Source organism: Bombina bombina, chromosome 3 (assembly GCF_027579735.1).
Source record: "Bombina bombina isolate aBomBom1 chromosome 3, aBomBom1.pri, whole genome shotgun sequence".
NCBI classification, from domain to species: Eukaryota; Metazoa; Chordata; class Amphibia; order Anura; family Bombinatoridae; genus Bombina; species Bombina bombina.
The window spans coordinates 36,026,489-36,098,577 of NC_069501.1; the positions used below are offsets into that span (position 1 = coordinate 36,026,489).

At 42.2% G+C, this 72,089-nt stretch overlaps 1 protein-coding gene across 2 annotated transcripts; it reads right to left on the reverse strand.

Annotated features, from left to right (window-relative positions):
- Positions 1-17,981: 17,981 nt before the first annotated feature.
- Positions 17,982-42,675, reverse strand: LOC128652823 (cytochrome c oxidase copper chaperone). 2 transcript variants are annotated; one of them, XM_053705785.1, is made up of 4 exons: positions 42,597-42,675; positions 32,372-32,529; positions 29,432-29,546; positions 17,982-18,197 (listed from the first exon to the last, which is right to left on the reverse strand). In XM_053705785.1, exons 2-3 carry the CDS (start codon positions 32,488-32,490, stop codon positions 29,462-29,464), a joined length of 204 nt encoding a protein of 67 aa, XP_053561760.1. In that variant the 5' UTR covers positions 32,491-32,529; positions 42,597-42,675; the 3' UTR covers positions 17,982-18,197; positions 29,432-29,461. The 2 variants fall into 2 exon arrangements, with proteins under 2 accessions (XP_053561760.1, XP_053561761.1); XM_053705786.1 differs by lacking the exon at positions 42,597-42,675 and adding an exon at positions 42,577-42,594.
- Positions 42,676-72,089: the final 29,414 nt, after the last annotated feature.

Sequence of the window (72,089 nt, forward strand, 5' to 3'; positions counted from 1 at the left end):
GAACAAATACAGGTAGAATATGTTATACGAATCTGTACACCGAATATCACTGTCTTAAAGGAATACAGCACCTGTGAATAAAGACGCGTGTTTTTATTGCTCCTCCTATGCTATGTCTTTTAAGCACCAACCGACTCAGTAACTCTGGGGGTTCAAGTCTGAAGTAACTGGTTTTTATACACCGGGGACTGTATAACTGCATCCATTTCTTGCATTAACGCTGCACTTATTGGATTACAAATACCTGCAAAGTTTAAATGGACTGTTTTTGGTCTATTTCCCCTGGTGCACCAGATAATAATTTTTTGGCCAGTACTTCATTAATACTGCTTTGTGTGGGATCCCCTGTATGAATATGAATGTGTGTATTGTGCATTTGTTTAATAAATATTTACATTGTTTTTGACATACAAGCTTTTTGTAGCGCTTTTATTCAATTTTACAGTTGTGCTGGATTTACCTAGACTTTTGGGAATTTCTTATTGTGAAATCCCCACTTCCTTTTCTATGTTGTTCTCATATGTATCTTTCTAGGAAGCACCTGTTCTCTAGTTAATTACTTATTAGTGTGCAACTCTCACCTTTTGTGTTTCTTTAGTTTATTCTTAGATTAGGGTTTTTATTTTATTTTCATAGGGATTAGGTTTAATTTTGTAAACTTTGGTAATTTGTCTTTTTATGTTCTGTAATCTTAGCTTTTTTATTTTTTGTAACTTTAGTATTTTTTAGTTTTTGGTAATTTGTGTTAGGTTTTAGGTTAAGGGGCTTAGTAATTTAATTAGTTATTTGCGTTGTGGGTTTTGGCGGTTTAAGGGGTTAATAGGTTAATTAGGTTTATTGCGATGTGGGGGTTTAGGGTTTAATAGGTTTATTGCGATGTGGGGGTTTTGCAGTTTAGGGGTTAATTATGTTTATTGCGATGTGGGGATTTTGCGGTTAAGGGATTAAGGGGTTAATTACTTTATTATTTTGCAATGTGTGGGTTTGCGGTGTATGTGTTAATACTTTGTGTGGGAGGTTCAGGGTTTTTTTGCTATACTTCGTGCAGCCGTTTTTTTTGTTTGTTTTTTTTTCTGTAATGCTTTGCTGCATCCAGGTGAATTCTGTTGGCTGCCTCGCTTTGCCAACATTGCATTGAGAATGCGTGCGCAACTGGCGACGGACATTACAAATGCAATCAAGCGCAATTATAGTATAGATAATAGGGATTGCAGCTTCTGCAAAACTCTGCTGACATTGCCGCTCGTCTGCACTATCAACGGAGTTGTTGACTGATATATTTGAAGTGTTCCTACACAGTGCAGACAGTGCGTTCACTGAAACAAAAAGAGGTTTCTGTGACAAGTGCTACTACACTTTCCAATCCCAAACATCCCTAAGATCAACTGACAATGACAACTTGTACAATAATTAGAATCTGTATAGCCCAATTCTGAAAGACAACACCCCCCCCCCAACTTTAACTTTATTAAAGAAAAGATAGCATATCATTACAATATGACCAGGCATGTGGCAGAAGTACTAAATACTAAAGAAAGCTTTATGACCCAATGGGAGCCATACATCATGTGTTATGAAGCCAATTCAAGGCCATGGCGCAATTGAAATATACAACACTGATGTAGATAATGTTGCCTGGGAGAACCAGGTCCTACAGACCCACTCCCTTCTTAACACTAAATATATATACGCAAACAGGACCCTAGAGACTTGAGAAAACACATGGCACAAAACCCCAATTGACAGGAAAAGTACTCACTATATTCCATAATGACACTAGGGGGCGATTCATCAAACAATTATAAAATAAAAACAGAATTTATGCTTACCTGATAAATTACTTTCTCTTGCGGTGTATCCAGTCCACGGATTCATCCTTTACTTGTGGGATATTCTCATTCCCTACAGGAAGTGGCAAAGAGAGCACACAGCAGAGCTGTCCATATAGCTCCCCCTCTAGCTCCACCCCCCAGTCATTCGACCAAAGGTTAGGAAGAAAAAGGAGAAACCATAGGGTGCAGTGGTGACTGTAGTTTAAACAAAAAAAATTTTACCTGACTTAAATGCCAGGGCGGGCCGTGGACTGGATACACCCCAAGAGAAAGTAATTTATCAGGTAAGCATAAATTCTGTTTTCTCTTGCAAGGTGTATCCAGTCCACGGATTCATCCTTTACTTGTGGGATACCAATACCAAAGCTTTAGGACACGGATGAAGGGAGGGAACAAGACAGGTACCTTAAATGGAAGGCACCACTGCTTGCAAAACTTTTCTCCCAAAAATAGCCTCCGAAGAAGCAAAAGTATTGAATTTGTAAAATTTGGCAAAAGTATGCAGTGAAGACCAAGTCGCTGCCTTACAAATCTGTTCAACAGAAGCCTCATTCTTGAAAGCCCATGTGGAAGCCACTGCTCTGGTAGAATGAGCAGTAATTCTTTCAGGAGGCTGCTGGCCAGCAGTCTCATAGGCCAAACGGATGATGCTTTTCAGCCAAAAGGAAAGAGAGGTAGCAGTCGCTTTCTGACCTCTCCTCTTACCAGAATAGATAACAAACAAGGAAGATGTTTTTCTGAAATCCTTAGTTGCTTGCAAATAGAACTTTAGAGCACAAACTACATCAAGATTGTGCAACAGACGTTCCTTCTTCGAAGGTGGTTTGGGACACAGATAAGGAACAACAATTTCCTGGTTAATATTCTTGTTAGAAACCACTTTAGGAAGAAAACCAGGTTTAGTACGCAAAACTACCTTATCTGCATGGAACACCAGGTAAAGTGAATCACACTGTAAGGCAGATAATTCTGAGACTCTTCGAGCAGAAGAGATAGCTAGCAAAAACAAAACTTTCCAAGATAACAACTTAATATCTATGGAATGTAAAGGTTCAAACAGAACCCCTTGAAGAACTGAAAGAACTAGATTTAGACTCCATGGCGGAGCCACAGGTTTATAGACAGGCTTGATTCTGACTAAAGCCTGTGCAAACGCTTGAACATCTGGTACCTCTGCCAGACGCTTCTGTAAAAGGATAGACAGAGCAGATATCTGTCCCTTTAAAGAACTAGCCGACAATCCTTTCTCCAATCCGTCTTGGAGAAAAGACAATATCCTGGGAATCCTAATCTTACTCCAAGAGTAACCCTTGGATTCACACCAACAAAGATATTTCCGCCATATCTTATGGTAGATTTTCCTGGTGACAGGCTTTCTAGCCTGAATCAGAGTATCTATAACTGACTCTGAGAAACCACGCTTTGATAGAATTAAGCGTTCAATCTCCAAGCAGTCAGACGTAGAGAAACTAGATTTGGATGCTTGAACGGACCCTGTATTAGAAGGTCCTGCCTCACTGGCAGTGTCCATGGTGGGGCAAATGACATGTCCACTAGGTCTGCATACCAAGTCCTGCGTGGCCACGCAGGTGCTATTAAAATCACTGACGCCTTCTCCAGCTTGATTCTGGCGATCAGACGAGGGAGAAAAGGATACGGTGGGAAAACATAAGCCAGATTGAAGGACCAAGGCGCTGCTAGAGCATCTATCAATGCCGCCTTGGGGTCCCGGGACCTGGATCCATAGAGCAGAAGTTTGGTGTTCTGACGGGACGCCATCAGATCCAACTCTGGAATGCCCCATAGCTGAGTCAGCTGGGCAAATACCTCCGGGTGGAGTTCCCACTCCCCCGGATGAAAAGTCTGACGACTCAGAAAATCCGCCTCCCAGTTGTCTACTCCTGGGATGTGAATTGCTGAGAAATGGCAGGAGTGATCCTCCGCCCACCTGATTATTTTGGTTACTTCCTTCATCGCTAGGGAACTCTTTGTTCCCCCCCTGATGATTGATGTAAGCTACAGTCGTGATGTTGTCCGACTCAAATCTGATTAATTTGGCCGTAGCTAGTTGAGGCTATGCCTGAAGCGGAAACATATTCCCTGAGACAGGTGATCCTGAGACAACCACCAGAGAAGAGAAACTCTGGTTTCCTGGTCCAACTGTATTTGAGGAGACAAATCTGCATAATCCCCATTCCACTGATTGAGCATGCATAGTTGCAGTGGTCTGAGATGTATACGAGCGAAAGGGACTATGTCCATTGCCGCTACCATTAATCCGATTGCCTCCATGCACTGAGCTACAGATGGCCGAGGAATGGAATGAAGAACTCGGCAAGTAGTTAAAATTTTCAACTTTCTGACCTCTGTCAGAAATATTTTCATTTCTACCGAATCTATTAGTGTTCCTAGGAAGGGAACCCTTGTGAGTGGGGACAGAGAACTCTTTTTGATGTTCACCTTCCATCCGTGAGACCTTAGAAAGGCCAATACAATCTCCGTGTGAGCCTTGGCTCTGTGAAAGGACGGCGCCTGAATTAAAATGTCGTCCAAATAAGGGGCCACTGCTATGCCCCGCGGTCTTAGAACCGCCAGAAGGGACTCTAGCACCTTTGTGAAAATTCTGGGAGAAGTGGCTAAACCGAATGGAAGAGCCACGAACTGGTAATGCCTGTCTAGAAAAGCGAACCTGAGGAACTGATGATGATCTTTGTGGATAGGGATATGCAAGTACGCATCCTTTAGATCCACGGTAGTCATATATTGACCTTCCTGGATCATAGGTAAGATTGTCCGGATGGTCTCCATCTTGAATGATGGGACTCTGAGGAATCTGTTTAGAATTTTTAGATCCAGGATTGGTCTGAAAGTTCCTTCTTTTTTGGGAACCACAAACAGGTTTGAGTAAAAACCCAGTCCTTGTTCTGCAATTGGAACTGGGTATATCACTCCCATCGTATGTAGATCTTCTACACAGCGTAAGAACGCCTCTTTCTTTGTCTGGTCTGTAGACAGACGAGAAATGTGGAACCTTCTCCTTGGAGGGGAGTCCTTGAATTCTAGAAGATATCCCTGGGTAACAATCTCTAAAGCCCAGGGATCGTGAACATCTCTTTCCCAGGCCTGAGCGAAGAGAGAAAGTCTGCCCCCTACAAGATCCAGTCCCGGATCAGGGGCTACCCCTTCATGCTGTCTTGGTAGCAGCTGCAGGCTTTTTGGCCTGTTTACCCTTGTTCCAGCCCTGATAAGGCTTCCAGGTTGCCTTGGGCTTTGCAGCTGTAGAGGCTGAAGCGGGACCGCTCCTGAAATTACGAAAGGAACGAAAATTAGCTTTGTTTTTAGCCTTAAAGGGCTTGTCCTGAGGGAGAGCATGGTCCTTTCCCCCGGTGATTTCTGAAATAATCTCTTTCAATTCTGGCCCGAAAAGGGTCTTTCCTTTGAAAGGGATATTTAATAATTTGGATTTTGACGACACATCGGCCGACCATGACTTGAGCCAAAGCGCTCTGCGCGCCATAATGGCGAAACCTGATTTTTTTGCCGCTAACTTAGCTAATTGCAAAGCGGCATCTGTGATAAAAGAATTAGCCAGCTTTAGAGCCTTAATTCTAAACATAATTTCGTCATATGAGGTCTCCGTCTGGAGCGACTCCTCCAGCGCCTCAAACCAGAAAGCTGCTGCAGGAATTACAGGAATAATGCAGGCAATAGGTTGGAGAAGAAAACCTTGTTGAACAAAATTTTCGTAAGTAAACCTTCTAACTTTTTATCCATAGGATCTTTAAAAGCAGAACTGTCTTCAATTGGTATGGTTGTGCGTTTAGCAAGTGAAGAAACAGCCCCCTCTACCTTAGGGAGCGTCTGCCACAAGTCCCGCCTGGGGTCAGTTATGGGGAACATTTTCTTAAAAATAGGGGGGGGGGGTAACAAAAGGGACACCAGGTCTATCCCACTTCCTAGTAACAATATCCGCAACCCTCTTAGGGATCGGAAACGCATCAGTGTATACAGGGACCTCTAGGTACTTGTCCATTTTACACACTTCTCTGGGACCACCATAGGGTCACAATCATCCAGAGTAGCTAATACCTCCCTGAGCAATGCGCGGAGGTGTTCCAATTTAAACTTAAACGCTAATGAATCTGATTCTGCCTGATGAGAAACCTTTCCTGAATCTGAAATTTCTCCCTCAGACATCAAATCCCTCACCCCCACTTCAGAGCGTTGTGAGGGCACATCAGATAAGGCTACCAAAGCTTCAGACTGCTCATAATCTGTTCTTAAAACAGAGCTATCGCGCTTTGCAGGGAAAACTGGCAGTTTGGATAGAAAGGCCGCAAGGAAATTATCCATGACTGTCGCTAGTTGTTGCAATGTAATAGGGGATGACGCACTAGAGGTACTAGGCATCGCTTGCGCGGGCGTAACTGGTTGTGACACATGGGGAGAGGTAGACGGACTATCCTCATTACCTTCAGTCTGAGAATCATCTAGGGCCACACTTTTAAGTGCAACAATATGATCTTTAAAGTGTATGGACATATTAGTGCAATTGGGACACATTCTGAGAGGGGGTTCCACCATGGCTTCTAAACACATTGAACAAGGATTTTCCTTAGTGTCAGACATGTTTAACAGACTAGTAGCATACACAAGCAGGCTTGGAAAACACTTTAATCAAATAAAAAACACAATTTGAAAAAACGTTACTGTGCCTTTAAGAAATAAAAAGAGCACACAATTTTACAAAACAGTGAAAAATGCAGCAATCCTTTTGAAATTTTAACAGTATCTACCTAAGGCTTTAATATGATTGCACCACAAGTTGCAGAATGATTAACCCCTTAATGCCCAAACCGGAGCAGCCTAAAGCCAGCAACCGGTTAAACAACTACAGCACCTTGCCACAGCTTATTGCTGTGGCCCTACCTGCCCTTAGGGATCAGTTTTGGGGGAAAACGGCTTCTTTTAGGCCCTCAATATGAAGCAGCATGAACTGTCTTTCAATTTTAACTGCGCATCTGAGGCGCAAAATTAGGCCCCTCCCACTCCACTCCGGAGTTGTGAGGCCTACAAAAATCACTTCTGAGTGACTAAATTTAAGCCATGTGGATAATAACCCCAGAAAAAACTCCAAAGTGCTTAAAAAAGTGTCTCCAACGAGTATTTCTTAAACAAATAATCGATTGCCCTGAATTAGTGTCAACCAGCCTAATTAGCCCTGTTATGTAAGCATTCAATTCTTTACTAAGTCTCAGAACATAGCTTACCCTCCCCACATGGGGATCTTGTCAGTCTTCTAGCATTATCTCAGTCTTGTCTAGAAATAAATGACTGAACATACCTCATTGCAGTCAAGCCTGCAAACTGTTCCCCCAACTGGAGTTTTCTGGTACTCCTCAGTCCTGTGTGGGAACAGCAGTGGATTTTAGTTACAACATGCTAAAATCATTTTCCTCTCAGCAGAATTCTTCATCACTTTTCTGCTAGAGAGTAAATAGTACAAACCGGTACCATTTAAAAATAACAAACTTTTGATTGAAGATATAAAACTACAATTCTAACACCACATTCACTTTACCGTCCCGTAGAGAGACCCTAGTGCTTAGAGCCGGCAAAGAGAATGACTGGGGGGTGGAGCTAGAGGGGGAGCTATATGGACGGCTCTGCTGTGTGCTCTCTTTGCCACTTCCTGTAGGGAATGAGAATATCCCACAAGTAAAGGATGAATCCATGAACTGGATACACCTTGCAAGAGAAAAGAGGTTTCTGTGTAGGAACACAAAATAATACATCCCTAACCTAACTAAAGCTACACTACCTGCTCACACTGGAAAATCGCGCCACTGAAAAGGCAAATATGGCTGAAACCCTGTACCTAACCAGCAGGGCAGTGCTTTGAATATATCGCGATGTCAGCCTATTAAAATGCAGGTTACTCTGCTGGAACGCTTAGCTCACTCACTCAGAACGCCTATCTCTACGTCATGTCTGCTAATAAAGACAAAAACAAACCTCCTATTATAACTATAGGCGCTATGTCAATACATGTTTAAAGGGACATTCCAGACAAAATTGGAATCTACATGGATGAATTTCAGTTTTGAAAAGAAGCATGTTTGTAATATACATACATTAGCAAATATGCTTCTAATAAAAGCTATAGCTGTTTCAAAAGTGTATTTAAGTATGCCCCGTGCACCAGCATTTCAAACACAGAACTTGTTTAGAGAGTCTAAGTTGCTTGTACCATCTGGTAATGATTGAATTTGTTAATTGCGCACATGATACAAGCCCCACTGGCACTCTGAGCAGCTACATTATTTAAAATGCTCGTGCACTGAGAATATCTAGCTATGCTTCACATGCACGTGCAGAGAAAAATGTTAACACTAAAACAGTAATAGCTTTTACTAGAACTATTTTTTGCCAATAAATGTATATTGCAAATGTGTTTCTATTCAAAGATCTAATTAATCTATGTGCATTTAAATTTTGACTGGAATGTCCCTTTAAATGATATGCAATTTCTTGTATAATGCATATTATATTAAGTATTGTATAGATTGTAAACAGCTGCTTTTATTCCGTTTTTATTTTTTTATTTTAAACATTTAAGGGACAGTCTACACCCGATTAAACATAAACACATACCTTAGATTAACCAAAGATCCACCTGCACTGCATTGCCAGTACACGAGTAATCCTAAAAAGAACATTGCTTTAGTTCATGTACATATGACCACCAAACTCCCCCCACTGTTACACCTTTACATTTTGTTATATTAAATTGTCTAATCAGAATCTGCTCCCTAGTTAAACTTTGAAGAAGCGTTCACGCCGATTCACACAAGCGCAATTAAATAGGAACCAAATATCTGGAACCTTTGTGTAATTGAGTGTTAGTTTGATTATATGAATCTACACTACAATACATAGTGTTCCCCACCGCTAATTGTCAGCGGTCGGAACACTATGCACATAAGCAGAACAGCGACGTCACAGTTTCTTACATGCACGAGTATGGAAAAGAAATAGAGAAGGGGGCGAAGGAGTTTTGCGGCCATATCTAGAAGACAAATAAAGTTACTTATTGTAACATTACTTGTGCACCGGTCCATCTGCTATATATGTAAAGGGATGCAATGGCATGTTTTTAGGGTGATCGAAGTAACGGCTCATTATTTAATTGGTTATAGACTGTCCCTTTAATATTTATTTTTCTAAATATAATAATGTTATCAAAGACAGTAGCCTCAACATTACAGTATATAACTGTATAATCTTTACCTTTGCAAAGTTAAACATATGCCATTAAGTAAATATTTAAAGTTGTGGCTACTGACTTTGATAACATAATTATATTTAGCAAAATAAATATTAATGTTTTAAATAAAAAATTATTCTCCCAGCCAACCTCCTGCCTGAGCCCAAAGTTATCTATCCACAATACTCAGTAATAAAAATCATGCCCATAGAAAATCTCTGAAAACAAATTCAGAAACGAGGATTAAAGTATGTCCAAGCACGGCAGGATACGGACAAGTGGTACCTGGGAAATATCAGCCACTTAAACTGAGGAATAGGGTGTTTAATTATTGGTAATTTAGTCATGTAAAATATTATGCCATGCATGGAACCATGAAAGGGCCCAGTTGGGTTTACATATTTCCCTAGGTCAAATATCTGTCATTCACCCAGCAAACAGGCTCAGGGTAACGTGAGCCGCAGGTAATTACTCCCTGGGAGGAAGGTCATGTGACCTGGGATGTGTTTAAAAGTGTAACTGGAACAGATTCAGGCTTCATTTTACTTTACAAGGAATTTAACATCAGAAAGGATTATTGAGAAGTCTCCACAGATTTAACGTTAAATTTAACCCTTTTATTTGGTATAATAACGGTTTGCAAGGTCTCTTGTTGTTTCTGTCTATTGTTTAATTACCCTTTGTTATATAAATGAATCAGATTTGTCCTTGTGCTCTAGCAACTGATTTGACGGCTTCCGTGAGCTTGGGAATGTTACCAAAATATCATTTGTACACATCTGCTTCTTTAGGTGTTACTATAGCCATTATTTAGGGGCACTGCAAAGGCCCTGAATCAAAACTTTTGGAAGTGTAGGTAGATTTTGAGGATTAATAGGAATCGCTGGTAGGCCCAAAGGGAATTGGGTTCTTGTAGTACGTTACTGTACACCCTTATCTATCTCACAGACATCAGATCACGTACAGTACACCCTTATCTATCTCACAGACATCAGATCACGTACAGTACACCCTTATCTATCTCACAGACATCAAATCACGTACAGTACACCCTTATCTATCTCACAGACATCAAATCACGTACAGTACACCCTTATCTATCTCACAGACATCAAATCACGTACAGTACACCCTTATCTATCTCACAGACATCAAATCACGTACAGTTCACCCTTATCTATCTCACAGACATCAGATCAGGTACTGTACACCCTTATCTATCTCACAGACATCAGATCACATACCGTACACCCTTATCTATCTCACAGACATCAGATCACATACCGTACACCCTTATCTATCTCACAGACATCAGATCACATACCGTACACCCTTATCTATCTCACAGACATCAGATCACATACCGTACACCCTTATCTATCTCACAGACATCAGATCACATACCGTACACCCTTATCTATCTCACAGACATCAGATCACGTACCGTACACCCTTATCTCTCTCACAGACACCAGGGCACATACCATACACCCTTATCGATCTCACAGACATCAGATCACGTACCGTACACCCTTATCTATCTCACAGACTTTAGATCACGTACTGTACACCCTTATCTATCTCACAGACATCAGATCACGTACCGTACACCCTTATCTATCTCACAGACATCAGATCACATACCGTACACCCTTATCTATCTCACAGACATCAGATCACATACCGTACACCCTTATCTATCTCACAGACATCAGATCAGGTACTGTACACCCTTATCTCTCTCGCAGACATCCGATCACGTACTGTACACCCTTATCTATCTCACAGACATCCGATCATATACTGTACACCCTTATCTATCTCAGACATCAAATCATGTACTGTACACCCTTATCTATCTCACAGACATCAGATCACGTACAGTACACCCTTATCTATCTCAGACATCAGATCACGTACCGTACACCCTTATCTATCTCACAGACATCAGATCAGGTACTGTACACCCTTATCTATCTCGCAGACATCCGATCACGTACCGTACACCCTTATCTATCTCCGATCGCGTACCGTACACCCTTATCTATCTCCGATCACGTACTGTACACCCTTATCTATCTCACAGACACCAGGGCACATACCGTACACCCTTATCTATCTCACAGACATCAGATCATGTACTGTACACCCTTATCTATCTCACAGACATCCGATCACGTACCGTACACCCTTATCTATCTCACAGACATCCGATCACGTACCGTACACCCTTATCTATCTCACAGACATCAGATCACGTACCATACACCCTTATCTATCTCACAGACATCAGATCACGTACCATACACCCTTATCTATCTCACAGACATCAGATCACATACCGTACAACCTTATCTATCTCACAGACATCAGATCACATACCGTACACCCTTATCTATCTCACAGACATCCGATCACATACCGTACACCCTTATCTATCTCACAGACATCCGATCACATACCGTACACCCTTATCTATCTCACAGACATCCGATCACATACCGTACACCCTTATCTATCTCAGACATCCGATCACATACCGTACACCCTTATCTATCTCACAGACATCCGATCACATACCGTACACCCTTATCTATCTCACAGACATCCGATCACATACCGTACACCCTTATCTATCTCACAGACATCCGATCACATACCGTACACCCTTATCTATCTCACAGACATCCGATCACGTACCGTACACCCTTATCTATCTCAGACATCCGATCACGTACCGTACACCCTTATCTATCTCACAGACATCCGATCACGTACCGTACACCCTTATCTATCTCACAGACATCCGATCACGTACCGTACACCCTTATCTATCTCACAGACATCCGATCACGTACCGTACACCCTTATCTATCTCACAGACATCAGATCACGTACCGTACACCCTTATCTATCTCACAGACATCAGATCACGTACCGTACACCCTTATCTATCTCACAGACATCCGATCACATACCGTACACCCTTATCTATCTCACAGACATCAGATCACATACCGTACACCCTTATCTATCTCACAGACATCAGATCACATAATGTACACCCTTATCTATCTCACAGACATCAGATCACGTACCGTACACCCTTATCTATCTCACAGACATCAGATCACGTACCGTACACCCTTATCTATCTCCGATCACGTACCGTACACCCTTATCTATCTCCGATCACGTACCGTACACCCTTATCTATCTCACAGACACCAGGGCACATACCATACACCCTTATCGATCTCACAGACATCAGATCACCTACCGTACACCCTTATCTATCTCACAGACATCAGATCACATACCGTACACCCTTATCTATCTCACAGACATCAGATCACATACCGTACACCCTTATCTATCTCACAGACATCAGATCACGTACCGTACACCCTTATCTATCTCACAGACATCAGATCACATACCGTATACCCTTATCCAACTCACAGACATCAGATCACATACTGTACACCCTTATCTATCTCACAGACATCCGATCACGTACCGTACACCCTTATCTATCTCACAGACATCAGATCACATACCGTACACCCTTATCTATCTCACAGACATCAGATCACATACCGTACACCCTTATCTATCTCACAGACATCAGATCACGTACCGTACACCCTTATCTATCTCACAGACATCAGATCACGTACCGTACACCCTTATCCAACTCATAGACATCAGATCACGTACCGTACACCCTTATCCAACTCATAGACATCAGATCACATACCGTACACCCTTATCTATGTCACAGACATCAGATCACATACCGTACACCCTTATCTATGTCACAGACATCAGATCAGGTACTGTACACCCTTATCTCTCTCACAGACATCAGATCACATACCGTACACCCTTATCTATGTCACAGACATCAGATCACGTACAGTACACCCTTATCTATCTCACAGACATCAGATGAGGTACTGTACACCCTTATCTATCTCACAGACATCAGATCACATACTGTACACCCTTATCTATCTCACAGACATCAGATCACATACCGTACACCCTTATCTATCTCACAGACATCAGATCACATACCGTACACCCTTATCCAACTCACAGACATCAGATCACATACTGTACACCCTTATCTATCTCACAGACATCCGATCACGTACCGTACACCATTATCTATCTCAGACATCAAATCATGTACTGTACACCCTTATCCATCTCACAGACATCAGATCACATACCGTACACCCTTATCTATCTCACAGACATCAGATCACGTACAGTACACCCTTATCTATCTCACAGACATCAGATCAGGTACTGTACACCCTTATCTCTCTCGCAGACATCAGATCACGTACCGTACACCCTTATCTATCTCACAGACATCAGATCAGGTACTGTACACCCTTATCTCTCTCGCAGACATCAGATCACGTACCGTACACCCTTATCTATCTCACAGACATCAGATCACATACTGTACACCCTTATCTATCTCACAGACATCAGATCACATACTGTACACCCTTATCTATCTCACAGACATCAGATCACATACTGTACACCCTTATCTATCTCACAGACATCAGATCACATACTGTACACCCTTATCTATCTCACAGACATCCGATCACGTACCGTACACCCTTATCTATCTCACAGACATCAGATCACATACCGTACACCCTTATCTCACAGACATCAGATACCCTTCCGTACACCCTTATCTATCTCACAGACATCAGATCACATACCGTATACCCTTATCCAACTCACAGACATCCGATCACATACTGTACACCCTTATCTATCTCACAGACATCAGATCACATACCGTACACCCTTATCTATCTCAGACATCCGATCACGTACCGTACACCCTTATCTATCTCACAGACATCAGATCACATACCGTACACCCTTATCTATCTCACAGACATTAGATCACGTACCGTACACCCTTATCTATCTCCGATCACGTACCGTACACCCTTATCTATCTCACAGACATCAGATCACATACCGTACACCCTTATCTATCTCACAGACATCAGATCACATACCGTACACCCTTATCTATCTCACAGACATCCGATCACATACCGTACACCCTTATCTATCTCACAGACATCAGATCACATACCGTACACCCTTATCTATCTCGCAGACATCCGATCGCAGACATCCGATCACGTACGGTACACCCTTATCTATCTCCGATCACGTACCGTACACCCTTATCTATCTCACAGACACCAGGGCACATACCGTACACCCTTATCTATTTCACAGACATCAGATTACATACTGTACACACTTATCTAACTCACAGACACCAGGGCACATACCATACACCCTTATCGATCTCACAGACATCAGATCACCTACCGTACACCCTTATCTATCTCACAGACATCAGATCACATACCGTACACCCTTATCTATCTCACAGACATCAGATCACGTACCGTACACCCTTATCCAACTCACAGACATCAGATCACATACCGTACACCCTTATCTATCTCACAGACGTCAGATCACATACTGTACACCCTTATCTATCTCACAGACATCAGATCACATACTGTACACCCTTATCTATCTCACAGACATCAGATCACATACTGTACACCCTTATCTATCTCACAGACATCAGATCACGTACCGTACACCCTTATCTATCTCCGATCACGTACCGTACACCCTTATCTATCTCCGATCACGTACCGTACACCCTTATCTATCTCACAGACACCAGGGCACATACCATACACCCTTATCGATCTCACAGACATCAGATCACCTACCGTACACCCTTATCTATCTCACAGACATCAGATCACATACCGTACACCCTTATCTATCTCACAGACATCAGATCACGTACCGTACACCCTTATCTATCTCACAGACATCAGATCACATACCGTATACCCTTATCCAACTCACAGACATCCGATCACATACTGTACACCCTTATCTATCTCACAGACATCCGATCACGTACCGTACACCCTTATCTATCTCACAGACATCCGATCACGTACCGTACACCCTTATCTATCTCACAGACATCAGATCACATACCGTACACCCTTATCTATCTCACAGACATCAGATCACGTACCGTACACGCTTATCTATCTCCGATCACGTACCGTACACCCTTATCTATCTCACAGACATCCGATCACGTACCGTACACCCTTATCTATCTCACAGACATCCGATCACGTACCGTACACCCTTATCTATCTCACAGACATCCGATCACATACCGTACACCCTTATCTATCTCGCAGACATCCGATCACGTACCGTACACCCTTATCTATCTCACAGACATCAGATCACATACCGTACACCCTTATCTATCTCACAGACATCAGATCACATACCGTACACCCTTATCTATCTCACAGACATCAGATCACGTACCGTACACCCTTATCTATCTCACAGACATCAGATCACGTACCTTACACCCTTATCTATCTCACAGACATCAGATCACGTACCGTACACCCTTATCCAACTCACAGACATCAGATCACGCACCGTACACCCTTATCTATCTCACAGACATCAGATCACGTACCGTACACCCTTATCTATCTCACAGACATCAGGCTGGGGTCTGTGAAAGGTGAAGGTGTTTGTGTTCCATTGAAACATGAGAGACATTTAAATGATTCAGGGCACAGCCACAAGTGTTTAGTTCCAGTTGTTAAACGATTTATAAAGTGCTTCTCCTGAAGTTTGCTGCTGTGTGGGCTGAATGTGCAGATAAAGACACAGCACTGCCAGTTAAAGATCACTAAAGTCATAAATAAATTTCATAATTCAGCAGTTTTAAATTACTTTCCTTTTTACTTCCATCATCAAACTCTGCTCAGTCTAAGGTACTTGCTACTACTGAGCATGTGCAAACGCTGAGTGTATACGAGTCTGTGATTGGTTGATGGCTGTCACATGACACAGGGGCTAGCAAATTGAAGTACATTTAAAAAGTTGTCAGAAAAAAAAAACACATCTACTACTCACTTAATATTTAAAGTACTATTGCATGTTTGTTTGTTTTTTATTATGCCCTTGTTCATTATACAATCCTACTGTATTTAATGGTACTTGTAGCCTCAGCAGGGTTGTCACTGGTGCTTCACTGAAAGTGTTGGGTGATAAGGAAGCTTTCCGATATCAGTCCGCTCCACTATTACGCTGTCACCAACACGCTAGACCTGCTACACAAGAATGTGCAGTAGAGCGAGATAATAAACAATCACAGGATGAGGAACAAAATGCGTTAAGCAGCATCTCCTGCGCTAAGCAGGACTCATTACAAGGTTACCATTTGTCAAGGGCATTGCTCAAATATAAGCAGTTTAACTGTTTGGGTGTCTAATTTTACAGTAGGAAAATATTAAAAACAATGTGTGCTTATTTAGAACAACTCATGTACAATATATCTCATTTAAAGGGACAGTTTACACCAACATTTGTATTGCTTAAAAAGATAATCCCTTTATCACCCATTCCCCAGTTTTGCATAACTAACACGGTTATATTAATACACTTTTTACCTCTGTGATTATCTTGTATCTAAGCCGAGACAGACTTGCATTTTAGCCAATCAGTTCTGACTCGTAGGTAACTCCACGGTAGTGAACATAATGTTATCTATATGGCACACATGAACTAGCACTGTCAAAATACACCAAGATAAGAGGCGGAAGAATTTAGAAATTAGCATGAGCCTACCTAGGTTTAGCTTTCAACAAAGAATACCAAGAGAACAAAGCTAAATTTGATGGGGGTGGGGAAAAGGCTGTCCCTGCGATGGGTATCTCTTATAGAAATGTTTGCAAGGGAGAACCCAGCATTTGTTTAACATTTAATATTACACCTAATACAAATCAAATGATGCAGTTTTTTAGTGCACGGTACCTTAAATTCACTGTTATTTTCATATGCATAGGTTTTCCCTTCAGAGTAATTAGTGTTTGAGTATTTTGATAAAAGCCACCTTATTATTTTTGAGGGAAAAACCCGAGTCTGTAGGGTGCAAATGTTTAGAGAATTACACTGGGATTTGAGAGACTATTTCATACAAGCCCATACTCAGCCCATTTTACCATAAAAACATGAGTATGAATTTCTTCGAGTTTTTCCCCAGCACATCCAGTGTACTTACATTACAATGTGCGCTGTGCATATTTAATTCAATTTATTCCTGTGTTTTTGGTACAGTGTTACAATTTTTGATGCTCCTTAATACAATTTATTTCCTGCACATTTGTTAGTGAATGGTTCAAATATTAGTTTTGTAAGATTTTTAAATGCGAAAATGCAGCATAGAAAATCGCTAGTTCAGAGACCTTGAAGGAATCATATTCTATCAGTATCAATTCACCAAACTTGTGCAAATATTTTACCGAGAAGCCCTCTCTATCTGTCCCGCACATTTTACACTGGACAGCCTCATTTTTTAACAAATTATTATTTAAATACAGAGTTGTGCTCCTGCGCCTGTCTCCAGATAAGGGTACATTTGGCGAGTCAATCAGGACAGGCATATGCGTATATGCTCTAATTACTGGTCACGTAGGGAGGTTATACATACTACAATGTACCTTTATAAATGGGACATTTTCACCTCATTATCACAACCTCTGCTTGTCAATCACCTACATTACCAGCTGAAGCCTGCATGTCCTGACAAGCACCACAATGTACAGACAGAGAATACTGTTAATGTGATTTGCAATAGCTCCCGTAACCAGAAAATACTCTAACGTCACTAAGAAAAGTAAATTCTTCAGTTTGCATAATGATCTTGCACTGACCAATCTGCATGTGCTCAGGAGCAATAAACCAGAGTATTGAACGCTTTGGATTCTTTATTAAAAGAATAGACTATACATTGCATCTGTTTGCAAGCAGAGAAATGAGTCTCACACACCCTAAACAAACACACACTTTAGCAAAGGATCACAGGCAGCGCGCTCCCTTTATCATGTCCCCATAAAGTCGCCTTCTTGTATTTTGGCTCCAGCAGTTGAAGAAATAAGTTAAGATTCCGCATATAAAAGCACTCCCTAAAAAGAAAAAGGGAGAAGGATTTACTTACAATAGATACTGATCTGTACTGAAACATATTAGGTTATTAGTTTACCTGGGATCAGAGACAGAAAAGCACAAATAACTCAGTCTCCTTAAAGGGATGGTAAATCCTAGTGTTTGTGAAACCGGATTTCCCACTCAGCTATTGGCCAAGAGGTGGAAACGTCACCTCACAGTAAATAGCATTCTGCTGTGCGCTGCCTGAGCAGCTCAGTGCGGCAAACGCTTCAGACAAATAAAGGGGCTTTCAGCATGAAGTATTTTATACCTTATGACTGAAAGTCCCCTTTATTTGTTCCAATAGTAAATCCTAGCGTTTCATAAACGCAAGGATTTACCATCACTTTAAAAGGGACAGTCAACACCAGAATTTTTATTGTTTTAAAAGATAGATAATGCCTTAATTACCAATTCCCCAGTTTTGCATAACCAACACAGCTATATTAATACACGTTTTACCTCTGTGATTACCTTGTATCTATGCCTCAGCAGACTGCCCCCTTATTTCAGTTCTTTTGACAGACTTGCATTTTAGCCAATCAGAGCTGTCTCCATGGTAAATTCACGTGCATGAGCTCAATGTTATCTATATGAAACACGTGAACTAACGCCCTCTAGTGGTGAAAAACTATCAAAATGCATTTAGATTAGAGGCGGCCTTCAAGGTCTAAGAAATTAGCATATGAACCTCCTAGGTTTAGCTTTCAACTAAGAATACCAAGAGAACAAAGCAAAATTGGTGATAAAAGTAAATTAGAAAGTTGTTTAAAATGACATGCCCTATTTGAAACAAAGTTTTTACTTGACTGTCCCTTTAAGATGGATCAGTTAAAGGGAAACTGTAATTCAAAAAAAATGATACGCTCAAATGTATTAAACACAGTTAAAGTACTGCTCCAAAACAGCAAATCCTGAATCTCGAACCAACAGGTCTCTGTAGCTCCTGAGCAGGACATTATGTATGTGTTTAATCCCTTTATTGGGGTTAAACACAGAGGGGTCCACAGCAAGCAGGGTAAAAATGATGTGCCCTAAATAAAGCACTAAAAGGGACAGTATACTATAACATTGTTTCCCTTAATGTTTTTCCAATTACTTTTTTTACCAGCTGCAGAGTATAAAACATGAGATTTGCTTTTTAAGGTTTATTTGTTTATATGAAATAGCTGATGCTGTGTTTTGAAGCCACAACCTAATAAAATGGGTTGAACTTGTAGGTATAATCAGATCTCATTACTTTATCACACTGTGTACATATACATGTGTCTTTATCTTATATCTGTAGGTATAATCAGATCTCATTACTTTATCACATTGTGTACATATACATGTGTCTTTATCTTATATCTGTAGGTATAATCAGATCTCATTACTGTATCACACTGTGTACAAATACATGTGTCTTTATCTTATATCTGTAGGTATAATCAGATCTCATTACTTTATCACACTATGTACATATACATGTGTCTTTATTTTATATCTGTAGTTATAATCAGATCTCATTACTTTATCACATTGTGTACATATACATGTGTCTTTATCTTATATCTGTAGGTATAATCAGATCTCATTACTTTATCACATTGTGTACATATACATGTGTCTGTATCTTATATCTGTAGGTATAATCAGATCTCATTACTGTATCACATTGTGTACATATACATGTGTCTGTATCTTATATCTGTAGGTATAATCAGATCTCATTACTGTATCACATTGTGTACATATACATGTGTCTTTATCTTATATCTGTAGGTATAATCAGATCTCATTACTGTATCACATTGTGTACATATACATGTGTCTTTATCTTATATCTGTAGGTATAATCAGATCTCATTACTTTATCACAGTGTGTACATATACATGTGTCTTTATCTTATATCTGTAGGTATAATCAGATCTCATTACTTTATCACAGTGTGTACATATACATGTGTCTTTATCTTATATCTGTAGGTATAATCAGATCTCATTACTTTATCACAGTGTGTACATATACATATGTCTTTATCTTATATCTGTAGGTATAATCAGATATTATTACTGTATCACATTGTGTACATATACATGTGTCTATCTTATATCTGTAGGTATAATCAGATCTCATTACTTTATCACACTGTGTACATATACATGTGTCTTTATCTTATATCTGTAGGTATAATCAGATCTCATTACTGTATCACACTATGTACATATACATGTGTCTTTATCTTATATCTGTAGGTATAATCAGATCTCATTACTATATCACATTGTGTACATATACATGTGTCTTTATCTTATATCTGTAGGTATAATCAGATCTCATTACTGTATCACATTGTGTACACATACATGTGTCTTTATCTTATATCTGTAGGTATAATCAGATCTCATTACTGTATCACATTGTGTACATATACATGTGTCTTTATCTTATATCTGTAGGTATAATCAGATCTCATTACTGTATCACATTGTGTACATATACATGTGTCTTTATCTTATATCTGTAGGTATAATCAGATATCATTACTTTATCACACTGTGTACATAAACATGTGTCTTTATCTTATATCTGTAGGTATAATCAGATCTCATTACTGTATCACATTGTGTACATATACATGTGTCTTTATCTTATATCTGTAGGTATAATCAGCTCATTACTGTATCACATTGTGTACATATACATGTGTCTGTATCTTATATCTGTAGGTATAATCAGATCTCATTACATTATCACATTGTGTACATATACATGTGTCTGTATCTTATATCTGTAGGTATAAAATCAGATCTCATTAGTTTATCACACTGTGTATATATACCTGCTTATTTATCTTGTATCTGTCCGTAAACCAATCACCCAATACTTGTAGAGAACAATGGAAAATTAACATTGTATTACCTTCTCTCTTCTATACCCCACTGGGAGTGTAATTTCTTCTACTGGCTGTGTTTACACAGCTTGTCCTTAAGGCCAAAAACTTTCAGTATAGGTGGCGATAGCACAGGCTAAATCAACTATTTCAAATGCCAAAATAAGGGTAATGGAGATACTTGTAAACAATTTACTACACTGAAGCAGGTAAAGTGGATCATTGGGAACAAATTAAAAGTGGAGAGATTTTTTGAGTAAACTGTCCCTTTAAGGTGTGAAATGTTTGCATTACACACTGCTGAAAACCAAGAGCGAGATTTCTAATAAGAAACTGAAATGCACCTGCTGACTTCCCAAGGCTAACCCTGTTACATATATGACCCTAATTGGCTTTAACTGATAGGAACTGCAAATAAATGCATTTTTTACTGACAGACTAAAGCCCAGATTGTGAGGAGGGAGGGGCAAGCCGTAAAATGAAAGTAAAACCTATAATGGTATTGCTTTTTTTTTTTATTAACGGTAATTATTTTTTAGGCATGTGCATTTGTGCACTTTGTTAGGATTTGCACAGATCTTTGTGTTTCACTTTCACAAAAAGAAATCCGGTTGTAAAAAGAGCGGAACGCTGCTGGAGGCGGCCATTTTCAGCATTTATATGCCAAAGTAGTACTATTTTAATTTAACTAAATGAAACTAATAACAAAATTTATGCTTACGTGATAAATGCATTTCTTTCCGGGTATGGAGAGTCCACAACTTCATTCCAATTACTAGTGGGATATTCACCTCCTGGCCAGCAGGAAGAGGCAAAGAGCCCCCTAGCAGAGCTGTTAATTGTCACTCCCGTACCCATAACCCCCAGTCATTCGGCCGAAGGGAAATGGAAGAAGATAACACAAAGGTATAGAGGTGCCTGAAGTTTGTTAAAAAAAAAAAAACTGCCGTTTTAAATTAAACTAAGGGCGGGTCGTGAACTCTCCTCCCCGGAAATAAATAAATGTATCAGGTAAGCATAAATTTTGTTTTCTTTCCTATGGCATGGAAAGTCCACGACTTCATTCCAATTACTAGTGGGAACCAATACCAAGGCCAGAGGACACGGAATGAAAGGGAGGGAGAACAAGACGAGCGAACCTAAACAGAAGGCACCACCGCTTGAAGCACCTTAGTCCCAAAGGAACCCTTAGCCAAAGTATCAAATCTATAGAATTTGGAAAAGGAATGCAAAGAGGACCATGTAGATGCCATGCAAATTTGCTTCAACAGAAGATTATTTTTGAAAGCCCATGAAGAAGAAACAGCCCTAGTGGAATGAGCCTCAATTCTCTCAGGAGGCTGCTGTCCAGCTGTCTCATAAGCTAACCGGATAACACTTCTCAACCAAAGAGTAGTAGTAGCCTTCTGACCCTTACATTGCCAGAAAAAATATAACCAAGGTAGAAGATTGTCGAAAATCCTTAGTTACTTGAAAGCAAAAACTTGAGCATGCACAACACCGAGGTTATGCAACAGATGTTCCTTCTGAGGAGGAGGATTAGGACAAAAAAGTAACAACGATTTCTTGATTAATATTGCGATCAGATACAACCTTAGGAAGGAATCCCAGCTTAGTACAAAGGACCTCCTTATCTGCATTGAAAATAAGGTAAGGAGAACAAACTGCAGAGACGAAAGTTTGGAAACTCTGCGAGCAGAAGAAATAGCAATAAGGAACAAAACCTTCCAAGATAACAAATTAATGTCAACAGAATGTATCGGCTCAAATGGAGCCTGTTGCAAAACAAGATTAAGACTCCAAGGAGGAGCAACAGGTTTAAAACACAGGTCTGATTCTGACCAGAGCCTGAACAAAAGATTGAACAACTGGCATGTCTACCATACGTTTATGCAAAAGAAAGCTGACCCTTCAGAGTACTGACTAACAAACCTTTCTCCAGGCCCTCCTAAAGAAAAGGCAAAATTCGGGGAACCCTTCAATTCACACCAATAAAAAGGTATTTGCGCCATACCTTATGGTAAATTTTGCAAGTAACAGATTTATGAGCTTGAAGCATGGTATTAATGACCTTCTAGACAAAACTAGGTGTTCAAACTCCAAGCAGTCAGATTCAGAGAATACAAATTTGGGTGAATGAAAGAACCCTGAAGTAGAAAGTCCTTCCTCAAGAGGTAACTTCCAAGGAGGAAGAGATGACATCCTCACTAGATCCGAACCAGATCCTTCAAGGTCAGACAGGAGCTATCAGAATTACAGACGCTCTCTCCTGTTTGATACGAGCAGTGACTCATGGAAGAAGAGCAAATGAAGGAAACAGGTATGCTAGATTGAAACTCCAAGGAACCGCCAGAGCATCTATTAGAACGGCTTGAGGATCTCTTGACCTTGAACTGTACTTGGAAGCTTGGCATTTTGATGCAACGCCATCAGATCCAACTCCTAACTTGCCCCCCCCCCACCTGAGGATTATCATTGAGAATAGCTCCGGATGGAGAGCTCACTCCCCAGGATGAAAAATCTGCCTACTCAGTCTGCTTCCCAGTTGTCCACCCCTGGAATGTGGATGGCAGATAGGAGACAACCGTGAGACTCCGCCCACTGCAGAATGTGAGACACTACCTCATTGCTAACAAGCTCTGAGTCCCCCCTGGTGGTTGATGTATGCCAATAGATGTTGTCCGATTGGAATCTGATAAAACAGACCAAATCTAGTTGAGACCGAGCTGTCAAAGCATTGAAGATTGCTCTAAACTCTAAGATGTTTATGGGAAGAGAAGACTCCTCTTGGGTCCAAAGACCTTGAGCCTTTAAGGAGTCCCAAACTGCTCCCCAGCCTACGAGGCTGGCATCCGTGGTTACAATCTCCCAGGAAGGACTCAGAAAGAATGTACCCCGAGACAGATGGCCCTGAGAGATCCACCATGAGAGAGTCCCTTTTTAGGGGATCCAGAGATATCCTCTGCGAGAGATCCGAGTGGTCTCCGTTCCACTGACTGAGAATGCATAGCTGAAGAGGTCTCAGATGGAACCGAGCAAAAGGAATGATGTCTATGGAAGCAACCATCAGACTAATTACTTCCATGCACTGAGCCACTGATGGACGGGCAGAGGACTGAAGTGGAAGACAAGAAGCTAGAAATTTGGATTTTCTGACATTTGTCAGAAAAATCTACATTGACAGAGAATCTATAATTGTTACCAAGAAACACACCCTGTTTTCGGTACTATGGAACTCCATATTTACTTTCCACCCATGGGAACGTAGACAGACAACATAGCTGTATGAGAGTTAGCTAGCTCAAAAGATGGTGCTTGAACTTAGATGTTGACCAGGTAAGGCGCCACCGCTATTCCCCAAGATCTGACCACAGCTAAAAGGGCTTCTAGAACCTTGGTAAAGATTGGAGGAGCTGTAGTAAGACCAAAAGGAAGGGCAACAAACTGGAAATGTTTGTCAAGAAATGCAAACCTCAGGTATTGGAGATGTTCCCTGAGAATAGCAACATGTAGATACGCGTCCTTTATATCTACGGTCGTCATGAACAGACCCTCTTGGATCAAATTAAGAATGGAACAGATAGTTTCCCATTTTGAAGGACGGAACCCTGAGGAATTTGTTGAGATACTTTAGGTCTAGAATGGGACAAAAAAAATGCCCTCTTTTTTGGGAACCACAAAAAGATTTGAATAGAATCCTTGACCCTGTTTCTCTATGGAAACTGGAATAATCACTCCCAAGGAAGACAGGTCCTCTACGCAGTTTAAGAAGGCCTCTTTTTTTTACCTGGATTGCAAATAACCTTGACAGGAGAAATCTATCTCTGGGGAGACAAGACTTGAATCCTATTCTGTATCCCCCAGATACTACCTCCACAGCCCAAGGATCTGGGACATCGCAGATCCAAGCCTGCCGGAAAAGAAAAAACCTGCACCCCCCCCCCCCCCACTTAATCCAAGACTGGATCGGGGGCGGCCCCTTCATGCCGATTTAGAATCAGCAGAAGGGTTCTTGGCTTGCTTCCCCTTGTTCCAAGGCTAACTGGATCTCCAAGAAGACCTGGTTTGTTGTTTTTTTTTTAGAGAAGCAAGGACTACCCTGCTGACTTCCAACAGCTATATTTCAATTGTTGACACTGCTGAGGTCACCAGAGTTATAACAGACGAGACAAAGGGATCCCAACCTTAACTTGAACCGCTCAGTAATAAGCAGATTGAGCCTTAGTCAGTAAAACTGCTTGCCACCCGAATGCACTTCTTGGCAGACCTAGAATAGGCAGCAGATCATTAGTGCATGATACAGGAGCGCACAACACCTCCTGCTTAAGGAATCAGTGTTACCAAAACAACGATCCCTTAAAAAACAAAACAAAAAAAGGCATAACATCTAAAAATACATGAGGATACTACTGAGCAAAGTCACACAGAATAAAATATGGAGAGAAAAAAACCTTCCCATAAATATACTTCCTTTACAAAAAGAAAGAAAAAAAAAAAACCATCAGAACTGATGCAGCTTAGAATAAATGAAAATTACACTGAACTGCCACTAGATGGCAGCCAACACCATGTAATCTGTGAACTATAGCGAATACAGCTAATATAGCTAAAATAGTTATCTATCTATTGTGTACTTGTAAAGCGCAAACTAATCACCCGTGAGAGTCTCAAGGCGCTGAGGGAAGTGGAAAAGAGGGGGGTGGGGGATACGGGAGGAAGGTTCAGTCAAAGAGCCAGGTCTTGAGGTCCTTCCTGAAGTTTGTAAGGGAGGTGGATTGTCTGAGGTGCAGCGGGAGGGTGTTCAAAGTCTTAGCTGCCATATAGAAGGATCTGCCCCCGGCTGTGGTTTTCCTGATGCGGGGGATGACTGCAAGGGCTTGGTCAGCAGACCGGAGTTGTCTGGAGGGGGAGTAGAAGTTGACGCGGTGGTTGATGTATTCGGGACAGATGACGTGAAGGACCTTGAATGCGTGGGTTAGGAGCTTGAAGGTGATTCTCTTGATGACGGGGATCCAGTGCAGGTTCCTTAGGTGTTCCGTGATGTGGGATTGGCGAGGTATCTCGAGAATGAGTCTGGCTGAGGCGTTCTCGATGCGCTGGAGGTCGTTTTTGGAGTTTGATTGTGGACCCAACGTAGAGTGCATTACCGTAGTCCAGTCGACTACTGATGAGGGCGTGGGTGACAAATTTTCTTGTTTCGGAAGGGATCCATTTGAAGATTTTTCGCAGTAGATGGAGAATGTGGAAGCAAGTCAAGGAGATGGCATTGATTTGGCGGTTCATGGAGAGCAATGTGGTACGTTGGGGTTGGAGGGTATCCGAGGGATCAGGGCCAACAGGAGTCGTCCCAAGTGGATTTAGTGGGTCTGAGGAGGAGGATTTCGGGCTTGTCTGTGTTGAGTTTGAGACGGTTGTGATTCATCCAGGAGGCGATTGCTGTCAGTCCTTCGTGGATGTTTTTCTTGGCGGTGGAGGGGTCTCGGGTGAGTGAGATGATTAACTGGGTGTCGTCGGCATAGGATACGACGTTGAGGTCGTGTTGTCGAACTATGGTCGGCGAGAGCGGCCATGTAGATGTTGGAGGGTGGGGCTGAATGAGGAGCCTTGGGGTACCACATAGCTGATTACAGTGGGTTTGGAGAGATCTAGCCTACTGCGTCATTACAGTAACTGTACGCTAGACTCCAAGAGCAAGGACTCCACACTGCTTTAGCCTGTGAGATATCCTGAACCCAGGAAATATACTCTCATCCAGCCTCCTTAGGAAGGATTCAGGTGCACTTGTGTCACCAGCCACTGAGTCCCTTGAATAAATAGAAAGGACTTACCCTCCAGGGCCTCTGTCATTGGTACCAGTTAGGAGAATGAGAAATTCTGCAGTATTGTTGCTGATTGTTTACTTTTAGAAATGATCTGCAAGCGAAGTTGACGTGTGACTGCAGTCCCTCAGCGTTTATGGAGACAACGGTGCAGAAGAAGAGTTAATGGTTAGGAAGATATCTAGACTGGCTCTGTAGCTGTGTGAAGTTCAGGGGGACACTGCAGGAATATGGCCAGTGACAAACTCAGGAGCGATGTCAGGAGAGGATTACAGGCAGTGCATGGGGAGTACTGAAAGACAAGTGTAGAAAATGGCAAAGAGCAAACCAATAGCAGAGCCTTATTGGATACTGATGGACAAAGGAAGAAGTGGTGCAAAGGGTTAACTACACCACCACACCTTCAGTATAAAGTACTGCTACTTGGGCACTTCAGAGTCCTTTTCACCCTTTCAGTTCTAGAATATGATCAATGCTATTTCTACTGAATTCTCATTTATGCATATTTAATTGTCAGAGGAAATAAGACAAAAATACATGAAGTCCCAGTCAAGAAGGTGACATTACGGACTATGGTCATTTACTGCTGGTATTTGGTTGGCAACTTTATGACCAGTAAACTGTAGTTGTGGACAGTACTGAGCATTTGTATAAAACACAAGCTTTAGTGCAGCCGATGAGCTGTATATTTACCTGGGATACAAAGCTTTCTCCTTCCCATATTGCCCTTATATAGTCAGTTATTAGGACAGACAGTAGCACCGGCCTCTCCTGCATATTTACATGTTGGAGGGTGGGGCTGAATGAGGAGCCTTGGGGTACCACATAGCTGATTGCAGTGGGTTTGGAGAGATCTAGCCTACTGCGTCATTACAGTAACTGTACGCTAGACTCCAAGAGCAAGGACTCCACACTGCTTTAGCCTGTGAGATATCCTGAACCCAGGAAATATACTCTCATCCAGCCTCCTTAGGAAGGATTCAGGTGCACTTGTGTCACCAGCCACTGAGTCCCTTGAATAAATAGAAAGGACTTACCCTCCAGGGCCTCTGCTGTGCAGTTGACACAGTTCTAGAAATAAAAGGGAGTCCCAAGAAGGAATATCCACATTTAACCCTAAGAGTGCCGGTACCTTCTAACCTAGAAGGGAAGCACTTACCTGTGGATCCTGCTGTCAGGCAAGGAATGGCTTCTAAGGTGTGGCAGATTCCTTCACTTCTACCAGGGACCTGTAGAAAAAGAAAAGACAGAGTAACCAACCCTGGCTTTCAATAATAGGGGTAGCAATAATGTTAGAAGTTAAGCAAAGACCACCATTACGCTTACTAAAGAGATTGACATGGACACAGCATAGCTTGCAGGGAAAAGTACCCATTAACGGATTAATATCTTCAGACACCATCTTCGCACATCCTCCCATGAAGAGACAAAGAGAATGACTGGGGGTTATGGGTAGGGGAAGTGACACTTAACAGCTCTGCTGGGGTGTTCTTTGCCTCCTCCTTATGGCCAGGAGGTGAATATCCCACTAGTAATTGGAATGAAGTTGTGGACTCTCCATGCCATTGGAAAGAAATCATAATTATCTATGTATTTCTAATGGTATAGAACTAAATCAGTAATTTTCGGATATAACTGGAAAATTTATCTTAAAGTGAATGTAAACTTTCATCAATTAGTGCCCGGCTTTTAAAAACAGGGGCACTTTCATTCATGAAAGTTTACATTGCAGCGTATTTTGAAAAATACTTAAATTTATCTTCTGCAAAGCCGGATCAGGGATTCCCTGCCCGCAGGTCCTCTGTATATACGTCATGAATGACGAAACCGGCTTCCTCCCCAGAGCGTCCATCTTGTGAGGCCACGCCGTGATTGGAGGTTTCGTCATTGCTGTGTAATTACAGCATGAGAAGCAGGGGGAGGAATCGCTGATCCAGCTTAGCAGAAGATAAAGGAAAGTATTTTTCAAAATATGCTGCAATGTATCATGAATGAAAGTGCCTCTGTTTTTAATAGCATTTTTAAAAACAGGGCACTAATTCATAGAAATTTACATTCACTTTAAGTTATTATTGTAAAAATGAAACCTTTATGTAGAAAACCATATTTAAATTGAGTCTTACTGACTAGTGATTTAAAGTGATGGTAAACCCAAGTGTTTACAAAAACACTAAGATTTAACAACACTTTAAAAAAAAAAAAAAATATGAGATGAGGTTTCCACCTCTAAACCAATAGCAGTGCTAGTCATGTGACAGTGTTCTGTATGCAAGCGGGGCTATTGGTTTAGAGGTGGAAACATCACCTCATTGGTAAAGAGCACTGTGCTGTTGGTGGCCGGAGCATTTTTTAAATGCTCAGATTTATCATCACTTTAAATCATGAATTAAATTGATTTGATTTAAATCAAATCCACCCTGCTATACTCAAACAACAGGAAGTAAACTTGTTACATAAAACTTATAGTGGCTCTATATATATTCTGTAAACTGTGCAGATCCTCGCTGGAGTACTCACCACTCACACACTCAGCGAGGCACAATAGGGTCACACTTTAAAGCCCAGAGACCTCATACACTCTTTGTGAGCCTCGATCAGCTGCTGGCAATGCTCCTCGCCCTTTTCAATGATACTGAATAAAAAGAAAATAACAGATTTAGAAACTGTGCGACCCTCGCATGCACCATAACCAAAAGGGAGTTACAGATACGGAGAGTTCCTGAAAAGAAGTTATGTAAGTGCACGTTAACCCTGGACTGAAGAGCTCAAGAGTCACAATCTAGCTACACAGGAGGCAGACTTACCAACATAAATACTGTAGATGCTGGAGTGTATCTAAATATGCAAGAGAGCCCATACAGATGCATATGTGTCAAGTCTATGATGCATCTAAAAACAAAGCTTAGGGCTGAGAAAGTGTTTTTTTTGTATAACAAAAATAAATCCTGGTTTTCTGTCACTGTGCAAACTGTAGCAGGGTCACTGTTCGATGGTCTGCAGGAAGCACACTTCACCCTCTTTGGAAGCCGTGAATAAACAAGTCTGCGTTCAGTTACAAAAAGGATAATAAACAAATAAAGTACTTTACAAAGTCATGAATACATTTTCTACCATGCTGAACAAACCTATTTACAGTAACACGGCCCTGGATCTGACAGCAAGCTCAGCTCACTATAACCAGGTCCCTGATAAGAACCATCCCAGCTTATCGCAGTGACCAGGATCCCTGGGAAGTGTCTGTCACACCGAGCAGCACTAGGTTCTGAGTTGTTTTATGTTCTATTTAAAACAGGGTTATTCAGCCTCTTCATATCAGAGGTCACACTGGAGGAATTTTTACACTCACAGGACCAGAAAAAACAAATTCAGGGATCTGTTCCTGTGGATTCTTCACAAACAAATATCTTTAGAAATCGAATGCTCATACAGATGCATTGCAGTGGGATGATCACTATTAGACCATAGGGAGAGGCTACCGTACTGAATGTGTTGATACCTACTCACATATAAACCTACTCCAAATAAACAATTCTCTAGCAATATCAATGCCACAAATGATATTCACACAAACCTTTTTTTGCTTTTAATCTTTGTGTATTACAGATGGGAAAAGTATTAAGCAATGTACCCTAAAGAAAATAACCTTTCATATATATATTTATCTGTGTGTTACTGCTCTCTAATTTATAAACACAAATGCATAAGACAAGGCAAGAGCACAGAGTCTGGATTTCAAATGAGTACCCATGTGATAGCCATCAGCCAATCAGAAAATGCATGTATAAACTGTGAATTCTTGCACACGCTCAGTAGGAGTTTGTGCCTCAGAAAGTGTGCATATATTAAGACTGTGCACGTTTTGATAATGGAAGTGAACTGGAAAGTTTTTTTACTTGTGTGCTCTGTATGAATCATGAAAGTTTAATTTTGCCTTTAGTGGTCCTTTAACGGCTCTGAACATCTTAGAATATTCTAAGTATATTTAATATTGTGTCACCGGCTCTTTCATATCAAGTTTGTCAGCCCTGAGATGTGTATAGACAAGTGGAGCAAATCAGTTGTGTAGGGTAGGTTAAGACACCTATATAAAAGCATAAGGACTTAGGGTTGGCCATGTGAGATACAAAAGGTATTGAATTCTCTTTGAGGAGTTTTAGGTCAGAGAGAGTTCCAGGGTTCGGTACGAGGGACAATGCATGTATGTGTAAGTGGGCAGAGGGTTCAGTGCTGGAGAGTCCTGTATGTGTCACTTTAAAAGGAATTCTACAGATTGGTAGGAGCCTATACAGTAACTTATACGGAGGGGCAGCAGAGCACAGTCATTGGGTACCAGTTAGGAGAATGAGAAATTCTGCAGTATTGTTGCTGATTGTTTACTTTTAGAAATGATCTGCAAGCGAAGTTGACGTGTGACTGCAGTCCCTCAGCGTTTATGGAGACAACGGTGCAGAAGAAGAGTTAATGGTTAGGAAGATATCTAGACTGGCTCTGTAGCTGTGTGAAGTTCAGGGGGACACTGCAGGAATATGGCCAGTGACAAACTCAGGAGCGATGTCAGGAGAGGATTACAGGCAGTGCATGGGGAGTACTGAAAGACAAGTGTAGAAAATGGCAAAGAGCAAACCAATAGCAGAGCCTTATTGGATACTGATGGACAAAGGAAGAAGTGGTGCAAAGGGTTAACTACACCACCACACCTTCAGTATAAAGTACTGCTACTTGGGCACTTCAGAGTCCTTTTCACCCTTTCAGTTCTAGAATATGATCAATGCTATTTCTACTGAATTCTCATTTATGCATATTTAATTGTCAGAGGAAATAAGACAAAAATACATGAAGTCCCAGTCAAGAAGGTGACATTACGGACTATGGTCATTTACTGCTGGTATTTGGTTGGCAACTTTATGACCAGTAAACTGTAGTTGTGGACAGTACTGAGCATTTGTATAAAACACAAGCTTTAGTGCAGCCGATGAGCTGTATATTTACCTGGGATACAAAGCTTTCTCCTTCCCATATTGCCCTTATATAGTCAGTTATTAGGACAGACAGTAGCACCGGCCTCTCCTGCATATTTACATCACAAGTAAACAAACAGAATGTGGATGGCGTGAGCGGTTTAGCTGTGCTCTCATCAGATACTCGTGTGGTCGGCTGGCTATAACGTTAGGCCGCTAATCAAAACTACACATCAAGTAGTGCAGGAAAGAAGCAATTCCTTAAAAATGCACATTATCACTAAGTCTATAATAACTATGTCACTATAATAATCACTTATCACTATAAAAATGACTAATCACTATAATAATTACTAACAGCCCACAGAGATTTGCAAGCCATTATAATGTGTGATCCAGCAATCCAAAGAATCGGTGATTTACCCATGAAATTAACTTGTCATATAAAGAGTTAAACCATCACTCAGCACTGGGTAGTGCAGGCAGCGAGTGGACTCACCAGGTGTCCCGAGCCTTTTTTGTCTCTGGGCAAGCACAGCAAGGCTTCAATGGTTTCTTCTCTTGGCTGTCTGAGCCGGGAGTCGTGGACTCACAGCTTGCTGCTGCCATACTGGACATCTTCAGATAAGAGCAGGCTTTAACCCTAAACAGGTGATTCTAAAATAAATAAAATACAAAATGTAGAAACAGTATGGTCATCAGATGCACAAAATATTTTCAGACGGCTAACAGGTGTTATTCACTGCATTATACAACCTGATCTTGGGTACATTAAATCTAACAAGATGATTCCTTTGATCTGTCAAAACATGTTTAACAAGTCACATGGCACAACCAATCCTGACAGTAATACACTGGCACATGAGATAACAAGTAACATGGCACAACCAATCCCCACAGTAATACACTGGCGCATGAGATAACAACAAGTCACATGGCACAACCAATCCTGACAGTAATACACTGGCACATGAGATAACAAGTAACATGGCACAACCAATCCCCACAGTAATACACTGGCGCATGATATAACAACAAGTCACATGGCACAACCAATCCTGACAGTAATACACTGGCACATGAGATAACAAGTAACATGGCCCAACCAATCCCGACAGTAATACACTGGCACATGAGATAACAAGTAACATGGCACAACCAATCCCCACAGTAATACACTGGCGCATGAGATAACAACAAGTCACATGGCACAACCAATCCTGACAGTAATACACTGGCACATGAGATAACAAGTAACATGGCACAACCAATCCCCACAGTAATACACTGGCGCATGAGATAACAACAAGTCACATGGCACAACCAATCCTGACAGTAATACACTGGCACATGAGATAACAAGTAACATGGCACAACCAATCCCCACAGTAATACACTGGCGCATGATATAACAACAAGTCACATGGCACAACCAATCCTGACAGTAATACACTGGCACATGAGATAACAAGTAACATGGCCCAACCAATCCCGACAGTAATACACTGGCACATGAGATAACAAGTAACATGGCCCAACCAATCCCGACAGTAATACACTGGCACATGAGATAACAAGTAACATGGCCCAACCAATCCCGACAGTAATACACTGGCGCATGAGATAACAACAAGTCACATGGCACAACCAATCCTGACAGTAATACACTGGCACATGAGATAACAAGTAACATGGCACAACCAATCCCGATAGTAATACACTGGCGCATGAGATAACAACAAGTAACATGGCACAACCAATCCTGATAGTAATACACTGGCGCATGACATAACAAGTAACATGGCACAACCAATCCCGATAGTAATACACTGGCGCATGACATAACAAGTAACATGGCACAACCAATCCTGATAGTAATACACTGGCGCATGAGATAACAACAAGTAACATGGCACAACCAATCCTGATAGTAATACACTGGCGCATGACATAACAAGTAACATGGCACAACCAATCCCGATAGTAATACACTGGCGCATGACATAACAAGTAACATGGCACAACCAATCCCAATAGTAATACACTGGCGCATGACATAACAACAAGTAACATGGCACAACCAATCCCGATAGTAATACACTGGCGCATGACATAACAAGTAACATGGCACAACCAATCCCGATAGTAATACACTGGCACATGACATAACAAGTAACATGGCACAACCAATCCTGATAGTAATACACTGGCGCATGAGATAACAACAAGTAACATGGCACAACCAATCCCGATAGTAATACACTGGGGCATGAGATAACAAGTAACATGGCACAACCAATCCCAATAGTAATACACTGGTGCATGAGATAACAAGTAACATGGCACAACCAATCCCGATAGTAATACACTGGGGCATGAGATAACAACAAGTAACATGGCACAACCAATCCCGATAGTAATACACTGGGGCATGAGATAACAACAAGTAACATGGCACAACCAATCCCGACAGTAATACACTGGCGCATGAGATAACAACAAGTAACATGGCACAACCAATCCCGATAGTAATACACTGGGGCATGAGATAACAACAAGTAACATGGCACAACCAATCCCGATAGTAATACACTGGCGCATGAGATAACAACAAGTAACATGGCACAACCAATCCTGATAGTAATACACTGGCGCATGAGATAACAACAAGTAACATGGCACAACCAATCCCAATAGTAATACACTGGCGCATGACATAACAAGTAACATGGCACAACCAATCCTGATAGTAATACACTGGGGCATGAGATAACAACAAGTAAAATGGCACAACCAATCCCGATAGTAATACACTGGGGCATGAGATAACAAGTAACATGGCACAACCAACCCTGATAGTAATACACTGGCTGTATATACAGCAGTATGTGGGGGTCTAAGTGGGAGTCTCAGGCAGTCTTAACTTCTGTATATATTTATAAAAAATAAACATGCAAAAATATTTTAATTTTCCCCCAAAACATTGTTTGGCTATGGAAGCAATACCTTAGCATGTCCCTTTAATAATCCTTGTTTTTGTTACTGATAGCTGAGTATTAGGTTTATAGACTGAATTTAGCACTAATATTTGTCACTGCCAGTATTACAGCCATATGACACTTATGTTAAACACATTCCCAATGTAACGAGGCCAGATCATTAGCCCAGATTTCAGCTTGTTGTTTACTAAGTCCTGAGCTGCTACTTAACCATTAGAACACTGGTTTTGAAACCTGTCCTTGGGCCTCCCCAACAGGCCAGGTTTTCAGGATTACTTTGGATGAGAGAAGGTAAAACAACCATGTTTACCAATTAGCGGATTGAACACTAGTGCATTAGATTAATCAGTCTCATAAACGCATACTGGAATATTCATTAAGAGGGTGGGTGCCAAGAGCCAGTGTATGTCACAACTAAAACTAGACGCTGCACTGTCAAAAGAGAAAGAAAAGAAAAAAAGCTGTCTGAATTGTTTAAGCACCGACCCCAAGGACTTCCATAACTACACAATCTGAAGTTTAGAAACAATACCCGATATCTTACATAAAAAAGGGAGTGAAATTCTAGCACACAAACTACAAAATAATAGTCACAATTGAAGATCTTCTATAAAAGGAACAGTAAAGTAACAATAAGGCATTCAGTAGTTCAGCAATATACTAATATATATATATATATATATATATATATATATATATATATTTGTGTGTGTCAGTTCTGGCTCTGGCCTATGAACTTAAGGGACAGTATACTATAAAATTGTTTTTCCCTTAATGTGTTTACAACTACTTTTTTTTTACCAGCTGCAGAGTATAAAAAGTATGAGATTAGCTTTTTAAAGGCCTATTTGTGTATATGAATTAGCTGGTTTTGTGTTTTGAAGGCACAACCTAATAAAATTGGTTGAGCTTGTAGGTATAATCAGATCTCATTACTATATCACATTGTGTACATATACATGTGTCTTTATCTTATATCTGTAGGTATAATCAGATCTCATTACTGTATCACATTGTGTACATATACATGTGTCTTTATCTTATATCTGTAGGTATAATCAGATCTCATTACTGTATCACACTGTGTACATATACATGTGTCTTTATCTTATATCTGTAGGTATAATCATATCTCATTACTGTATCACATTGTGTACATATACATGTGTCTTTATCTTATATCTGTAGGTATAATCAGATCTCATTACTATATAACACTGTATACATATACATGTGTCTATCTTATATCTGTATGTATAATCAGATCTCATTACTGTATCACATTGTGTACATATACATGTGTCTTTATCTTATATCTGTAGGTATAATCAGATCTCATTACTGTATCACATTGTGTACATATACATGTGTCTGTATCGTATATCTGTAGGTATAATCAGATCTCATTACTGTATCACATTGTGTACATATACATGTGTCTTTATCTTATATCTGTAGGTATAATCAGATCTCATTACTTTATCACATTGTGTACATATACATGTGTCTGTATCTTATATCTGTAGGTATAATCAGATATCATTACTGTATCACACTGTGTACATATACATGTGTCTTTATCTTATATCTTTAGGTATAATCATATCTCATTACTGTATCACACTGTGTACATATACATGTGTCTTTATCTTATATCTGTAGGTATAATCAGATCTCATTACTGTATCACATTGTGTACATATACATGTGTCTTTATCTTATATCTGTAGGTATAATCAGAACTTATTACTGTATCACATTGTGTACATATACATGTGTCTTTATCTTTTATCTGTAGGTATAATCAGATCTCATTACTTTATCACATTGTGTACATATACATGCGTCTTTATCTTATATCTGTAGGTATAATCAGATCTCATTACTTTATCACACTGTGCACATATACATGTGTCTTTATCTTATATCTGTAGGTATAATCAGATATTATTACTGTATCACATTGTGTACATATACATGTGTCTTTATCTTATATCTGTAGGTATAATGAGATCTCATTACTGTATCACATTGTGTAATTTGCATACAAAGAGAGAAGCGCTCTACCAGGAATGAACAACAGCTCAGTGGCTTGTTCTATGGCGATTTACCACCCGGAGGCAGCCTCTTTTAGACCAGTGTGCTTTTCACAGAAGAAAACTTTCCTGAAGTATATCAGTCTGATCCCGCCAAGTAAGGTCAGTCCAGCCCCGAAATACCAGGCAATTCTCCTCTGAACAAGGAACATGACAACCCCAGACGATCGTTTCGGCCTCCTATGGGCCTCGTCAGTGAGGTGCAGCCACATTCCTCTAAGCACACTGGGCAAGGAGTCCACGTCTGGTTTCCCCCATCACCCATAGGGAGACTTCCCCAGGGTTATAATAATTTGCATACAAAGAGAGAAGCGCTCTACCAGGAACGAACAACAGCTCAGTGGCTTGTTCTATGGCGATTTACCACCCGGAGGCAGCCTCTTTTAGACCAGTGTGCTTTTCACAGAAGAAAACTTTCCTGAAGTATATCAGTCTGATCCCGCCAAGTAAGGTCAGTCCAGCCCCGAAATACCAGGCAATTCTCCTCTGAACAAGGAACATGACAACCCCAGACGATCGTTTCGGCCTCCTATGGGCCTCGTCAGTGAGGTGCAGCCACATTCCTCTAAGCACACTGGGCAAGGAGTCCACGTCTGGTTTCCCCCATCACCCATAGGGAGACTTCCCCAGGGTTATAATAATTTGCATACAAAGAGAGAAGCGCTCTACCAGGAACGAACAACAGCTCAGTGGCTTGTTCTATGCCGATTTACCACCCGGAGGCAGCCTCTTTTAGACCAGTGTGCTTTTCACAGAAGAAAACTTTCCTGAAGTATATCAGTCTGATCCCGCCAAGTAAGGTCAGTCCAGCCCCGAAATACCAGGCAATTCTCCTCTGAACAAGGAACATGACAACCCCAGACGATCGTTTCGGCCTCCTATGGGCCTCGTCAGTGAGGTGCAGCCACATTCCTCTAAGCACACTGGGCAAGGAGTCCACGTCTGGTTTCCCCCATCACCCATAGGGAGACTTCCCCAGGGTTATAATAATTTGCATACAAAGAGAGAAGCGCTCTACCAGGAACGAACAACAGCTCAGTGGCTTGTTCTATGCCGATTTACCACCCGGAGGCAGCCTCTTTTAGACCAGTGTGCTTTTCACAGAAGAAAACTTTCCTGAAGTATATCAGTCTGATCCCGCCAAGTAAGGTCAGTCCAGCCCCGAAATACCAGGCAATTCTCCTCTGAACAAGGAACATGACAACCCCAGACGATCGTTTCGGCCTCCTATGGGCCTCGTCAGTGAGGTGCAGCCACATTCCTCTAAGCACACTGGGCAAGGAGTCCACGTCTGGTTTCCCCCATCACCCATAGGGAGACTTCCCCAGGGTTATAATAATTTGCATACAAAGAGAGAAGCATTGTGTACATATACATGTGTCTGTATCTTATATCTGTAGGTATAATCAGATCTCATTACTGTATCACACTGTGTACATATACATGTGTCTTTATCTTATATCTGTAGGTATAATCAGCTCATTACTGTATCACATTGTGTACATATACATGTGTCTGTATCTTATATCTGTAGGTATAATCAGATCTCATTACTTTATCACACTATGTACATATACATGTGTCTTTATCTTATATCTGTAGGTATAATCAGATATTATTACTTTATCCCATTGTGTACATATATGTGTCTTTATCTTATATCTGTAGGTATAATCAGATCTCATTACTTTATCACACTGTGTACATAAACATGTGTCTTTATCTTATATCTGTAGGTATAATCAGATCTCATTACTATATAACACTGTATACATATACATGTGTCTTTATCTTATATCTGTATGTATAATCAGATCTTAAAGGGACACTGAACCCAAATATTTTCTTTTGTGATTCAGATAGAGCATGTAGTTTTAAACAATTTTCCAATTTACTTCTATTATCTAATTTGCTCAATTCTTTAGATATCCTTTTTTGAAGATATAGCAATGCACATGTGTGAGCCAATCACACAAGGCCTCTAGGTGCAGCAACCAATCAGCAGCTACTGAGCATATCTAGATATGCTTTTCAGCAAGTGATATCAAGAGAATGAAGCAAATTAGAAAGTTGTTTAAAATGACATGCTCTTTCTAAATCACAAAAGAAAAAAAAAATTGTCTTTCATGTCCCTTTAATACTTTATCACATTGTGTACATATAACTGCTTCTTTATCTTATATCCATAAACCAATCACCCAATACTTGGAGAGAACAATGGAAAATTAACATTGTATTACCTTATCTCTTCTATAACCCACTGGGAGTGTAATTTCTTCTACTGGCTGTGTTAACACAGCTTGGCCTTGAGGCCAAAAACCTTCAGGATGGGTGGGGATACCATAGGCTAAATAAACTATTTCAAATGCCAATATAAGGGTAATGGAAATACTTGTTAGCAATTTAATACACTCCAGCAGGTAAAGTGGATCATTGGGAACAAATTAAAGGGGAGAAAATGTTTGAATAAACAGTCCTTTTAAGGGGCTCATCACTTACACACATACATGTGCTTATTTAAAATTAGGTTTGTACAGAATTTTATAATGAAACACTTCCCTGTCCTTGTGTCATCCAGTCACCCTGTACATAGTGGCCATGTGGGATACATATTGTGCGCAGGTTCAGGAGACCCTATATTATTATTTATTGTACAAATGTGCCATGTATGTGACTTTAGTTTGCTGTTTGGCAGCTGGCTGGTCCCTAGGTGCCACAACAAAGGCCTTGCTATAAACATAATATTACCAGGGCCAGAGCTGCTAACTTCCTGCAGTACAAGGGAAGTGAGTGAGGCGTGAGCAGGGCCTGTGGCTCTTGTGTCCTTCCCACAATGTCAAAAGCTCCTACTAGATAACCAGAACCTCCTGAAACAGGTTCTTCGCTGCTGGCCTCTTATTTCCCCACCGCCTGGCCTCTCAGTAGCCCTCTCACTATCCTGCAGCTGTTGCCCTCAGCACCTGAGAACTGAGGAGACATGTTACATCTAGCTCAGTTAACCTCCTGTGTGCCAGGTTCCGACACTTATATAGCACAAAACACAACAGCCCTGATACAGCTCAGTTAACCCCTGTGTGCCAGGTGCCAACTCTTCTATAGACCACAATATACCAGCCCTGCTACAGCTCAGTTAACCCGTGTGCCAAGTGCCAAATATTATATAGCCCACAACATACCTGCCCTAATACAGCTCAGTTAACCCCCTGTGTGCCAGGTGCTGACACTTATATAGCACAAAACACACCAGCCCTGATACAGCTCAGTTAACCCCTATGTGCCAAGTGCTGAATATTCTATAGTCCACAACATACCAGCCCTAATACAGCTCAGTTAACCCCCTGTGTGCCTGGTGCTGACACATATAGCCCACAACATACCTGCCCTAATACAGCTCAGTTAACCCCCTGTGTGCCAAGTGCCAACTTTTATATAGCCCACAATGTGCTTACCCTGATACAGCTCAGTTAACCCTTGTCTGACAGGTGCTGACTTATATAGCAAACATATCTGCCATGATACAGCTCAGTTAACCCCATGTGTGCCAGGGGCCGACTCATATAGCACACAACATATCCGCCATACAGTTGTTAACCCCATGTGTGCCAGATGCTGGTACGTGTATATCAGTATATCACACAACATAAGCGCAATGATACAGCTCAGTTAACCCTCTATGTGCCAGCTCTTATATAACACACAACATACCTGCCCTGATACAGCTCAGTTAACCCTCTATGTGCCAGCTCTTATATAACACACAACATACCTGCCCTGATACAGCTCAGTTAACCCTCTATGTGCCAGCTCTTATATAACACACAACATACCTGCCCTGATACAGCTCAGTTAACCCTCTATGTGCCAGCTCTTATATAACACACAACATACCTGCCCTGATACAACTCAGTTAACCCTCTATGTGCCAGCTCTTATATAACACACAACATACCTGCCTGATACAACTCAGTTAACCCTCTATGTGCCAGCTGTTATATAACACACAACATACCTGCCCTGATACAGCTCAGTTAACCCTCTATGTGCCAGCTCTTATATAACACACAACATACCTGCCCTGATACAACTCAGTTAACCCTCTATGTGCCAGCTGTTATATAACACACAACATACCTGCCCTGATACAACTCAGTTAACCCTCTATGTGCCAGCTGTTATACAACACACAACATACCTGCCCTGATACAACTCAGTTAACCCTCTATGTGCCAGCTGTTATATAACACACAACATACCTGCCCTGATACAACTCAGTTAACCCTCTATGTGCCAGCTGTTATATAACACACAACATACCTGCCCTGATACAGCTCAGTTAACCCTCTATGTGCCAGCTCTTATATAACACACAACATACCTGCCCTGATACAGCTCAGTTAACCCTCTATGTGCCAGCTCTTATATAACACACAACATACCTGCCCTGATACAGCTCAGTTAACCCTCTATGTGCCAGCTCTTATATAACACACAACATACCTGCCCTGATACAGCTCAGTTAACCCTCTATGTGCCAGCTCTTATATAACACACAACATACCTGCCCTGATACAGCTCAGTTAACCCTCTATGTGCCAGCTCTTATATAACACACAACATACCTGCCCTGATACAGCTCAGTTAACCCTCTATGTGCCAGCTCTTATATAACACACAACATACCTGCCCTGATATAGCTCAGTTAACCCTCTATGTGCCAGCTCTTATATAACACACAACATACCTGCCCTGATACAACTCAGTTAACCCTCTATGTGCCAGCTCTTATATAACACACCTGCCCTGATACAACTCAGTCAACCCTCCATGTGCCAACTATTATATAAGATACCTGCCTGATACAGCTCAGTTAACCCCTTGTGTGCAGCTCTTATATAACACACAACATACCTGCCCTGATACAACTCAGTCAACCCTCCATGTGCCAACTATTATATAAGATACCTGCCTGATACAGCTCAGTTAACCCCTTGTGTGCAGCTCTTATATAACACACAACATACCTGCCCTGATACAACTCAGTCAACCCTCCATGTGCCAACTATTATATAAGATACCTGCCTGATACAGCTCAGTTAACCCTCTATGTGCCAGCTCTTATATAACACACAACATACCTGCCTGATACAACTCAGTTAACCCTCTATGTGCCAGCTCTTATATAACACACAACATACCTGCCCTGATACAACTCAGTCAACCCTCCATGTGCCAACTCTTATATAAGATGCCTGCCTGATACAGCTCAGTTAACCCCTTGTGTGCAGCTCTTGTATAACACACAGGCTGAGTACCAGTCATACTCTACCAGCCCAAGTATAAAACAGAATACCAGGAACATTCCGAATATAAAGCACAGGTTACAATCTGCCCTAATAAAGCTACTAGTTATAAAGCATAGAATTAAACATGTCAGTTAACCCCCTAGGTGCCAAATTCCGCCTCCTAAGTAAAAAGTCCAGACTACAATTATAAGGCTCATTGACACCGGCTCCGGGACAGCAGTGACTGTCACTAACATAGACACAAGTTTAGCATACACTGTAACCATGCGGAGCAGAGCTCCCACACCAGTAATATACGGACTTTACCCGCACGTTGCCTGTATTACCTTGCAATCTCTCCTCTCACGTGGGCCTCCACTGATGTAAGGTCAAGATATGTTACACTACGCATGTGCAAAACGCGTGGGATGCCGGGAGCTGTAGTTGTTATGATAAAAGTAATGTTTTAACAACGAGCGACCATTTTACATTCTGGCATTAACCTCTAATTTACTTTATAAAAAACAGTGCATTCCTTTCTATTGTGTGAATTCTTACACGTTTTACGTTTAAAAACAAGTACAAATCCTTAAAAAACGCTTATTTATTTGCGGGTGAAATTTTTCACATTTTGGTCAACTATTGAAAATTAGCCTATATGTGTACATGAGAAATATAACTCATCCAATGCAAACAGAAAGATAAATTGCAGTCATCTACTACATGTGGCATCATGGCATGTCCATTAGACGTTGTCACACAAACTTCACACCTAGGGTTGTCAGCTGTGAGACAGACAGACAGACCAGACCACTGTCAGACAGAGGTGGAGATAGAAACAGAGATTTATAAAAAATAAATAAAAAAAGAGGCCTTCTGTATCTTCAGGGACAGTATATTCAAAATTAAACTTTCTTGAATCAGACAACTTTCCAATTTACTTTTAGCATCAAATTTGCTTTGTTCTCTTGGTATTCTTTGTTGAAAGCTAAAGCTAGGTAGGCTCATATGCTAATTTCTAAGCTCTTGAAGGACGCCTGTTACCTTAGTGCATTTGGACAGTTTTTCACAGTTAGACAGCTCTAGTTCATGTGTGCCATAAAGATAACATTGTGTTCAAGCCTGTGTAGTTATTTATGAGTCCGCACTGATTGGCTAAAATGCAAGTCTGTCGAAATAAGGGGGCAGTCTGCAGAGGCTTAGATTCAAGGTAATCACAGAGGTAAAAAGTGTATTAATATAACAGTGTTGGTTATTAAAAAATGGGGAATGGGTAATAAAGGGATTATCCATCTTTTTAAACAATAAACAAATCTGAAAATAGACTGTCCCTTTAAGGACCAGGCGACCCCAATAATTGAATATAGAGATGCATATTATCAATTTCTGGAAATAGTGTACGATTCCTTTCCTAAGCTCTTGACTGAATTACCATTGATTTCGTTAGTATTCCTGTCACAGTGAGGGACATTAGGTAATAATGTTCCGCTGAGAATAACTATCCATATGGGATAAACGAATCCTTAAAAAAATGTTGAAAAATTGGATAAACTGCAGTTTAGCTTATGAACTGAATTAATCAAATAAATAAGGTTAATGTGTTTTTGTAATCTGACATTAGAGAATTGATACATTTGATGTAGCCTTTATGGTGTCCATTTAGTAGAATACAAGTTACAAGGTCAGCACTTTGTATTGAGACAGTAAAATGGACAATAGTGACACCTAGTGGCAATGTCCACATAAACTGTTTAATCTATGTAAATCTGGTTAATGGAGAATTATTGTATTATCATAGAGTATTTGAGAATACTGTACAGTGTCTGATAGTGGCCGCATTCGGCAAGCGCTCAGGAGCTAGTGGAGGCACTTCTACTTCAGCGATGACGTGGCGCTAGGTGACGTCACAAGCAAGGGAGCTTAGAAAAAACGTTTGCATGCGCAAAGGGATCTGCTGCACATCAATCGACTTTGCACATTCAAACGTTTATTATAAGCTCCCTTGTAGTTTTATTACATTTACAACACCGTCATTCACAGCCTCCTCCTTGCACCGGTCACGGGTAACAGTAATAATTGGCAGATCTGGTTTGAAGCCTACATATCTTTTAATTCGATGACAATAAAGATTCTTTTAATGGACTCTTGATTACGCCTGGATCCCTTCTTTATCGTTTACATATATATATATATATATACAGTATATGTTGTAAACAAGCTACACACATGCTTAACCCTCTGCAGCCCATTGGTTATTTATTATCCCTATTTATTACTAAATAGGGCTAATAAATAGCCAATGGGCTCCAGAGGGTTAAGCATGTGTGTAGCTTGTTTACAATATATATATATATATATATATATATATATATATATATATATATATATATATATATTGCAGTCTGTGTCCAGTGCACTTACTATTCCCCACTCGTAACTGCCGGTGTTACGCCGAGAATGGTATCCCCTGTGTTTCTGGTTTCCCCTTTCTCTCGACAAAGATCGGAACTCCGCCCCTCCCCCCCTCTATTTAGCTGCTCTCAGCTCAGCCCCTGTAGCTTATTCTGCCCCATTCAGCTAATAATGAATAGAGATATAAGGGCTTCAGCTCCCATCACTCACATACCTGTAAAATGTTTGTGCGATGGTAGAAATGGTGTATCTTTGAAAGAGGGGAGGATTTTTGTGCCTAATAATGAATAAAGATATCAGGGCAGGACAAGTGCAGCATAAGTTATTTAATGTAAATGAATGGGGCAGGATAAGCAAATGAATGGGGCAGGTTAAGCTACAGGTGATAGAGTGATATGTTTTTATATATATAAAAACATGGCAGCCTCCACGAGCAACACGTGTGTGGAGGCTGCCATGTTGTCAAGCGTCTGAGCTTGCTCTGAAAAGTCCCAGCTTTTCCAGCATGCTGGAAGCGATGGGACTTACGTCATCAGAGCACTCAGAGAACGCCCAGCGTCTCACTGGCAAGTATTCAGAAAACGCTCCAAGCGAGTCCCAGTTAGCTTAGAGCACTTGCCGAACGCAGCCAGTGATGTCTAGTGGCTGTGTCCATAATAGATGCAATTAAAGGGACAGTCTACACCAAAATGTATCTTATTTAAAAAGATAGATAATCCCTTTATTACCCATTCCCCAGTTTTGCATAACCAACACAGTTATATTAATATACTTTTTACCTCTTTGATTACCTTGTATCTAAGCCTTTGCAGACAGCCTCCTTATCTAAGTGCCTTTGACAGACATGCAGTGTAGTCAATCAGAGAAGACTCCTAAATAACTTCACGGGAGTGAGCACAATGTTATCTATATGACACATGTGAACTAGCACAGTCTAACTGTGAAAAACTTTCAAAATGCTCTGAGCTAGGAGGCGGTTTTCAACTGTTTAGAAATCAGTTTGAGCCTAGCTAGGTTTAGCTTTTCAAAAATACCACCAAGGGAACAAAGCAAATTTGATGATAAAAGTAAATAGGAAAGTTGTTTAAAATTACATGCCCTATCTGAATCATGAAAGTTTAGTTTTGACTTTACTGTCCCTTTAATGATGGAATATCTTAGGCATCAGTATGAACGTTAGCTACTGCTATGATCAATTTGTTACTAGAAAGGAAGTCAGGTTAAACTGAATATTCATAAAGATGTTTGACGTCTAATGTGGTTACTAATTACTAATGTTGGTTGTAAGGATCCTGATTGGTCCAGCAGAGAGACTGCAGGAGCCAATGAGAAGAAGAAACGGTAACTAAATAAGTGGAGATTTTTGGGTAATATTGTCTATGAGTAAGGCTAAGGCAAGCTGAAACGCGTAAGACTAACCGCCTACAGGTCTCATGTAATGTTTTATTTGAATTTTTGGATTGCAATATGAAGAATTTTTAAGGTTGACTAATAAATATGAAGTTTTTACTGAAGTCCTTTTTTCCATATATTGAGCACTGTCAGCCATACACCAACATAAGACTCCCTGGCCCTGTAGACCCTTTGTCAGCTACATACCCGACAGTAAGTGATTATAGAATATCCCTAAAACGGTAACCTCTTTGTTAGTCACATATAGGGTTGCCACCCATCCCTTAAAATACAGAACACTTATACATTACACATGCTGCAGGGTGTGAAGGGAGGAATATGAATTGTGCTGTCCAGAAACACAATACATGTTCCTCCCTGCACACCCCGCAGCATGTGTAACTCATAAGTGTCCAGGAAAACTTAGGTGGCAACCCTAGTCACATACTTACATAAGGCCCCAGGCCAGACTCCTGGTCCTGCAACCATGCCTACCAACCATATCAGACCTCAGATCAGATGCCCTGGCCTGCAGCATCTCTGTAACCCAAATACCCAACATCAGATCTCATTCAATATCCCTGGCCTTGTAGTCCCTCTAGCAGGCAGCCCATATACTAACATTAGGCCTCAGACCAGACCCCTGGCCTTGTAGTCCCTCTATCAGCCAGCCCATATACTAACATTAGGCCTCAGATCAGACCCCATGGCCCTGTAGTCCCTCTATCAGCCATATACTAACATTAGGCCTCAGATCAGATTCCTAGCCTTGTAGTCCCTCTATCAGCCATATACTAACATTAGGCCTCAGATCAGATTCCTAGCCTTGTAGTCCCTCTATCAGCCATATACTAACATTAGGCCTCAGATCAGATTCCTAGCCTTGTAGTCCCTCTATCAGCCATATACTAACATTAGGCCTCAGATCAGACCCCTGGCCCCGTAGTCCCTCTATCAGCCATATATATGGTTGCCACCTCAGCCATGTTTTCCTGGACACTTATGAGTTACACATGCTGCGGGGTGTGCAGGGAGGAACATGTATTGTGTTTCTAGACAAGCACTATTCATATTCCTCCCTGCACACCCTGCAGCATGTGTAACTTATAAGTTTTCTGTATTTTAAGGGATGTGTGGCAACCCTAGCCATATACTAACATAAGGCCTCAGATGAGACCCCTGGCTCTGTAGTCCCTCTATCAGCCATATACTAACATTAGGCCTCAGATCAGACGGACCCCTGGCCATGTAGTCCCTCTATCAGCCATATACTAACATTAGGCCTCAGATCAGACGGACCCCTGGCCATGTAGTCCCTCTATCAGCCATATACTAACATTAGGCCTCAGATCAGACCCCTGGCTTAGGGTGACCACATTTCCAAACTGCCATTCAGGGACACCCCCCCCCCCCCCCCCTCCAAAAAAAGATGATTTTTATACCTTTTTTTGCCAATTTTAAAAAAGGGAACATTTTTATTTTTTATTTTTTTAACTATGCAAACTCCAAATATTCTGTAATCAACAAAACATATGCTTTATACTATAACTTGTAACCACTCACTTACTAACCTAAAAAAAAATCACAATCATTTAAATATTTACAATAGCAAAATATATATTTTAAATGAATATATATATATATATATATATATATATATATATATATATATATATATGTGTTACAATGTTACAATACAGTGCACCAAAGCAGAATTGTTAATGTTTTCTTTATAATCCAAATGAAAGAAAGACTGTAAGAATAGGGAAAAGTACAACCAATTCAAATAAAAAAAACTGCGTTTGTATGTTTTCTCTTATACTACAGCAGTAGACAAAACAAATGTCACTGTGCGAATTATATGCAAAACACCCGGTGATAACTATCAATGCCAGGATGTTAAATATAAGGTAGCAAGCACCTATCATCTGCTTGTTACAGACAACCAAAGTTCATTGGCAGTAACGAGTGGCCTCTCTTATATCTGTTAAGCAGGATTGTGGACGCGGTAAGGGGAAGCAATATAAAACATGACAACGGGTACTGTCTACAAGCCTCCTGCAGAGCTCCAATTCTCAGCCGCTGCCTATGGTGTCTCTCTAGGTCTGGAACCAGCAAGGCAGTTTTGCTGGCTAGCACGCTTGCTTACTTCCGGTGGACTTAGTGCAGAAAGTGGAGAGCGGTGGCTGTGTCACTGCTGTCAGTTTCCATCCCGAGACACTGCATTGTCCTGGAATGTAGGTGCCTGGAACCTGGGACAGGCCTGCAAAATGCAGGACTGTCCCGGGCGAACCGGGACACGTGGTCACCCTACCCTAACACTGTAGTTCCTTTATCATCCATATACTAACATTAGGCCTCAGATCAGATTCCTGGCCCTGTAGTCCCTCTATCAGCCATATACTAACATTAGGCCTCAGATCAGACCCCTGGCCCTGTAGTCCCTCTATAAGGCATATACTAACATTAGGCCTCAGATCAGACCCCTGGCTCTGTAGTCCCTCTATCAGCCATATAGTAACATTAGGCCTCAGATCAGATTCCTGGCCCTGTAGTCCCTCTATCAGCCATATACTAACATTAGGCCTCAGATCAGACCCCTGGCCCTGTAGTCCCTCTATAAGGCATATACTAACATTAGGCCTCAGATCAGACCCCTGGCCATGTAGTCCCTCTATCAGCCATATACTAACATTAGGCCTCAGATCAGACCCCTGGCCCTGTAGTCCCTCTATCAGCCATATACTAACATTAGGCCTCAGATCGGACCCCTGGCCCTGTAGTCCCTCTATCAGCCATATAGTAACATTAGGCCTCAGATCAGATTCCTGGCCCTGTAGTCCCTCTATCAGCCAGCCCATATACTAACATTAGGCCTCAGATCAGACCCCTGGCCCTGTAGTCCCTCTATCAGCCATATAGTAACATTAGGCCTCAGATCAGACCCCTGGCTCTGTAGTCCCTCTATCAGGCCTATACTAACATTAGGCCTCAGATCAGACCCCTGGCTTAGGGTGACCACATTTCCAAACTGCCATTCAGGGACACCCCCCCCCCCCCCCCTCCAAAAAAGATGATTTTTATACCTTTTTTTTTTGCCAATTTTAAAAAAGGGAACATTTTTATTTTTTATTTTTTTAACTATGCAAACCCCAAATATTCTGTAATCAACAAAACATATGCTTTATACTATAACTTGTAACCACTCACTTACTAACCTAAAAAAAATCACAATCATTTAAATATTTACAATAGAAAAATATATATTTTAAATGAAAAAAAAAATATATATATATATATATATATATATATATATATATATGTTACAATGTTACAATACAGTGCACCAAAGCAGAATTGTTAAAGTGACAGTCAACACCAGAATTTTTGTTGTTTAAAAAGATAGATAATCCCTTTATTACCCATTGCCCAGTTTTGCAAAACCAACACTGTTATATTAATATACTGTTTACCTCTGTGATTACCTTGTATCTAAGCATCTTCTGACCGCCCCTAATCACATGACTTTTAGTTATTATCTATTGACTTGCATTTTAGCCAATTAGTGCAGTGTCTGCCACTAGCCATGGGCGTGATCACAATGCTATCTATATGGCCTACAGGAGCTTGCTCTCCCCTGCTGTGAAAAGTAAATAAAATAGAGGCGGCCTTCAAGGGCTTAGAAATTATCATATATGCTTTCCTAGGTTTGCTTTCAACTAGAATACCAAGAGAACAAAGCAAAGTTGTTGATAAAAGTAAATTGGAAAGTTGTTTAAAATTACATGCCCTATTTGAAAAATGAAAGTTTTTTTTGGACTTGACTGTCCCTTTAATGTTTTCTTTATAATCCAAATGAAAGAAAGACTGTAAGAATAGGGAAAAGTACAACCAATTCAAATAAAAAAAACTGCGTTTGTATGTTTTCTCTTATACTACAGCAGTAGACAAAACAAATGTCACTGTGCGAATTATATGCAAAACACCCGGTGATAACTATCAATGCCAGGATGTTAAATATAAGGTAGCAAGCACCTATCATCTGCTTGTTACAGACAACCAAAGTTCATTGACAGTAACGAGTGGCCTCTCTTATACCTGTTAAGCAGGATTGTGGACGCGGTAAGGGGAAGCAATATAAAACATGACAACGGGTACTGTCTACAAGCCTCCTGCAGAGCTCCAATTCTCAGCCGCTGCCTATGGTGTCTCTCTAGGTCTGGAACCAGCAAGGCAGTTTTGCTGGCTAGCACGCTTGCTTACTTCCGGTGGACTTAGTGCAGAAAGTGGAGAGCGGTGGCTGTGTCACTGCTGTCAGTTTCCATCCCGAGACACTGCATTGTCCTGGAATGTAGGTGCCTGGAACCTGGGACAGGCCTGCAAAATGCAGGACTGTCCCGGGCGATCCGGGACACGTGGTCACCCTACCCTGGCACTGTAGTTCCTCTATCAGCCATATACTAACATTAGGCCTCAGATCAGACCCCTGGCCCTGTAGTCCCTCTATAAGGCATATACTAACATTAGGCCTCAGATCAGACCCCTGGCTCTGTAGTCCCTCTATCAGCCATATAGTAACATTAGGCCTCAGATCAGATTCCTGGCCCTGTAGTCCCTCTATCAGACATATACTAACATTAGGCCTCAGATCAGACCCCTGGCCCTGTAGTCCCTCTATAAGGCATATACTAACATTAGGCCTCAGATCAGACCCCTGGCCATGTAGTCCCTCTATCAGCCATATAGTAACATTAGGCCTCAGATCAGATTCCTGGCCCTGTAGTCCCTCTATCAGCCAGCCCATATACTAACATTAGGCCTCAGATCAGATTCCTGGCCCTGTAGTCCCTCTATCAGCCAGCCCATATACTAACATTAGGCCTCAGATCAGACCCCTGGCTCTGTAGTCCCTCTATCAGGCCTATACTAACATTAGGCCTCAGATCAGACCCCTGGCAGCATATGTTTTGTTGATTACAGAATATTTGGGGTTTGCATAGTTAAAAAAATAAAAAATAAAAATGTTCCCTTTTTTAAAATTGGCAAAAAAAAAAAAGGTATAAAAATCATCTTTTTTTGGAGGGGGGGGGGGGGGTGTCCCTGAATGGCAGTTTGGAAATGTGGTCACCCTAAGCCAGGGGTCTGATCTGAGGCCTAATGTTAGTATAGGCCTGATAGAGGGACTACAGAGCCAGGGGTCTGATCTGAGGCCTAATGTTACTATATGGCTGATAGAGGGACTACAGGGCCAGGGGTCTGATCTGAGGCCTAATGTTAGTATATGGGCTGGCTGATAGAGAGACTACAGGGCCAGGAATCTGATCTGAGGCCTAATGTTACTATATGGCTGATAGAGGGACTACAGGGCCAGGGGTCCGATCTGAGGCCTAATGTTAGTATATGGCTGATAGAGGGACTACAGGGCCAGGAATCTGATCTGAGGCCTAATGTTAGTATATGGCTGATAGAGGGACTACATGGCCAGGGGTCTGATCTGAGGCCTAATGTTAGTATATGCCTTATAGAGGGACTACAGGGCCAGGGGTCTGATCTGAGGCCTAATGTTAGTATATGGCTGATAGAGGGACTACAGGGCCAGGAATCTGATCTGAGGCCTAATGTTACTATATGGCTGATAGAGGGACTACAGAGCCAGGGGTCTGATCTGAGGCCTAATGTTAGTATATGCCTTATAGAGGGACTACAGGGCCAGGGGTCCGATCTGAGGCCTAATGTTAGTATATGGCTGATAGAGGGACTACAGGGCCAGGGGTCTGATCTGAGGCCTAATGTTAGTATATGGCTGATAGAGGGACTACATGGCCAGGGGTCTGATCTGAGGCCTAATGTTAGTATATGCCTTATAGAGGGACTACAGGGCCAGGGGTCTGATCTGAGGCCTAATGTTAGTATATGGCTGATAGAGGGACTACAGGGCCAGGAATCTGATCTGAGGCCTAATGTTACTATATGGCTGATAGAGGGACTACAGAGCCAGGGGTCTGATCTGAGGCCTAATGTTAGTATATGCCTTATAGAGGGACTACAGGGCCAGGGGCCTGGCACTGTAGTTCCTTTATCATCCATATACTAACATTAGGCCTCAGATCTGCAGAAAAAAAGAACATGGGGGGTTTGGTTTCCCAAATATTAAACTCTACAAGAGAGTATTCATGGTTAAGATTGCTTGTGATTGGTTAATAGAAAAAGATCTAGTCTCTTACACACAGTTAGAACACAATCTGATACGCCCATTTTCGCTGAAAGGGCTACTTCATCTTAATCTTAAGAATATACCTAAAAAAGTGGCCAAAAGGGAAACAATTTATAATGTAGTGGTCTCTTGGATTAGGTACAATAAGGAGCTAGATATTAATAACCAGGTATCTCAATATCTCACCATCCGAGGGAATCCAGATTTTGTACCTGGACTAGAGCTAAGTATTTTTAAGAAATGGGAGCAGAAGGGTTTGACTTATGTAGTTTAACTTATAGACTCAGAATTACAGATGATTAAAACATTTAAGGTATTGGCTCAGGAATTTACCTTATTTTACAAAGAATTTTATGCTTATTTACAAATCAGACATTATTTTTTTAATTTAAAAGAGAAACATGGGATCAGTTGGTCATTGTGAGCTATTGACGCTGGATTGAAAGCTTTCCAAGCCGGGCTGAGTCCAGTTTCAATTTGGTATCACTTAATGATGCAGAAAACTGACCAGGACAATCTAGAGAGAATAAAGAACAATTGGTGTAAAGAGTTTAGAGAGATTGCAGTAGAAGAGATTACACAGAGCATTAAAAGAGTTCATAAAGCTTCTAACTCAGTCAGCTGGAAGGAATCCCATTTGAGAATTTTATATAAGGTTTATATGACACCAGCTGCTATTGTAAAGTGGTCCAAACGAGATAAATTGGGCTGTTCCAGAAGTAATTATCCAGATGCCGATATTAGTCATTGTTTCTGGTCATGTCCCAAAATCCAAAAGTTTTGGAGTAGAGTTAATTATTGGATCAATAGATTCATGGAAAGGAAATGCAAGTTAGAAATACAACACATTTTTTTCTTATATCCAACTACAAACAACAGGGAGAATATAGCATTAATTAATACAGCCATCTTAATTTGGGCGTAATGTCATATTGAAGTCTTGGAAATCTAAATACAGCCCAATGATAAAAGAGTTTAATAATAAAATAATGATACAGATGAACATAGAACAGTTCAATGTAAATATAACACAGGAGAAGAGGGTGGCTCTGTTTTTTGGTTAAAAAAGCAGATAATAGATCCCCTCAGGAAATCTGATTATTTTAGTACAGCTCTACTAACTGGTGATTTCCCAGATTATTGGGGAGATTGAGGGTCAGATGTGGGGGGAGAGGGAGGAGTGGTTAAGTTTTTCTTTTAGATTCTGATTCCTTTTTTTTTTTTTTTTTTTTCTCTTCTAGTAGATTTGTTTGATACATAGGCCCATATTTATCAAGGTCTGTCGGACCTGATCCGACAGTGCGGATCAGGTCCGACAGACCTCGCTGAATACGGCGAGCAATACGCTCGCCGTATTCAGCATTGCACCAGCAGCTCACAAGAGCTGCTGGTGCAACGCCGCCCCCAGCAGACTTGCGGCCAATCGCCAGCAGGGGGTGTCAATCAACCCAATCGTACTTGATCGGGTTGAATTGCGGCGATGTCTGTCCGCCTGCTCAGAGCACGCGGACAGGTTATGGAGCAGCGGTCTTTGTGACCGCTGGTTCATAACTGCTGTTTCTGGCGAGCCTGCAGGCTCGCCAGAAACACGGGGCATCAAGCTCCATTCGGAGCTTGATAAATATGCCCCATTGTGTGGAATTGAGTGTCTTAGTACTGTTAAAATATGTTTTTTACATAGACTGTGGATAGGCCTTTTCTGAGGTTATTTATCAGAAGATAGAGTGAAGATAGTAGTTTAGGGGTCTCCGGAGGAGAAGATAAGGGTTAATATAAATCCCATTTGCTTTCTTTTTGTGTTCGTTCTGTTCTTGTTGTATAAACTGTAATTTTGAGTTGTTTTAAGGAGGACAAGAAGCCTATAGTGGATGACACCCTAGAAAGCAATAGCATATTGTATAGTGAATTATATTGTATATGCTTGTAATATTGAAGTTTATACTAAGGCATTTATCACTGTTTAAACTCTTTTGGATTCAATGGGATATCCTGCTTTTTTCTCTCTTTGTTATTTGCTTGTAAACATAACCTCAATAAAAAGATTAAAAAAACAAAACAAAACATTAGGCCTCAGATCAGACCCCTGGCCCTGCAGCCTCTCTGCCAGGCACATACCCACATCAAGACTCAGATCAGACCCCTGGCCCTGCAGCCTCTCTGCCAGCCACATACCCACATCAAGACTCAGATCAGACCCCTGGCCCTGCAGCCTCTCTGCCAGCCACATACCCACATCAAGACTCAGATCAGACCCCTGGCCCTGCAGACTCTCTGCCAGCCACATACCCACATCAAGACTCAGATCAGACCCCTGGCCCTGCAGCCTCTCTGCCAGCCACATACCCACATCAAGACTCAGATCAGACCCCTGGCCCTGCAGCCTCTCTGCCAGCCACATACCCACATCAAGACTCAGATCAGACCTCTGGCCCTGCAGCCTCTCTGCCAGCCACATACCCACATCAAGACTCAGATCAGACCCCAGGCCCTGCAGCCTCTCTGCCAACCACATACCCACATCAAGACTCAGATCAGACCCCTGGCCCTGCAGTCTCTCTGCCAGCCACATACCCACATCAAGACTCAGATCAGACCCCTGGCCCTGCAGCCTCTCTGCCAGCCACATACCCACATCAAGACTCAGATCAGACCCCTGGCCCTGCAGCCTCTCTGCCAGCCACATACCCACATCAAGACTCAGATCAGACCCCTGGCCCTGCAGCCTCTCTGCCAGCCACATACCCACATCAAGACTCAGATCAGACCCCTGGCCCTGCAGCCTCTCTGCCAGCCACATACCCACATCAAGACTCAGATCAGACCCCAGGCCCTGCAGCCTCTCTGCCAGCCACATACCCACATCAAGACTCAGATCAGACCCCTGGCCCTGCAGCCTTTCTGCCAGCCACATACCCACATCAAGACTCAGATCAGACCCCTGGCCCTGCAGCCTCTCTGCCAGCCACATACCCACATCAAGACTCAGATCAGACCCCTGGCCCTGCAGCCTCTCTGCCAGCCACATACCCACATCAAGACTCAGATCAGACCCCAGGCCCTGCAGCCTCTCTGCCAACCACATACCCACATCAAGACTCAGATCAGACCCCTGGCCCTGCAGTCTCTCTGCCAGCCACATACCCACATCAAGACTCAGATCACACCCCTGGCCCTGCAGCCTCTCTGCCAGCCACATACCCACATCAAGACTCAGATCAGACCCCTGGCCCTGCAGCTTCTCTGTCAGCCACATACCCACATCAAGACTCAGATCAGACCCCTGGCCCTGCAGCCTCTCTGCCAGCCACATACCCACATCAAGACTCAGATCAGACCCCTGGCCCTGCAGCCTCTCTGCCAGCCACATACCCACATCAAGACTCAGATCAGACCCCTGGCCCTGCAGCCTCTCTGCCAGCCACATACCCACATCAAGACTCAGATCAGACCCCTGGCCCTGCAGCCTCTCTGCCAGCCACATACCCACATCAAGACTCAGATCAGACCCTGGGCACTGCACTGCCTCTGTCAGTCACATACCCACATCAAGACTCAGATCAGACCCCTGGCCCTGCAGCCTCTCTGCCAGCCACATACCCACATCAAGACTCAGATCAGACCCTGGGCACTGCACTGCCTCTGCCAGCCACATACCCACATCAAGACTCAGATCAGACCCTGGGCACTGCACTGCCTCTGTCAGTCACATACCTACAGGAGACCTGAGATCAGACCCTTGGTGCCTCTACATACACACAACAGGACTCATGTGAGACCTCTGTCCCTACAACCCTTATGTGAGACATTTAGATCATATCCCGGGCTCCGCAGCTCCTCTGGTCATCACATACCGACATCAAACATCAGATCAGAATACTGCCCCAGAAGATGCTCTGTAACCCAAATACCCACATCAGACCTCAGATAAGACCACATGACTATGTAGTCCCTCTACCAATCACATACCTACATCAGACCTCAGATCAGACCCCTGGCCCTGCAGCCCCTTTGTCATTCACATACATAAGACCTGGGATCCTGGTTCTGCAGTCTATGTCAACATCAGACTGATATACTTCAGGAAGGGTTTCCTCTGTGAAAAGCACAAGTGAGCTAAAAGATGCTGCTCCCAGGTGGTAACCGGGCCATAGAACAAGCAACTGAACTGTTTGTTACTGGCAGATTGCTTCTCTTTCTGTTTATATTTGTATTATGACCCTGGGGGTGATGGGGGAAACCAGATGTGGATTCCTTGCCCAATGTGCTTAGAGGTATAAGGCTGAAACGATCGTCTGGGGTTGCCATTTCCCTTGTTCAGAGGAGAATTGCCTGGTATTTCAGGGATGAACTGTTAGGCGGGATAAGACTGCTATACTTCAGGAACGTTTTCCTCTGTGTAAAGCACAACTGGGCTAAATTAAAGAAGCTGCTCCCGGGTGGTAACCGGCCATAGAACAAGACACTGAGCTGTTGTTCGTTCCTGGCAGACCGCTGCTCTTTCTGTTTTACATCAGGCCTGAGATCAGCCCCTTAGTCAACAACATATCAACATCAGACCTTAGATCATTTTCAGACCCCCCCTGCAGCCCCTCTGTCCATCACATACCCATATCAGACCTCACCTCAGTCCTGTTGTCAGACACATACCCACATCAGATCTCATATCATACTTCTGGCCCTGCAGCCCCTCTCAGTCACATAGCCGGATCAGACCCCTGGTTCTGCAGCCCCTCTTATTTACATACCCAGATCAGACCCCTGGTTCGGCAGCCCCTCTTATTTACATACCCAGATCAGACCCCTGGTTCTGCAGCCCCTCTTATTTACATACCCAGATCAGACCCCTGGTTCTGCAGCCCCTCTTATTTACATACCCAGATCAGACCCCTGGTTCTGCAGCCCTCTCAGTCACATGCCCAGATCATTAGAAAAAATCAGTAAAAAACTGATATTGTTGTACACTAGAATAGCACTCACATTCCTGCTATATTAAGATAGATAGATTTCAGACACTGGGATGGAGTTTAAAGCACACACATTAAAATATATCTTTTATTCAAAAATATTTAAAATAATGTATTTACAAAAGAACACACATTGAAAATCAACGTTACAATCATATTGGTTTGGATACTCTGTAAAAGGCCTCTTCACAGGGTAGCCTGGGGGTTGGATTATTGGAAACTACCTTCAGTTGGCTTAGGTGAAAGTCACAGATAGATAATAGTATAGAGGTCTACAATAATATGGCTGGCACTATCACAGCAGTTGAATCCAGAGGAGATTATGATGACGTACTTATATATTTTAAAATACCCTATATATGTGTCTTGGGATACAAATGACATGTGTAAAGCTGGTTACCTACTCTCCTACTATTAATCATGTTAATGCTGTATAGCTATAGTGATTTATATAACTATACTTCCGTATGAGTAGTGTTACCGGCCTATACCCATATTAGTAAAGTGAGTGATCACCAAGTACCTAATAATGTTCTTCCAAACTGGAAAATTACCAGCCAATATCTTTTTACAAGTATACAAGGTATTCTTATAATTACTTGTTATTCAACAGTTATTGTTCTCTAAGGTAGGCGATAATGTATATTACGTTCTGTTAGTTGAGGTACTTGCATGTTACATCAAATATCGTAATCATCCGCTGAGAGATATTACATCTATAAGCTCACAAATATTTGTTAATAATCTCTGTACATATGGTAAAGGGTTAATTTGCTTGCCTATGCCTACTGGGTAGTAAAGTTATACACTGTTCAGTTAAATGTTCGGTATACCATTATATAAGTTAGCTAAACTATAGATTGTAGCTGCATAGATTAATAGGGACCGGCCTATAACTTTACTTATACCTAAGTATATATATTTTAAGGTGCCGTATTACTAGATCTTAATGCACTAGGATTATTTACCAACACAACACGATGCTTTATTAGCCTTATTTCAATACCGTTTAACACCAAGTGCTGATGCTCACATAATATTGGACTCTGGCGTTGTAGACATACTGTTACCTGCCTACTGCTTAGTAATAAAATCACTTTGCAAGGTGTCTGCTATTACCTGCTTGTAGGTTTCTAATGTATGATAAAATACTTTTATTTATTATACCGGCCTATACCATACTATCGATGGGGCTCAGACCGCCCTGCTGAGTGTCACGATTGTCACTGCCGGATATCTAAATGAGTTTTACTTGAATTGCAATATTTACCGGCCTATACCTTATATAATTTGCTGAACAAAGATGACTCTGCAAGAAGCTAGATATATATATTTTACCGGCCTACACCTTTGTAGTTCACTGAACGTAGATAGCTTCGTAAGCAACCTAATATAAATTATTTACCGGCCTATACCTATAGTTTTACTTTAATTACAATGGTTACCGGCCTATACCTTTATAATTAGCTGAACACTGATGACTCTGCACTTAGGTCGCAGCCCTTGACAATCTAACCTCTGTGGGGGTTAATCTGATAACATGCCGAACTACTAGTGTTCGGAAGACTACTAAGGTATAAGCCGGTAATAATTATTTTTACAAACATAGTAAAATCTCCTCAGATAATTTTACGTGGCTACTTTTACACACAGCAGGGTTGATAAAGTGCTATTAACAGTTGGGTATAGGCCGGTAAACTATTTACATTAGGTTACTTACGAAGCTATCTATGTTCAGTGAACTATAAAGGTATAGGCCGGTAAAATATATATATCCAGCTATTTGCAGAGTCATCAGTGTTCAGCTAATTATAAAGGTATAGGCCGGTAACCATTGTAATTAAAGTAAAACTATAGGTATAGGCCGGTAAATAATTTATATTAGGTTGCTTACGAAGCTATCTACGTTCAGTGAACTACAAAGGTGTAGGCCGGTAAAATATATATATCTAGCTTCTAGCCATCTTTGTTCAGCAAATTATATAAGGTATAGGCCGGTAACTATTGCAATTCAAGTAAAACTCATTTAGATATCCGGCAGTGACAATCGTGACACTCAGCAGGGCGGTCTGAGCCCCATCGATAGTATGGTATAGGCCGGTATAATAAATAAAAGTATTTTATCATACATTAGAAACCTACAAGCAGGTAATAGCAGACACCTTGCAAAGTGAGTTTATTACTAAGCAGTAGGCAGGTAATAGTATGTCTACAACGCCAGAGTCCAATATTATGTGAGCATCAGCACTTGGTGTTAAACGGTATTGAAATAAGGCTAATAAAGCATCGTGTTGTGTTGGTAAATAATCCTAGTGCATTAAGATGTAGTAATACGGCACCTTAAAATATATATACTTGGGTATAAGTAAAGTTATAGGCCGGTCCCTATTAATCTATGCAGCTACAATCTATAGTTTAGCTAACTTATATAATGGTATACCGAACATTTAACTGAACAGTGTATAACTTTACTACCCAGTAGGCATAGGCAAGCAAATTAACCCTTTACCATATGTACAGAGATTATTAACAAATATTTGTGAGCTTATAGATGTAATATCTCTCAGCGGATGATTACGATATTTGATGTAACATGCAAGTACCTCAACTAACAGAACGTAATATACATTATCGCCTACCTTAGAGAACAATAACTGTTGAATAACAAGTAATTATAAGAATACCTTGTATACTTGTAAAAAGATATTGGCTGGTAATTTTCCAGTTTGGAAGAACATTATTAGGTACTTGGTGATCACTCACTTTACCAATGTGGGTATAGGCCGGTAACACTACTCATACGGAAGTATAGTTATATAAATCACTATAGCTATACAGCATTAACAGGATTAATAGGAGAGTAGGTAACCAGCTGTACACATGTCATTTGTATCCCAAGACACATATATAGGGTGATTTAAAATATATAAGTACGTCATCATAATCTCCTCTGGATTCAACTGCTGTGATAGTGCCAGCCATATTATTGTAGACCTCTGTACTATTATCTATCTGTGACTTTCACCTAAGCCAACTGAAGGTAGTTTCCAATTATCCAACCCCCAGGCTACCCTGTGAAGAGGCCTTTTACAGAGTATCCAAACCAATATGATTCTAACGTTGATTTTAAATGTGTGTCCTTTTGTAAATACATTATTTTAAATATTTTTGAATAAAAGTTATATTTTAATGTGTGTGCTTTAAAATCCATCCCAGTGTCTGAAATCTATCTATCTTAATATAGCAGGAATGTGAGTGCTATTCTAGTGTACAACAATATCATTTTTTTTACTGATTTTTTCTACTTGTCGTTCCAGTACACAGCACCCCTAATCCATTACTCATTAACTACAGCATATAAGTAGGCTGGTTAATTTTATAAGAAACTATATTCCTGCGATATAAATTAGTAGTGCCTTAGTAACCCCAAGTTTGTTTCCACATTCCCAGATCATATCTCATATCAGACTTCTGTCCCTCTGTCACATACCCACATCAGATCTCATATCAGACTTCTGCCCCTCTGTCACATACCCACATCAGATCTCATATCAGACTTCTGCCCCTCTGTCACATACCCACATCAGATCTCATATCAGACTTCTGCCCCTCTGTCACATACCCACATCAGATCTCATATCAGACTTCTGCCCCTCTGTCACATACCCACATCAGATCTCATATCAGACTTCTGCCCCTCTGACACATACCCAGATCAGATCTCATATCAGACTTCTGCCCCTCTGTCACAACCCAGATCAGATCTCATATCAGACTTCTGCCCCTCTGTCACAACCCAGATCAGATCTCATATCAGACGTCTGCCCCTGTCACATACCCACATCAGATCTCATATCAGACATCTGCCCCTTCTGTCACATACCCACATCAGATCTGATATCAGACGTCTGCCCCTCTGTCACATACCCAGATCAGATCTCATATAAGACGTCTGCCCCTCTGTCGCAACCCAGATCAGATCTCATATCAGACTTCTGCCCCTCTGTCACATACCCACATCAGATCTCATATCTGACGTCTGCCCCTCTGTCACATACCCACATCAGATGTCATATCAGACTTCTGCCCCTCTGTCACATACCCACATCAGATGTCATATCAGACTTCTGCCCCTCTGTCACATACAAACATCAGATCTCATATCAGACTTCTGCCCCTCTGTCACATACCCACATCAGATCTCATATCAGACTTCTGCCCCTCTGTCACATACCCACATCAGATCTCATATCAGACTTCTGCCCCTCTGTCACATACCCACATCAGATCTCATATCAGACTTCTGTCCCTCTGTCACATACCCACATCAGATCTCATATCAGACTTCTGTCCCTCTGTCACATGCCCACATTAGATCTCATATCAGACTTCTGCCCCTCTGTAACATACCCACATCAGATCTCATATCAGACGTCTGCCCCTCTGTCACAACCCAGATCAGACCTCATATCAGACTTCTGCCCCTCTGTCACATACCCACATCAGATCTCATATCTGACGTCTGCCCCTCTGTCACATACCCATATCAGATGTCATATCAGACTTCTGTCCCTCTGTCACATACCCACATCAGATGTCATATAAGACTTTTGCCCCTCTGTCACAAACCCACATCAGATGTCATATCAGACTTCTGCCCCTCTGTCACATACCCACATCAGATCTCATATCAGACTTCTGCCCCTCTGTCACATACCCACATCAGATGTTATATCAGACTTCTGCCCCTCTGTCACATACCCACATCAGATCTCATATCAGACTTCTGCCCCTCTGTCACATACCCACATCAGATCTCATATCAGACTTCTGCCCCTCTGACACATACCCAGATCAGATCTCATATCAGACTTCTGCCCCTCTGTCACAACCCAGATCAGATCTCATATCAGACGTCTGCCCCTGTCACATACCCACATCAGATCTCATATCAGACATCTGCCCCTTCTGTCACATACCCACATCAGATCTCATATCAGACGTCTGCCCCTCTGTCACATACCCAGATCAGATCTCATATAAGACGTCTGCCCCTCTGTCGCAACCCAGATCAGATCTCATATCAGACTTCTGCCCCTCTGTCACATACCCACATCAGATCTCATATCTGACGTCTGCCCCTCTGTCACATACCCACATCAGATGTCATATCAGACTTCTGCCCCTCTGTCACATACCCACATCAGATGTCATATCAGACTTCTGCCCCTCTGTCACATACAAACATCAGATCTCATATCAGACTTCTGCCCCTCTGTCACATACCCACATCAGATCTCATATCAGACTTCTGCCCCTCTGTCACATACCCACATCAGATCTCATATCAGACTTCTGCCCCTCTGTCACATACCCACATCAGATCTCATATCAGACTTCTGTCCCTCTGTCACATAACCACATCAGATCTCATATCAGACTTCTGTCCCTCTGTCACATGCCCACATTAGATCTCATATCAGACTTCTGCCCCTCTGTAACATACCCACATCAGATCTCATATCAGACGCCTGCCCCTCTGTCACAACCCAGATCAGATCTCATATCAGACTTCTGCCCCTCTGTCACATACCCACATCAGATCTCATATCTGACGTCTGCCCCTCTGTCACATACCCATATCAGATGTCATATCAGACTTCTGTCCCTCTGTCACATACCCACATCAGATGTCATATAAGACTTCTGCCCCTCTGTCACATACCCACATCAGATGTCATATCAGACTTCTGCCCCTCTGTCACATACCCACATCAGATCTCATATCAGACTTCTGCCCCTCTGTTACAACCCACATCAGATCTCATATCAGAGTTCTGCCCCTCTGTCACATACCCACATCAGATGTCATATTAGACTTCTGCCCCTCTGTCACATACCCACATCAGTTCTCATATCAGACTTCTGCCCCTCTGTCACATACCCACATCAGATGTCATATTAGACTTCTGCCCCTCTGTAACATACCCACATCAGATCTCATATCAGACGTCTGCCCCTCTGTCACAACCCAGATCAGATCTCATATCAGACTTCTGCCCCTCTGTCACATACCCACATCAGATCTCATATCTGACGTCTGCCCCTCTGTCACATACCCATATCAGATGTCATATAAGACTTCTGCCCCTCTGTCACATACCCACATCAGATGTCATATCAGACTTCTGCCCCTCTGTCACATTCCCACATCAGATGTCATATCAGACTTCTGCCCCTCTGTCACATACAAACATCAGATCTCATATCAGACTTCTGCCCCTCTGTCACATACCCACATCAGATCTCATATCAGACTTCTGCCCCTCTGTCACATACCCACATCAGATCTCATATCAGACTTTTGCCCCTCTGTCACATACCCACATCAGATCTCATATCAGACTTCTGTCCCTCTGTCACATACCCACATCAGATCTCATATCAGACTTCTGTCCCTCTGTCACCTGCCCACATTAGATCTCATATCAGACTTCTGCCCCTCTGTAACATACCCACATCAGATCTCATATCAGACGTCTGCCCTCTGTCACAAACCAGATCAGATCTCATATCAGACTTCTGCCCCTCTGTCACATACCCACATCAGATCTCATATCTGACGTCTGCCCCTCTGTCACATAACCATATCAGATGTCATATCAGACTTCTGTCCCTCTGTCACATACCCACATCAGATGTCATATAAGACTTCTGCCCCTCTGTCATATACCCACATAAGATGTTATATCAGACTTCTGCCCCTCTGTCACATACCCACATCAGATCTCGTATCAGACTTTTACCCCTCTGTTACAACCCACATCAGATCTCATATCAGAGTTCTGCCCCTCTGTCACATACCCACATCAGATGTCATATTAGACTTCTGCCCCTCTGTCACATACCCACATCAGATCTCATATCAGACTTCTGCCCCTCTGTCACATACCCACATCAGATGTCATATTAGACTTCTGCCCCTCTGTCACATACCCACATCAGATCTCATATCAGACTTTTGCCCCTCTGTCACATACCCACATCAGATGTCATTTCAGTCTTCTGCCCCTCTGTTACGACCCACATCATATCTCATATTAGACTTCGGCCCCTCTGTCACATACCCGCATCAGATCTCATATCAGACTTCTGCCCTCTGTCACATACCCAAATCAGATCTCATATCAGACTTCTGCCCCTCTGTCACATACCCACATCAGATCTCATATTAGACTTCTGCCCCTTTGTCACATACCCACATCAGATCTCATATCAGACATCTGCCCCTTTGTCACATACCCACATCAGATCTCATATTAGACTTCTGCCCCTCTGTCACATACCCAAATCAGATCTCATATCAGACTTCTGCCCCTCTGTCACATACCCACATCAGATGTCATATTAGACTTCTGCCCCTCTGTCACATACCCACATCAGATCTCATATCAGACTTCTGCCCCTCTGTCATATACCCACATCAGATGTCATATTAGACTTCTGCCCCTCTGTCACATACCCACATCAGATCTCATATCAGACTTTTGCCCCTCTGTCACATACCCACATCAGATGTCATTTCAGTCTTCTGCCCCTCTGTTACAACCCACATCAGATCTCATATTAGACTTCGGCCCCTCTGTCACATACCCGCATCAGATCTCATATCAGACTTCTGCCCCTTTGTCACATACCCACATCAGATCACATATTAGACTGCTGCCCTCTGTCACATACCCAAATCAGATCTCATATCAGACTTCTGCCCCTCTGTCACATACCCACATCAGATCTCATATTAGACTTCTGCCCCTTTGTCACATACCCACATCAGATCTCATATCAGACATCTGCCCCTTTGTCACATACCCACATCAGATCTCATATTACACTTCTGCCCCTCTGTCACATACCCAAATCAGATCTCATATCAGACTTCTGCCCCTCTGTCACATACCCACATCAGTTCTCATATCAGACTTCTGCCCCTCTGTCACATACCCACATCAGATCTCATATCAGACTTCTGCCCCTGTCACATACCCACATCAGATCTCATATCAGACTTCTGCCCCTCTGTCACATACCCACATAAGATCTCAAATCAGACGTCTGCCCCTCTGTCACAACCCAGATCTCATATCAGACGTCTGCCCCTCTGTCACATACCCATATCAGACGTCTGCCCCTCTGTCACATACCCACATAAGATCTCAAATCAGACATCTGTCCCTCTGTCACATACCCACATCAGATCTCATATCAGACTTCTGCCCCTCTGTCACATACCCACATAAGATCTCAAATCAGACATCTGTCCCTCTGTCACATACCCACATCAGATCTCATATCAGACTTCTGCCCCTCTGTCACATACCCGCATAAGATCTCAAATCAGACATCTGTCCCTCTGTCACATTCCCACATCAGATCTCATATCAGACTTCTGCCCCTCTGTCACATACCCACATCAGATCTCATATCAGACTTCTGCCCCTCTGTCACATACCCATATCAGACGTCTGCCCCTCTGTCACATACCCACATAAGATCTCAAATCAGACATCTGTCCCTCTGTCACATACCCACATCAGATCTCATATCAGACTTCTGCCCCTCTGTCACATACCCACATAAGATCTCAAATCAGACATCTGTCCCTCTGTCACATACCCACATGAGATCTCATATCAGACTTCTGCCCCTCTGTCACATACCCGCATAAGATCTCAAATCAGACATCTGTCCCTCTGTCACATTCCCACATCAGATCTCGTATCAGACTTCTGCCCCTCTGTCACATACCCACATCAGATCTCATATCAAACTTCTGACCCTCTGCCACATACCCACATCAGATCTCATATCAAACTTCTGACCCTCTGTCACATACCCACATCAGATCTCATATCAGACTTCTGTCCCTCTGTCACATACCCACATCAGATCTCATATCAGACTTCTGTCCCTCTGTCACATGCCCACATTAGATCTCATATCAGACTTCTGCCCCTCTGTCACAACCCAGATCAGATCTCATATCAGGCTTCTGCCCCTCTGTCACATACCCACATCAGATCTCATATCTGACGTCTGCCCCTCTGTCACATACCCACATCAGATGTCATATCAGACTTCTGCCCCTCTGTCACATACCCACATCAGATGTCATATTAGACATCTGCCCCTCTGTCACATACCCACATCAGATCTCATATCAGACTTCTGCCCCTCTGTCACATACCCACATTAAATGTCATATTAGACTTCTGCCCCTCTGTCACATACCCACATGAGATCTCATATCAGACTTTTCCCCTCTGTCACATACCCACATCAGATGTCATTTCAGTCTTCTGCCCCTCTGTTACAACCCACATCAGATCTCATATCAGACTTCTGCCCCTCTGTCACATACCCACATTAGATCTCATATCAGACTTCTGCCCCTCTGTCACATACCCACATCAGATCTCATATTAGACTTCTGCCCCTTTGTCACATACCCACATCAGATCTCATATCAGACTTCTGCCCCTTTGTCACATACCCACATCAGATCACATATTAGATGTCTGCCCCTCTGTCACATACCCAAATCAGATCTCATATCAGACTTCTGCCCCTCTGTCACATACCCACATCAGATCTCATATTAAACTTCTGCCCCTTTGTCACATACCCACATCAGATCTCATATCAGACATCTGCCCCTCTGTCACATACCCACATCAGATCTCATATTAGACTTCTGCCCCTCTGTCACATACCCAAATCAGATCTCATATCAGGCTTCTGCCCCTCTGTCACATACCCACATCAGATCTCATATCAGACTTCTGCCCCTCTGTCACATACCCATATCAGATCTCATATCAGACTTCTGACCCTGTCACATACCCACATCAGATCTCATATCAGACTTCTGCCCCTCTGTCACATACCCATATAAGATCTCAAATCAGACATCTGTCCCTTTGTCACATACCCACATCAGATCTCATATCAGACTTCTGCCCCTCTGTCACATACTCACATCAGATCTCATATCAGACGTCTGACCCTCTGTCACAACCCAGATCTCATATCAGACGTCTGCCCCTCTGTCACATACCCATATCAGACGTCTGCCCCTCTGTCACATACCCACATCAGATCTCATATTAAACTTCTGCCCCTTTGTCACATACCCACATCAGATCTCATATCAGACATCTGCCCCTTTGTCACATACCCACATCAGATCTCATATTAGACTTCTGCCCCTCTGTCACATACCCAAATCAGATCTCATATCAGGCTTCTGCCCCTCTGTCACATACCCACATCAGATCTCATATCAGACTTCTGCCCCTCAGTCACATACCCATATCAGATCTCATATCAGACTTCTGACCCTGTCACATACCCACATCAGATCTCATATCAGACTTCTGCCCCTCTGTCACATACCCACATAAGATCTCAAATCAGACATCTGTCCCTTTGTCACATACCCACATCAGATCTCATATCAGACTTCTGCCCCTCTGTCACATACCCAAATCAGATCTCATATCAGGCTTCTGCCCCTCTGTCACATACCCACATCAGATCTCATATCAGACTTCTGCCCCTCTGTCACATACCCATATCAGATCTCATATCAGACTTCTGACCCTGTCACATACCCACATCAGATCTCATATCAGACTTCTGCCCCTCTGTCACATACCCACATAAGATCTCAAATCAGACATCTGTCCCTTTGTCACATACCCACATCAGATCTCATATCAGACTTCTGCCCCTCTGTCACATACTCACATCAGATCTCATATCAGACGTCTGCCCCTCTGTCACAACCCAGATCTCATATCAGACGTCTGCCCCTCTGTCACATACCCATATCAGACGTCTGCCCCTCTGTCACATACCCACATAAGATCTCAAATCAGACATCTGTCCCTCTGTCACATACCCACATCAGATCTCATATCAGACTTCTGCCCCTCTGTCACATACCCACATAAGATCTCAAATCAGACATCTGTCCCTCTGTCACATACCCACATCAGATCTCATATCAGACTTCTGCCCCTCTGTCACATACCCACATAATATCTCAAATCAGACATCTGTCCCTCTGTCACATACCCACATCAGATCTCATATCAGACTTTTGCCCCTCTGTCACATACCCACAGCAGATCTCATATCAGACTTCTCCCCCTCTGTCACATACCCACAGCAGATCTCATATCAGACTTCTCCCCCTTTGTCACATACCCACATAAGATCTCAAATCAGACATCTGTCCCTCTGTCACATACCCACATCAGATCTCATATCAGACTTTTGCCCCTCTGTCACATACCCACAGCAGATCTCATATCAGACTTTTGCCCCTCTGTCACATACCCACAGCAGATCTCATATCAGACTTCTCCCCCTCTGTCACATACGCACATCAGATCTCATATCAAACTTCTGACCCTCTGCCACATACCCACATCAGATCTCATATCAAACTTCTGACCCTCGGTCACATACCCACATCAGATCACATATTAGACTGCTGCCCTCTGTCACATACCCAAATCAGATCTCATATCAGACTTCTGCCCCTCTGTCACATACCCACATCAGATCTCATATTAGACTTCTGCCCCTTTGTCACATACCCACATCAGATCTCATATCAGACATCTGCCCCTTTGTCACATACCCACATCAGATCTCATATTACACTTCTGCCCCTCTGTCACATACCCAAATCAGATCTCATATCAGACTTCTGCCCCTCTGTCACATACCCACATCAGTTCTCATATCAGACTTCTGCCCCTCTGTCACATACCCACATCAGATCTCATATCAGACTTCTGCCCCTGTCACATACCCACATCAGATCTCATATCAGACTTCTGCCCCTCTGTCACATACCCACATAAGATCTCAAATCAGACGTCTGCCCCTCTGTCACAACCCAGATCTCATATCAGACGTCTGCCCCTCTGTCACATACCCATATCAGACGTCTGCCCCTCTGTCACATACCCACATAAGATCTCAAATCAGACATCTGTCCCTCTGTCACATACCCACATCAGATCTCATATCAGACTTCTGCCCCTCTGTCACATACCCACATAAGATCTCAAATCAGACATCTGTCCCTCTGTCACATACCCACATCAGATCTCATATCAGACTTCTGCCCCTCTGTCACATACCCGCATAAGATCTCAAATCAGACATCTGTCCCTCTGTCACATTCCCACATCAGATCTCATATCAGACTTCTGCCCCTCTGTCACATACCCACATCAGATCTCATATCAGACTTCTGCCCCTCTGTCACATACCCATATCAGACGTCTGCCCCTCTGTCACATACCCACATAAGATCTCAAATCAGACATCTGTCCCTCTGTCACATACCCACATCAGATCTCATATCAGACTTCTGCCCCTCTGTCACATACCCACATAAGATCTCAAATCAGACATCTGTCCCTCTGTCACATACCCACATGAGATCTCAAATCAGACTTCTGCCCCTCTGTCACATACCCGCATAAGATCTCAAATCAGACATCTGTCCCTCTGTCACATTCCCACATCAGATCTCGTATCAGACTTCTGCCCCTCTGTCACATACCCACATCAGATCTCATATCAAACTTCTGACCCTCTGCCACATACCCACATCAGATCTCATATCAAACTTCTGACCCTCTGTCACATACCCACATCAGATCTCATATCAGACTTCTGTCCCTCTGTCACATACCCACATCAGATCTCATATCAGACTTCTGTCCCTCTGTCACATGCCCACATTAGATCTCATATCAGACTTCTGCCCCTCTGTCACAACCCAGATCAGATCTCATATCAGGCTTCTGCCCCTCTGTCACATACCCACATCAGATCTCATATCTGACGTCTGCCCCTCTGTCACATACCCACATCAGATGTCATATCAGACTTCTGCCCCTCTGTCACATACCCACATCAGATGTCATATTAGACATCTGCCCCTCTGTCACATACCCACATCAGATCTCATATCAGACTTCTGCCCCTCTGTCACATACCCACATTAAATGTCATATTAGACTTCTGCCCCTCTGTCACATACCCACATGAGATCTCATATCAGACTTTTCCCCTCTGTCACATACCCACATCAGATGTCATTTCAGTCTTCTGCCCCTCTGTTACAACCCACATCAGATCTCATATCAGACTTCTGCCCCTCTGTCACATACCCACATTAGATCTCATATCAGACTTCTGCCCCTCTGTCACATACCCACATCAGATCTCATATTAGACTTCTGCCCCTTTGTCACATACCCACATCAGATCTCATATCAGACTTCTGCCCCTTTGTCACATACCCACATCAGATCACATATTAGATGTCTGCCCCTCTGTCACATACCCAAATCAGATCTCATATCAGACTTCTGCCCCTCTGTCACATACCCACATCAGATCTCATATTAAACTTCTGCCCCTTTGTCACATACCCACATCAGATCTCATATCAGACATCTGCCCCTCTGTCACATACCCACATCAGATCTCATATTAGACTTCTGCCCCTCTGTCACATACCCAAATCAGATCTCATATCAGGCTTCTGCCCCTCTGTCACATACCCACATCAGATCTCATATCAGACTTCTGCCCCTCTGTCACATACCCATATCAGATCTCATATCAGACTTCTGACCCTGTCACATACCCACATCAGATCTCATATCAGACTTCTGCCCCTCTGTCACATACCCATATAAGATCTCAAATCAGACATCTGTCCCTTTGTCACATACCCACATCAGATCTCATATCAGACTTCTGCCCCTCTGTCACATACTCACATCAGATCTCATATCAGACGTCTGCCCCTCTGTCACAACCCAGATCTCATATCAGACGTCTGCCCCTCTGTCACATACCCATATCAGACGTCTGCCCCTCTGTCACATACCCACATCAGATCTCATATTAAACTTCTGCCCCTTTGTCACATACCCACATCAGATCTCATATCAGACATCTGCCCCTTTGTCACATACCCACATCAGATCTCATATTAGACTTCTGCCCCTCTGTCACATACCCAAATCAGATCTCATATCAGGCTTCTGCCCCTCTGTCACATACCCACATCAGATCTCATATCAGACTTCTGCCCCTCAGTCACATACCCATATCAGATCTCATATCAGACTTCTGACCCTGTCACATACCCACATCAGATCTCATATCAGACTTCTGCCCCTCTGTCACATACCCACATAAGATCTCAAATCAGACATCTGTCCCTTTGTCACATACCCACATCAGATCTCATATCAGACTTCTGCCCCTCTGTCACATACCCAAATCAGATCTCATATCAGGCTTCTGCCCCTCTGTCACATACCCACATCAGATCTCATATCAGACTTCTGCCCCTCTGTCACATACCCATATCAGATCTCATATCAGACTTCTGACCCTGTCACATACCCACATCAGATCTCATATCAGACTTCTGCCCCTCTGTCACATACCCACATAAGATCTCAAATCAGACATCTGTCCCTTTGTCACATACCCACATCAGATCTCATATCAGACTTCTGCCCCTCTGTCACATACTCACATCAGATCTCATATCAGACGTCTGCCCCTCTGTCACAACCCAGATCTCATATCAGACGTCTGCCCCTCTGTCACATACCCATATCAGACGTCTGCCCCTCTGTCACATACCCACATAAGATCTCAAATCAGACATCTGTCCCTCTGTCACATACCCACATCAGATCTCATATCAGACTTCTGCCCCTCTGTCACATACCCACATAAGATCT

Bases quoted from the DNA above. Each gene is read 5' to 3' on its own strand.
- LOC128652823 (XM_053705785.1), bottom strand. From the start codon at position 32,490: ATGTCCAGTATGGCAGCAGCAAGCTGTGAGTCCACGACTCCCGGCTCA. The intron at 29,547-32,371 runs GTGAGTCCACTC...CTTTTTATTCAG, and splicing joins AAAAAGGCTCGGGACACCTG to TATCATTGAAAAGGGCGAGG.